General features: G+C 44.5%; 1 protein-coding gene across 1 annotated transcript; it reads left to right on the top strand.

Moving 5' to 3' along the window:
* Positions 1-5,008: 5,008 nt before the first annotated feature.
* Positions 5,009-49,332, top strand: LRRC38 (leucine rich repeat containing 38). The gene is made up of 2 exons (XM_043995049.1): positions 5,009-5,908; positions 47,237-49,332. Exons 1-2 carry the CDS (start codon positions 5,266-5,268, stop codon positions 47,488-47,490), a joined length of 897 nt encoding a protein of 298 aa, XP_043850984.1. The 5' UTR covers positions 5,009-5,265; the 3' UTR covers positions 47,491-49,332.
* The last annotated feature ends 22,757 nt before the right edge of the window (positions 49,333-72,089 follow it).

A 72,089-nucleotide genomic window follows, 5' to 3' on the forward strand; every position in this document is an offset into this window, starting at 1 on the left:
CTTCGGGAGAGCAAAACAAGGCTGGGCTGGGCTGGGCCTGGAACCCAACATTGGTGTCCTGGATGGGATGTGCCAAGGTCAAACCAAAGAGGGGATGGAGGAGCCCGGCAGCAAGGGATGGCAGAGTCCTGAGGCATGAAAGAGGCCATTCAGTACAGAAGGAAGAATTCCAGATGTGGACTCAGAGAGAACCAGAATTCAAATCCCACCATTGCTGCTTCTTGCCCATGTGATCAAACAAGACATTTGTAAAGTGGTTAGTTAGCACAGATTCTGGCACATATTAGGTACTTAAGACAGCCTTCCTTCCTCTCCCCTCCCCTGTGAGACCTTGGGTGAGTCATTTTGATTCTCTGTGCCTCAGTTTCCTCATCTGTAAAATAAGGGGATTTGCCTAGATGCCCTCTAAGGTCCCTTCTAGCTTTCAAGTGGAGGGGTCAGCAATGGCCCCATTTCATGAATGGTCGGGTCCACCGTCTGGAATCCAGGGCATTTTTTCTCAGCTATCTGGGGAAAGTTTGTCCCATGTGGACCTTGCAGAGGTCTCAGGCTTATGTTCTCCCTGTGGCTTCTTTCTGGCTCACTGCTAAAGGTCATGGCCTGGGCACCTCAGTGGCCTTGCTGAACATCAGGATACTGTGTACTTGGAAGGGGGGGGGCTGTTTAATTCCCTGGGCAGACATTGATACACTCAGGCTTCAGAGGCCTTGCAATCACACTGCTTTTCTCTGGATTATTTCTGTCTGGTGGGAACCCATCCATTGAGGGCATTTTATCCACAGCAGCCCTGGCCTTCAGATATGGGGCTGTTGTCACAGCAGGCTGGGAAGGAGGGGCCAGGGAGGGTTTGTGGTAGGCCTGGGGAACATCTCACTGTGATGAGTGCTTACAGCAGTTACTTGGGACTGTAGTCCCTGAACATCATTAGTTTTATCGCTAAGCAGTGCGCAGACCTTATTGACCCATTGCTCTTGGGAGTGGGGGGAAGGGGAGGGGGGAGGGGGGGGAGAGAGAGAGAGAGAGAGAGAGAGAGAGAGAGAGAGAGAGAGAAAGAGAAGGGGGGGGCAGGTGGTGAGTCCAGGAGAGAAGAGGACAGTCATTTTTAGAGTCCTTTGCTGCTTTCTTTCTTACAACAAATCCCCAAATCCAGAGGATCAGAGGACCCTCAAAGGGACTTCAGATAACAACTAGCCCAACCCCATTATTTTAGAGAAGAGGAAACTAAGATCTGAGGAAGTGAATTGACCTGCCCAAGGTCACACAAGGACTAAGCATCAGAGGCAGGATTTGAACCTGGATCCTTTCTCATTTTACAGATAAAGATAACCTAGACCCAGATAAGGCAAGGATCATAAAACTAAAACAGACTTTAGAAGCCATCTAGTCCAGCACCCTCATTTTACAGACAGGTAAACTAAAACTCAAGGTAAAGTAACTTGCCCAAGGTCATACAAGATTTGAACCCACTTTCTCTCCCTTTTTACAGATGGGGAAAACTGAGGTTCAGATTAACCAAGCTACAGGACCATAAAACCAGATAAGCCATAGACTTGGAGCTACAAGGGACTCTATAGTCTGAAAGTAGATTGAAGCATACTCCTTTTTACTTTATTGTTTCATGGGTTGTTTTTTTTGGGGGGGGGTTGTGTTTTCTTTCACAACATGACTAATATGGAAATATGTTTTGCATGACTGCACCTATAGAACCTGTATCGAATTGCTTGCCTTCCAAATGAGGTGAGAGGGGAGGGAAGAAAGGAGGGAGAGAATTTGGAATCCAAAATCTTCAAAAATTAATTCAAATTTTTGTACTTGTAATTGGAAGAAACCAAATATTTTTAAAAGCTCCCCCCCCTCCCCCACAGTTAAGTGACTTACCCAAGGTCATACAAGTAGTAGATATCAGAGGAAGGATTTGAACTCTGGTCTTCAGCATCAACAGCTGGTGCTTTTTCCAACATACCATGTTTTCTCCTATTTGCTCCAAATCATACATAACCAGATGGTTGCTGTTAGAGTTGGGGGTTAGAACCCAGGTGTCCTAACTCCCAGCCAAGGATTGTTTTCTCTTTAATCTCAGTGTTTCTCAATCGACATTATCGAATTGTTTGAAGGGAATTCCCATGATTCCAAGAGAGCACAAAGAGCCTACATGGAAAATGCACACAGCTTTATCCTACCCTGACTCCCCACCCCTCATTTCCCAAAGCTTTCTGAATTGTTGCCCTGTTGTATCTGGTCTTCCTGACCCTGGGGACCACCCTGTGCATGGGGTTTTCTTGGCAGAGATACTAGAGTGATTTGGCATTTCCTTCTCCAGCTCATTTAACAGATGAGGAAACTGAGGTAAACAGGGTTAAATGACTTGCCCAGGGTCACACAGCTAGTAGGTGCCAGAGGCTGGATTTGAACTCAGAAGAGCCTGACTGCAGGGGCCCAGCGCTCTATGCACTGTGGTGCCTTCTAGCTTCTTTCTAATAGCTAAAGTCAAGACCAACTTAGCTGCCCTTACGGAGAATTCTTTGATTGGGGTGACTTCATCTATTGGTTTTGCATCCTCTAAAGCATCCTCTATAGAGCCCCCAAGGACTCCCTTTTGCAAGGTAGCTAGGTAGTGCAGTGGATAAAGCACCAGCCCTAGATTCAGGAGGACCTGAGTTCAAATTCTGTCTCAGACACTTGACACTTACTAGCTGTGTGTCCTCTGGCAAGTCACTTAACCCTCGCTGCTCTGCAAAAAAAAAAAAAAGAAAAGAAAAGAAAAGAAAAGAAAAGAAAAGAGAAGAAAAGAAAAGAAAAGAAAAAAAGTCTTCTGTGTTTAAAAAAAAAACATGAAAAAGAACCCCCTTTTCAAATATCTCCCATGTTCAAATGTGGCAGCCCTATGCCTCAGTTGCCATAGAAGTGGTTTTGAACTCTAAAAGTCCAGGATCTCATATTTAGGTGAGAGGGATCTTAGAATTCAGAATCAATCAATGAATAAGCATTTATTAAGGGATTTCTGAGCTATGTGCTGAGCTGAGATAAGAAATCAGACTGTTCCTTTTGTGGAATGATGTCCCTCTTCCACTCCCGACTACTGACCTCCCTGGCTTCCTTGAAGTCCCAGCTACAATCCCAATAGGGGGTGTATGGGGAGCACTAGCACCTCTGCTGTGAGCCTTTCTCAGGGCTGCTCATGCACTTTTGGTAACCACCTGATTTACCCGACTCTCCCCTGTGACTCTAAGAAGCTGTAGCATTCACAGCAGCCACCCCACCCCCATCCATCTCTGCAGATGGGCTAAGCCAGGTTGACTGTAACTGACCAGCCACAAATCTGTTGGTGAGTTAGGGATATGTCTACCCCAAGTTATCTGAAGATATCCTGGAGGATTGAGGTGACAACAATTTGTTACAACGGCCTGAAGCGGGCGCTGTGGAGCACTTAGAGCTTGGTCAGGCATCGAAGCTGCCAAGGTCATTCACTGCATCCTGGCCTTGATTTCTGTCTTGCCATTGACCTAGATGACTCTGGAAGACAGGGTAAGGCTGTCGATTTTCTGCAACTCTGCCTCACTTAAATCCAATTCACTTACCAGTCAAGATGTCGCCTGTGATAGTATTGGTCCTCTTTGCAAAGGATAAACAACAATTCTACCTCCTACAGGAAGCCAGCCTTTCCCTCTTAATTCCAATGCCTTCCCTCTGTTAATTATTTCCTATTTATCCTGTCTATAGGTTGCTTTGTATCTATCTGTTTACATGATGTCTCCCCCATTAGACTGTAAGCTCCTTGAAGGCAAGGACTGCCTTTTGCCTTTTTTGTTTAGCACAGCACCTGGCACAGAGTAGGCACTCAAGCAATGTTTACGGAATTGAGCTGAAGAAAGAAAAACAGTTCCTTCCTTCCCTCAAGGAGCTTCCATTCCAATGGGCAGAGGTGAAAAGGGAGGGATGTCAAAGTATGGCAGGAACCGGCTCCTCCTGCAAATGGAGGTTCTGGGGAGAATGTCATCAATGGGAGGAGGGAGCCTGCAGGGTCATAGAGGAATAAGAAGGCTGCTGAGGCATGGCAGTAAAGGCTGGAGAGTTGGGAGGAGAGCTTTTTAACAGCATCAAAACAAAACAAAATAACAACAACAAAATGGATTCCAATTTCAAATCAGAGGACCTGGGTTCAAATCCTGATTCTGCTACTTAAAGGAATAAATAAACCCTGAGAGCCCTTCAAACACTAGAGTTGGGATCCTTTAAGACAGTCGCCTGAATATGAAGATTATATTCACAGAAGAAATCTGTAATTCTGAATGTGTACGGCCCTGTCAGCCTGCAGTTCTAGAGCTGAAAGGGGATCTCAAAGACTATCTAATCCAACCAATCCATTTTACAGAGAATGAAACTGAGGGTGAGAGATGAAATTATTTGCTCAAGGTCAAACAGGTAGTAGGTAGGATTCAAGCCCAGGTTCCTGGACTCCATTTGGCCAAATCGATTAAAAAAATACCATCTGCCGCCACCACCCTAACTCTCCAGCCTCTTTGTCCTCTATGATCCGGCCACATCTGGGTGGCACTACGTACCCAGAGCTTTGTGAGGAGGGGGTTAGCGAGGTAAGGTGCGGAAGGAGCCCAGGGAAACTCTACTGATCTTATCCTGGATGGTATAGAAGAGATGCCCGGGTTCAGTTATTCCCAGAGAGCCGTTGGGCAAACCACTGGGGCAGGTTTAATTACACCCTTCCCGAAATCAGCAAGAGACGGACGAGGGCCCGGGGGCGCTCTGAGCACCTCCTGAAATCCGCTGATACTGAGAAGCCCCCTTACTCCTCCTGTTTCTCCCCTATTCGATTTTCCTCCCAGCAGGACGAATTCTCTCGCGGTCCCCTCCCTCCCTCCCTCGCCTTCTCCTCGGCTGCTTTCCATCCTCCCTTCGCTCCCCACCCCCTTCCAGCCGCTCCTCCTTCCCCAGCCGGCGGCTATTTGAGCTTCAAGGATATGTGATCTCTGGATCCCACCGGGCGCGCTGGCACACAGACGGACGCACACACGGAAGCACACACGCGCACACCCAGCCACCCAGCCCACGCGCCGCGCACACAGGGGCGCACGCACACCCAGAGGCGCACGCACACCGACCGAGAGGCGCGCACAGAGCCCGTGCGCTCCCTCGGCGGAGGCCAGATGTCCCTCTCCTAAGCTGGAGCTAGCCGGCCCGGCCTCGGTGCCGGCCCGGCCTCGGTGCGGGCCCCGAACTCCCGGGGCTCCCCAGACCCCCCGGCCCAGGATGGGGCCGCCGCCCGGCTCGCCGCCGTCCCTGCTGCCCGCCGCCGCCCTCTGCCTCCTTTCCTGCCTGCTGTCGGCACCTCGGGGCCACGCGTGCCCCGCGGGCTGCGTGTGCGCCGATTCGCACACGGTGGACTGCCGGGCCCGAGGGCTGCCCAGCGTGCCGAGCGCCTTCCCCCTGGACGTGCGGAAGCTGCTGGTGGCCGACAACCGCATCGAGGCCATCCCGGCCGACTTCTTCATCTTCTACGGGGACCTGGTGTACCTGGACTTCAGGAACAACTCGCTGAGCTCGCTGCAGGAGGGCGCCTTCAGCGGCTCCGCCAAGCTCATCTTCCTCGACCTGAGCTACAACAACCTGACCGAGCTGGGCGCCGGCACCTTCCGCTCGGCCGCCAAGCTGCTCAGGCTCAGCCTGGCCAACAACCGGCTGGCCGGCGTGGACGAGGCCGCCTTCGAGAGCCTCGACTCGCTCCAGGTGCTGGAGCTCAACGACAACGAGCTACGGAGCCTCAACGTGGCCGCCCTGGCCGCGCTGCCCTCCCTGCGGACCCTGCGCCTGGACGGGAACCCGTGGCTCTGTGACTGCCAGTTTGCCCAGCTCTTCTCCTGGCTCCAGGACAATGCGTCCAAGCTGCCCAAGGGTGAGCGAGGGGCCGGCGCGGCCGGGCCGGCTGTGGGGAGAGGGCAGCGCGGGGGCCGGCCTGGGGGGCGGGCGGCCGGGAGCCGAGGGCTGTCGGGAGCTGCAGTGGGACGTCCAGGGAAGGCAAGTCGGCAAGCGTTTGTTAAGTGCCAGCGGCCTCCCGGCTGTTCCTCCCTAGAGACCCCCCACCTCCCGACGCTGGGCACTGGGCGCTCCCTCCTCAATCCTGGCTTCCCCGAAGGCTTGGCTAAAATCCCCCGCTTTCTGCAAGAAGCATTTCCCGGTCCCCGTAATCTTAAGGCTTTCTCTCCCATTTCTCCGGGATGTGGCTTGTTTCTGCACAGTTGGTAGCATGTTGTCGGACCCATTAGTGAACTTGTTCTGTCATTTGGCTTTCCTTGTATGCCTGGGGCTTGGCCATAGTGTCTAGCACACGGTAGGATCTTAATACGGGGTTGTTGACCGAATACTCACTATGTAGCAGGCGCTGTTCCTGCTGTTTCTGCCCTTCTAACCCTATACTCCCAGGGAACCGACTCTAGGATTGGAGGGAAACAGGCTTCCTTTGTAAGGGAGTCAGTCAGACAGCATCTGCCGGCTGATGGGAAAGTTTGGTTACTGAGAAGCTCCACTGGGAGAGGGAGCACTGGGTTTGAGTTTAGGATTCAAGCTGTGTGACCTCGGGCAAGTCACTTCCACTCTCTAGACCTCAGTTTCCTCACCTGTCAAATGATCTCTGTTCTTGTTCAGTTGTCTCACTCTTTGTGACCCCATTTGAGGTTTCCTTGGCAAAGATACTGGAGTGGTTTGTCTTATCCTTCTCCAGCTCATTTGATAGATGAGGAGACCGAGGCAAACAGGGTGAAGTGACTTGCCCTGGGACACACAAGGTAGTAAGTATCTGAGGCCAGATTTGAACTCAGAGACATGAGTCTTCCTGACTCCAGGTCCGGCACTCCATCCACTGCCCCACCTAGCTGATCCCAAATGATCCCCAAGGTTCCTGTATGCTCTAGAGCTCTGCTAATGACTAGATGATCCCTAAGGTCCAGTTCTGAATCCTGTGGTCTTATGAATCAGAGCCACAGGGGTACCCACAGCATAGGAAGCTCTGGTTTCTCCTTTAATAAGACCAGTGCACTTCGCAGGCATTCAATCAATGGTCTTTCCTTCTTCCCACCTTCCTTCTCCCCTATGGAGAGGCAGCATAATATAGTGGAAAGAGTGCTAGCACAGGAGTCAGAAAGGGCTGGGTTCAGATCCTGCCTCTGTTTTCAGGGACAAGTTATTGTACCTGTCTGAGCCTCAGGCAGGTCTCCAGGACCATCCATCTTAGACCAGCTGGGCTTTCCAGAAGTGGAGAGGGTTCTCAGGTGGATAAAATCACAGCTCCTTGCCATATGAAGGAGACAGAGAAAAGAAGGCAGTCTCTTCACTTCTGAAATTTGTAGTCTGCTGGGGAAGATAAGCCATGGATACAAGCAGAAAGAATGTGAAGATAGAAGCAAAGCGCTGAGGCAGGGAAGCTCAGTAGAGATAACACTAGGGCTGGGATCAGGAAGACCTGGGTTCAAATCTCACCTCTGACACTTAGCTATGTGACAATGAGTAAACTGCTTAACTTCTGAGCCTCTGGCAACTTTCAGATTTAACTAAATTTTTAAAAATTTATTTTATTTTCAATTTAAAATTAACTAAATTACAAATGGATTGTCCCAAACAGACAAAATCATATTTATGATCTGTCAGTATGTTGTAGAATTCAGGGCCTAGAGAAGTCTCATAATAATCATTTTGATTCAAATGGCCCTTTAAGGGTTCTCTGGTTGGGGATGGGGGGTGGGGGTGGGGGTGGGGCAGCACAGGGATCGGGATGCAGATGACATTGAAGTCTTTCCTTGAAGAATAAAGAGGTGGATCTCAAGTTCTGTTCTAGACAGATACAACAGTACCCACTGATTTCCAGTTGTTCAGCCGTTTTTAGTCCTGTCTGACTCTTTGTGATTCCATTTGGAATTTTTTTTTTTTGGCAGAGATGCTGGGGTGGTTTGCCATTTTCCTTCTCCAGCTCATTTGACAGATGAGGAAACTGAGGCAAACATGGTTAAGTGACTTGCCCAGGGTCACACAGCTAGTGTGTCTAAGGCAGGATTTGAACTCTGAAAGAGGAGTCTTCCAGACCCCAGGCCCAGCACTCTATCCTCTACGGCACCTAGATGCCCACTGATTTCCAATACGCTCGGCAACAGCACAGGCTGTGGCACAGGCTTGGGGAGCATGGTTCAGCAGTCAGAGGGGACTAGTCAGAACTGATGTAACATTCTCCTTTCCTGACCCTCCTCCAAGCATTCAGAAGGTCCTTCTCCATCTGCTCTTCCCCTCCTATGCATTATTACCCTTTCTCCTTCTGTGGCTGCTCCAGGACAACATGATACATAGGCCCAACAACTCCGACAGGGAAGGACTTTTCTCCTCCAGTGGCATAAACCCCTGTCTTTACCTCATACGCCCACTGTTGTAGACTTTCTCAAACTGTGCTGTGTGTATTTCACAGGCCATATATTGATTTATGCCCAAATCAGACTCAGTGTTTGAAGCTCCTTACAACCTGACCCCCAATTTAGCTTTCCAGATTTATTCCACATTATTCTCCTTCACAGACTCTCCGTTCCTCCCATATTACTGTTCCTCATGAATGACAGGCTCCTATCTCTGGGCTTTAGCACAGGCTACAGTCATCTCCCTTCTACCTGCCCTCTCCTCCTGCCTCCAAGACTCCCTTCCTTCCTTTGAGACTCAGTCTAGTGTCACCTTTTACATAAGACTTTTCCTGATTTCTCTAGCCCCACCCCAACTAATGGGGCCTTCACTCACCTTGCATCTAGTATGTGTACACCTGGGTGGCACAATGGATAGAGTGCTAGGCCTGGAGTCTGGAAGACCTGAGTTCAAATTCAGCCTCAGACACCCCGGGCAAATCACTTCACCCTGCTTGCCTCAGTTTCCTCACCTATCAAATGAGCTAGGAAAGGAAATGGCAAACCACTCCAGTATCTTTGCCAAGAAAATTCCCAATGAGGTCACAAAGAGTAGGACATGACTGAAACAACTGAACAACAACTTCTCTGTACGTGTTTGTTTATTGGCTCTAGATCACAAAGGGACTTTAGAGGTCATTTTAGAACAGTCATTTAGGTGGTGCCAAAGTTGAAGCCCAGAGAGGCTGTGACTTGGCCAAAGTCACACAGCGAGTCAGCAGCAGACCCAGATGTCCAGATGAATAGCCTTCTCTACAGTTTGGACTAGGCCGTCCCTGCCAGCTCTGGTGTTCTGTGCTGCTGCCCTTCTCAAGAGCTGTCCTGCATGCCAGGAACATCTGGGCCGAGGGCCTGCCTCTGTGGCATAGAGAGTCACATCACTGAGCGGCCCTGTGTGCCTCCAAGAGCTCAAGGCAACTCTGTAGGAAGGATTTTCCACATCTGGGAGATCCCTTTGCAGGTAAATAACAGGTCCAGTCTCTCCCTCCAACCCCTATCTCTTCTCAATCCCACTTGACTTAATTGGCATCAAGCAGGATGGCTTGGATCCCCCCCCCATCCCATGGGGAGAGATACTGGCTTCCAGGGGAGCCTGGGCCCCTTAAGCAGGTGCTCTGTATACCCAGGATGCCAGTATTGGCAGGGGGAAGGAAGGAAGAAAACCACTTCAGGACTCTTGGGGTAGGGGTGGGGGTCAAGCTGCACATGGGCTCTTCCTAGAAATGAGTCTAAGTAAATGGGGGAAGGTGACATTGTCACTATTAAAATAGGGGCAAAGAGGAGAATAGAGACACTTCCCTCCCTGTGACCTTGATGGCTCATGTTGGTTTGTAAAATGTGTTTACCCGCCTGCCAGGTAAGATTCCCTGTGCAGTCACCCATCTGATGATGCGCTCCTGGCCAAGAAGAATGAACAAAGGGCACAAGGGAAGGAGAGGGAAATCAAAGCCAATGATTTCCTAGACAATACCTGGCCTAGAGAATGGCAGGGTCCTTGATCAGGGGCACTGGGGCCTGTGCCAGGGTGTAAGGAGTGGCGCCTTCCCAGGGCCAGGAAACAAACCCTGACCTAGGGAGCAGAGGGGCCTGGGTGCTGGCCCTGGTCTCTGCCATTAACTTTGGGATCTTCTTTGGACTCGAGCTACCTCCTCAGTAGACAGGAGGGTGGACCTAGTGATCGATTTCTAAGGCTTCTAAACCCAGCTCTCTGCTATGGATCAGACAATGGGAGCCCTGAGGGCTCAGGGAAATAGTCTCGGACCAGTGGCAAACACCCCCACTGGTTCCTTGCCCTATCTCTCTCCTATATTATTGCTCCTTATTCCATACCATTCTGGGAAGCTGTATGGGTCGGTGAAAAAAAAGGTGCCAGGTTTGGCATCCAAAGACCTGAGCTTGATCCTCATGGCACAATGAATAGATCCCTGAGGACCTTCATTCAAATCCTGCCTTACACTTAGTAGCCTGTGACCTATACAAGTCACCAATCCTCTCTCAACCTCAGTTTCCTCATCTATAAATTGGGGATGATAATAGCATACAACATAGGGTTACTGAGATCATTTATGTAAACTGCTTTTCAAACTTTAGAATGATGGGGCAGCTAGGTGGTGCAGTGGATAGAGCACCTGCCCTGGATTCAGGAGGACCTGAGTTTAAATCCAGCCTCAGACACTTGACACTTACTAGCTGTGTGACCCTGGGCAAGTCACTTAACCCCAATTGCCTCACCAAAAAAAAAATGTTATAGAAATCCAAAAGGCAGTCTGGGAGGCAGGAAGTCCCACTTGTGGCATATACTGTGTGATACTGGGTGAGTCATTTTCCATCTCAGTGTCCCAGGCAGCTCTCTAAGGCTAAGTCTCAAAGAAGGTGCTCTTCATTGGTGGAGGGAGTCTCTTCACCAGAAGTTCCCTGCACCCAGGAAATCACAGATCTTGGTGGGAAAAAAAGCGAAATATTGGTGGGTGATTCATCATACCTATGGGACCTTGAATAAAACACTTAAACTCTCCAGAACTTGGTCTTTTCACCTCTGAAATGAGGATGGAAGAGACTAGATGACCTCTGAGGCCCCTTCCAGCTGAAAACTTATTATCTTAATAGCTAAGATGGCACCTTAGAGCAATTTAGTCAGATTTGTTAAAGAGGAAAATGCCTCCAGATGGGAGCCCTGAGACATTTCTGAGTCTCCTGCTCTCTCTCCCACCCATCACTACTTTGTAATTTAATGTGACTAGTCCCCACTCTCACCCTGCCCCTTCTGCCCTAGGGCCAGAGCAAATCCTATTTGCCAGTTCAGCTGTAATCAGGCGGTTGCGGCGGGGGAGGGGGGGGGTACTCCTTCTGCTGGGCAAGTGTGACACTCATCTATTGCTGGTGTGGATCCCCAGCAGCCTTTGCCTTTACAGACAAAAGAGAAGCGGCATCTAGTCTCCCCCTCCCCCACATCCAGTGGAGAGGAGCTGTCCCTCAGCACCCGTGACCAGCTCTGTCCCATCCCTCTCCTTAAAAATTTCCTTTCACAAGCTTCTTATTTTTCTTCCAGATAATTCCTTCTCTTGAGATGCAACATACACACACACACACACACACACACACACACACACACACACACACACACACACCACTTTATTAAAAAGTTACTTATTAAGGGTCACTGTGGGCCTGGAGTCAGGAAGACTCATCTTCCTGAGTTCAAGTCTGACCTCAGACACTTACTGACTGTGTAACCTTAGACAAGTCACTTAACTCCAATTGTCTCCCAAAAAAAATTCCTCATTGAGCTCATTATACTTAGAGGGAATTACATTGATGTGGTCCCTACCACACTGGGATTTGCATTCCAAGACTTGTCCAAAATGTACTCAGCATCTTATTGGCAAAATTAGGATTAGAAAGGATATTGGCTACCTGTGAAGAAAAATCATGTCCTTTCTCTGGACCTGTCTCTTGCCTATAAAATGGTGTATATTCATGATCCAAGGACCTGGGTTCAAGTCTTAACCATGCGTCTTACTCCCTTGCATGACCTCCCAGGGCAGACTTCCCTCCCCATCTGTGTCTCCATTCCCTCATTTGCAGAATGAGGAAGTTGGATTCAAAATTCCCTGAAGTCCCTTCTAGCTTTAACCCTATAAACCTGTGATACTCAGCTCCGGGCATAGTACTGTGGAAACAGTATGGACCAGAACTCACAGGACTCGAATTCAAATTGTGGCTCTGCTGCTGACTAACTGCGTGATTAGGTTCTAGGCTTGTAGAGTCTGTTTGATCACAGGGATCATAAATCTAGAGCTGGAATGGCTGATTAGTCCAACTTTCTCATTTTACAGATGAGGGAATCGAGGCCTAGGAAGGTCAAGTGACTTGTCCAAGGTCACACATAGAATGAGTAGATGTGGTATTTGAACCTAGGAACTCTGACTGGAAATCTAGCACACTCTCCATTGTGCCTCTCAGGTTTGTTGCTTTGGGAGCTGAATAGCATCTCAATGACGTCAGCAAACCCACCCAATTAACACAGCTCACATCAGGCCCAGAAAGCACATGTATAAAAAGAAAGGAATGTGCAGGTCTTAGGGTTGGAGACACCCCTCTTCAGCTCACCAGCAACTTCAGTGTCAAGAGATCACAGTGCATAATAATAGGGAGACTTGTGAAACAGGATAGCCTTGGGCAAGCTCCTGTGATTTGGTTGGAGGGTTAGGAAGATGGGGCAGGGGCTGAGCTGGCAACTTGTTCCTGGGGGGATACTTGTCCTGAGCGGGAGCCTTTGAGGTGGTGATCCTGGGGAGGTCACTGGCTGAGAGCTGGAAGGGACTTCTAAGGCCATCTAGTCCTCATTTTACAGGAGAGGAAACCGAGGCAAAGAACACCTAAGTGGCTTAGCCAAGGGAAATGAGTTGGTAAACAGAAGAATTAGGATTAGAACATGGGTCCTCTGACTCCAAAATCACATTGACATACTATTGTGAAAAGAGTGCTAAGTTTGGGTTCAAACCCCGGCGTGGCTACTTACTAGCTGTGTGACATTAGACAAGATGTCTAGCCTTTCCAGGATGGAATGTCTTCATCTGTAAAATGGGCCAAGGAGATGAGACAGGCAAGCAGAGATGGAAGCTGATTTCATATATGCCAAATTAGTCATAGCAGCATTTGTGTGTCTATGTGTATGAGAGAGACACAAAGAGTGATAGAGGAGAGAGCGAGAGAGAGAGCGAGACGGGGGGGGGGGGGGGGGGGCGGGCGCGAGCGAGCAAAGAACTAGAAACAAAGTGGACAGAGGCAACATGGCAGTAGACTAGAAGCCAGGAAGACTTGCATTCAAATCCTGGTAGATACTTACCAACTGTGTGACAATAGACATGATACTCATTCTCTCTGGCCTTCTGTTTCCTCATCTATAAAAATGGAAGTGTTGGACTTGTTGACCCCCAAGGTCCCTTCCAGCTCTAAGTCTAGGATCTAATGGCTGATGGGTGTGCATCAATTGGGGGATGATTGAACAAAATATGGTATATGTGTGGGGGTATATGTACACACACATACACACTGAAATATTACTGTTGGCAGCCCACTGCATGACACCCTAAGGTCTATGCCTCCATGAACCAGGTTCCATCTTAGGGGGATCTCCCCATCTCTATCTCTTTGTCTTGTTTTGGCCCCCACCCACCCAGAGTTACTTCTGAGAAATCTCGAGTTTTGTCCGAATCTCTACTAATGTGAGCAAAAGGGTTCTCAGCTTCCATATGGGCACTTGAGCTAACAATTCACAGTGACAGTGGCACATATGGTGGTAAATGTTTAATACCAGCTCTCAGAAAAGATGTATGCAAACCACGCTTTCAAGTTTAATCTTCAATATCAACATTTTCTCCATCACTTTGTCAAGTCTAGAAAGTCAACAAAACAGCAAATCAGACTCGGTTTGTGGCATTTGATGATTTTTGAGGTGTAAATGCTCACACTGAAAATTTAACAGTTGGCTCTTGGGAACCATTTTGAGCCGGCTGCAACACAGTCCGGAATATGGGGTATAGGACAGCCCTTATTTTCCTCTGCAAAGAGACCAAAAATGCATAAAGGATGTTAAGGGCTAAAATTCTAGCTAAACTGTCTAAAATATCTAATGAGTGGCCACCAATAAATTATAAGCTTTAGCAAGAGTTAGACTTTTAAGCATTTATTAAGGAGAATAAGAATTTGGTAAAGAGAGAGAAAGGCCTAGATTCCTATCTATTAAAGGGAGAGCACATTTCTAGCTCCGCTCTCCACCAGAGTCCAAAGGAAAAAGAGTGAGACCGAGCCGCCAGTCTCTTCCTTCTTCCTCCCACTAGCCCGCGTCACTTCCTGACGCCAAAGAAAAGACTCCTGGTCTTGCCCTCAAAGACCTTCGCTTCATGGGCGGAACTCTTCTACAGTAAGTCTCCAGCAGGTGGCGTCATTCCAATCGTTACAAGGATTTAGATAAATCCATAAACAGTTGATATAAATTCTTCCACTTTGGTAGATCCCACTTTCCACGTGAATCCCTAAAGAGTGTTATGTAGAACCCTATCATGTGTGTGGTTTGAACTAAGCCCTGACATTCACTGTAGGGATATATTTGAGCCTCAAACCTTAGAGCACAACCATAAAGATTTGGACCAACCCCAGAAAGCAGAACAAACTTGGGGTTGCTGGAGAGGCAACCCCCTTTCCCATTGAACCCACACTGCCTAACTCGTGATGGTTCTAGAGGGCAAAGTCTAGGCATTTTACTCCTCCATATTGTGTCTCAGTCCTTTGAAGCTTGGTGGGTAGTGGGGGCATTGACCTCCCTATGAGGCTGATGGAACCCAAGAACGTCTCCTTCTCTCTCTAACAGTCTAGGTCTTCCAAACTGTCTAGGAACTAGCTACTGAACAGAACATCCTCCTTCTTCTGTCTAGAAGACTGGACCCTAGAGGTCTCCAAGGGCTCATTATTGTCCACGAATTCCCCCAGGGAGATTGGGTTTTGGTAATTTTCCCCACTACCCCAGAAGATTGGGACAAAAGGATCACTCTTTACTTGGGGACATCAAAAACATGTTTACATTTTGTATTTTAAAAATAAATAAATATTTTAAAATATTTATTTTGATATATAAAATATAAGATAAAAATAAATATTTTAAAATATTTATTTTGGTATATAAAATATAAGATAAAAATAAATATTTTTTTAAAATATAATCAAATGGTATTGGACTAGACAATCTCTCAAAGTTCCTTTAAACTCTATGTCCTCAGATCCTGTAGCTTCAGTCAATCTATAAGCATTTATTAAGCTCTTACTTTGTATCAGACGCAATGCTGGGCTTTGGGGATACAAAAACACAAAAAAAGAAACATTCCTGCCCTCAGGGAGCTTGCATTCTATTACAAGAAGCAACATGCAGGGGCAGCCAGGTGGCCCAGTGGATAGAGTACCGGCCCTGGAGTCAGGAGGACCTGAGTTCAAATCCGACCTCAAACACTTGACACTTACTAGCTTTGTGACCCTGGGCAAGTCACTTAACCCCAATTGCTTCACCAAAAACAAACAAACAAACAAAAAGCAACATGTAATAATGATGGTAATTATGACGATGATAAAATTTATTATTATTTTAATGACCTTTAGGTAACATTTAAAGGTTTGTGAAGTATTTTACATTTACTATATCATTTAATTCTTTTTTTAAGACCATACCTATGATTTTACCAGTGTAGAAAATTCTCTCAACAAGGTGCTTCCTTTAATAATACCAATCTGCAATTTGCAGTAATAATACTTCCCTACAATTTATATTAATAATAAATGTTTATACTTATTTTATTTAAGTTTTATTTATTTAATTAATATTAATTTAATTCTAAAAACAATCCTGAGACATAAGGCCTATTATTATTATTATTATTATTATTTCCATTTTATAGATGAGGTAACTGAGGCTGTGAGCAGTTAAGTGACTTGCCCAAAGTCATACAGCTTGCAGGTATCTAGGCAGAATTGGAACTCAGGTCTTTCTAACTCCAATCCCAGGATTCTATTCACAGCATCACCTAGGTGTTCACAGGCATGTACAAAGATAGGTATATCTATATCTATATCCATATGTCTATCTATCTCTGTATCTGTTTCTATGTCTATGTCTATCTCTATGTGTATATAGACAAAGTAATTTTGGAGTGGAGGCAGCTAGTAGGTAGGGGTCAAGGGGAGTCCAAAAAGGCCTCATGTCCTCCAGTCTCTTCAAAAGAGCCTAGGCAAATGCCCTAAAAGCCAGAGAATCCAGGGACTTGGGCTACTGCTATTTGTTTCTATGTGGGACCCCAGGGTGTCACTTTCCCAAGGTAAAACCACCTAGGCAGAAGCCCCTGAAGGAATCCCCCTTCTCTTACATTCCCACTTGTCCTTTTGCCAAAGCCAAACACTCTCAAAAGGCTGTTTAGAAAGTATGAGAAATGAGGACTGTGCTTATACCAGCAAAGCCGAGTGTATGATTTGGCCCTTTCTTTATGTGGCCCAGTCTTGCTCTTTGGGAGTCACAGAGGAAAGACCAGCAGCCCCATGGGCAGCGCCCTGTCGGGGGCTGCGGGAGGACGACCCCTTCTTGACAGAGATTAGATGAGGTCTCTGTGGCTATTTTCATCCTCTCTCAGACCTTCTTTGTGACTCTCTGAGCATCTGCTTGTATTCGAACAGCTGATGCATTTTTAATGTAACTCTTAATTACAGCTTGTTTCTGTGGTGTACTCTTTCCCTTCTTGGTTCTTCCTTAGGTCCGGATCACCTCAGGGATCCTGACCTGGGATGTGTCCCATCCCTTTGCAGGGACAAGTGTAAGTGTTACTCATTTCTGAAGAGGCCATAGGAGTTATTGAAGATTTCAGAGCGAGAAGGGATTGGGGACCAAGGACCCAAAAGGTTCCACAGCACCATGCCTGGAATTCACTTCTTCCTTCCTTCATTTAGGTCTGCTCATGGGTTCAGACATCTGGAGCTGGAAGGGACTTCAGAGGCCATTTGCCGAATGACCTCTCATTTTACAGAACAGAAAACTGAGTCCCAGGGAGATGAAGTGATTTGCCCAAGGTCACAAAGGGAGTGTTAGAGTTGAGATTTGAACCCAGGTCCTCTTAGCATCCCTTGCTTCCTTCAAGGCTTAGATCCTGCCCCACCCTCTATGGGAAATCTTTCCTGCTTCCCCCCCCCCTTAGTCATTAGTTCTCTTTCAGGAGAGTCCGTGAATTTGGGTGGGAAAAATCTCATCTTTATTTTCACCAGCTTCTAATTGCAATTTAGTATTTCTTTCAATCATTTAAAAAGCCTGTAGGCTTCGGGACAGTTAGGTGGCGCAGTGGATAAAGCACCAGCCTTGGATTCAGGAGGACCTGAGTTCAAATTTGGCCTCAGACACTTGACACTTACTAGCTGTGTGACCCTGGGCAAGTCACTTAACCCTCATTGCCCTGCAAAAAAAAAAAAAAAAGCCTGTAGGCTTCCCCACACTGCCCAAGGGGCCCATGGCACCAAAAGAGTTTTGGACCCCATGATCTAAACCAACCCACACCCAACAAAGGCTCCCTTCCTCCATGTATATGTAGTGTCTTTATCAATAGAATGCAAGCTCTCTGAGGGTAGGAACTGTTTCATTTTTGTCCTTGTGACCCCAGGATCTAAAATGTCTGGGCTTAGTGGGAGCTTATTAGTGCAGTGGATTGAGTGTTGAGCCTGGGGTCAGGAAGACACCTCTTCATGAGTTCAAATCCAGACACAGATGTATCTAGCCATGTGACCCTGGGCAAGTCACTTCACCCCGTTTGCCTCAGTTTCCTCATCTGTCAAATGAGCTGGAAAAGGAAATGGCAAATTGCTACTGTGTCTTTGCCAAGAATACCCCAAATGGGATCATGAAGAGTAGACACTAAATGACCAACCACAGTTCTAGTAGATTCGAGTTGAAACAGGCCATCCACCTCCTGATAATGGGATGATAGATTCAAAAGGCAGATGAAACTCTTTTTGGTAAGATATTTTACTTGTTTTTAATGGTTGGGGGGTGGGGGGAGGGTTTGTTTTTGTTTTTCTTTTCTTTTCTTTTCTTTTCTTTTTTTTAGTGAGGCAATTGGGGTTAAGTGACTTGCCCAGGGTCACACAGCTAGTTAAGTGTTAAGTGTCTGAGGCTGGACCTGAACTCAGGTACTCCTGACTCCAGGGCCGGCGCTCTATCCACTGCGCCACCTAGCTGCCCCTTTCTTTTTTTTTTTTTTCTCAGTTGGAGTAAGGAGGGAGGCAGGGAGAGAATGATGGTCTCAAAATAAATTTTAAATTTCCTTTAAAAAAAAGGAAACCTGTGCTCACAGATTTAGAACTAGAAAGGGACCTTAGAGGTCATCTAATCTAACCTCCTCATTTTACAGACCAGGAAACCGAGCCCTAGAGAGATTAAGTGACTTGCCCAAGGTTATGCAGTTAGTAGAGAGTAAAGATTCGAACCCCAGGCCTTCCTACTCCTAATCTACCATTCTTCCCTAATTAGAACATACACTACTTGAGCTGCTGAGCATAGTGTTGTTGAGCTGTTTCAGTCACACCTGACTCTTGGTGACCCCATTCGGGGTTTTCTTGGCATGATTTGCCATTATTTTCCAGATGAGGAAACTGAGGCAAACAGGGTTAAGTGAGCTGTCCAGGGTCACACAGCTGGTAAGTGGCAGAAGCTGGATTTTAACTCATGAAGCTGATTCTTCCTGATTCCAAGCGCAGTGCTCTACCCACTGCCGGGAACATGTTAAGGGCTTAATGAATGCTTTGCTGTTTTGCTGACACCAAGGGAAAAGATGCAGCTTAATTTGTTTCACCTAATCCCCGATACCGAGCCAACTTTGGACATTGCCCTGGATCATTGTTCTTTTCAAATATTGATGAATGTTGAGTCAGCCTTCTTTTTCTTTTGGTTAGACCAGGAATCGAGTTTTGGTGACATAATGGTATCCACGTTATAATATGCCTGGTTAGGATGTAGATTTTTTTTTATATGCCCCTAAAGGTCAATTATCTCCCCTTGAAAATAAACAGTAACATGTAGGGGTTTTTTTTTCTTAAAAAAAAAAAGACTTATCATTTAATGAACAGAAGGCCAGTCTCAAAAATAGAAACATCTGGCTTCAAGTTTTTCCTCTGAAACATACTGTGGGCAGGTCATTTAACCTCTCAATGGCCCAAGGCAACTAACCCAACTAAAAATTATAGAAGAGAGGTTATCTGCATCAGATGAGTGTCTTTCCACATAGGGAAGTCACTATATTGATGAAACCACATGCCTAACCACCACTTCCATCTCCATTTGTTCTTGTGGCAAAGTAAAATTTCTCATCTGTCTTTGAACACCAGTATCCTAACGGGCTGCTAATATAGCTGGAACAGATAGGTGATGCAGTGGATAGCGCATTGTACCTGGAGTAGGAAGACTTCTCTTTGTGAGTCTAAATCTGGCCTCAGACACTTACTGGCTGGCTCTGGACAAGTCATTTATCCCTGATTGCCTCAGTTTCCTAATCTGGAAAATGAGCTGGAGAAGGAAATGGCAAACCACTCCAAACTCCAAATGGGGTCATGAAGAGTCAGCTATGACTGAAAAAGGACTGAACGATAATATAATTTGCATTAGCTACCATTGTTCTTGGTTTGTGCCATGCAACAGTTGACATCTCCAGGACTGTTTTCCAAAGTTAGGGGATGGCAGTAGATTCTAAGACTAAGGTTATACGCTCTCCATGGCAATAGCCTTTTAGAGTTAGGGACAGGGCACAGATAACCCTCTCACCCCTTGGTGACCAGTTATGGACCTGCCATTCATTAGTCCATATAAGCACTTGTTGGGTCTGCTTACATTTTATCTCTTTTAGAAGTAATAAGTTCCATTAATTTACCATCAAAGAATTCTAGAATCTCAAAGTTGGAAGGGCCTTTAATGGATATTGACATCTTAGCCTCAACAATTCCAAAACAAAACTTCCCTATTACTGTCAAGGTTACCACTATCTTCCCAGTCACTCAGACTCACAACCGAGGCATCATCCTCAATTCCTCACTCTCTCTTTCACTCTCCACCATTTCCAATCACTTGTCAAGTCCTGTTATTTTTTTAAATTTTTATTTTGTTTGTGTGGCAATGAAGGTTAAGTGACTTGCCCAGGATCACACAGCTAGTAAGTATCAAGTGTCTGAGGCCGGATTTGAACTCAGGTCCTCCTGAATCCAGGGCCAGTCTTTTATCCACTATGCCACCTAGCTGCCCCTGCCCAAGTCCTGTTATTTTTTCATAGCATCTCTAGTATATGTCCCCTTTCCTCCTCTGACACTGCCACCACCCTGGTATAGGCTCTTATCACCTCGAGGCTCTCCTATTACAATTATTTGCTGGATGGTTTCCCTGCTACAAGTCTCTCCTGATTACAATCCATTCTCCACCCAGCAGTCAAACTCATCTTCCTGTAACACAGTCCTGACCATATCAAATCTTTTTCCCTCCTCCCTCATTCAATAAACTTCAACGGTCTCCAAGATAAAATGTAAAATCATCAGTTTGGCTTCAAAGCCCTTCATAGTCTGGCCCCTTCTGCCTCTCTATACTCTACAATTGGGTGGTTCTGACTTCCTTACTCTTCCCCAAACAAGACCCTCACACAAACTCTCAGCTCTGGGCATTTTCTCTGGCTGTCTCCCATGCCTGGAATGCTCTCCTGCCTTGTCTCCACATCTTGACTTGCCTGACTTCTTTCAGGTCTAAATCCCAGTTGCTACAAAAAGCCTTTCCCAGTTCCCCTTAATCCTAGTGCCTTCCCTTAGATTAACTCCAGTTTAACTGGGGCAACTGGGTGGTGCAGTGGATAGAGCACCGCCCCTGGAGTCAGGAGGACCTGAGTTCAAATCCGGCCTCAGACACTTAACACTTACTAGCTGTGTGACCCTGGGCAAGTCACTTAACCCCAATTGCCTCACTAAAAAAAAAAAAAAAGAATGGGAGTTTCTTGAAGGCTGAAACTGGTTTTTGGTTTTGTTTGTTTTGTTTCTTTGGGGGGCCTTTTTGCCTTTCTTTGTATCCCTAGTGCTTATCAGAATGCTTGGCATATGGTGGTCATTTAATAAATGCTTAGGTGACTGACTATTGAGGCCAACTCCTACCCTAGGAAAAACATCACTACACAATAGCTAAGAAGTAGTCATCCAACATTTGCTTGAAGACCTCCAGTGAGAGGCAAGCCACCCAGTCCATTGGTCCCATCACTTCCTGGGAAAGAGAGGGAGAGGAAATGGAAACAGTGTCTGATTTTATATTCTTGGCCTCAAAGATCACTGCAGACAGTGACCGTAGCCATGAAATTAAAAGACGCCTGCTCCTTGGAAGGAAAGCTATGGCAAATCTGGACAGAATACTAAAGAGCAGGGCCGTCACCTTGCTGACAGAGGTCCATATAGTCAAAGCTATGGTTTTCCCAGGCAATATGTGGCTGTGAGAGTTGGACCGTAAAGAAGGCTGAGCACTGAAGAATTGATGGGTGTGAATTATGATACTAGAGAAGACTTTTGAGAATCTCTTAGACAGCAAAGAGATCAAATCAGTCAGTACTTAAAGAAATTTATTCAGGATATTCACTGGAAGGTTAAATACTGAAGCTGAAGTGTAAATACTTTGGCCACATAATGAGAGGATGGGATTCATTGGAAAATACCGTAATGTTGGGAAAGATTGAAGGCAAAAGGAAAAGGGGATGACAGAGGACGAGCTGAATAGATTGTGTCATAGAAGCCATGACGATGAGCTTGGACAGACTTTGAGAAAATAGTATAGGATAGATGGGCCTGGCATGCTATGTATGGTCACATGTAGTCAGGAAAGACTGAACGACTGAACAAGAACATTGTCAGGAAATCTTTCCTCATGTTTGTCTTTCTGCAAGTTCAGCTCATGATTCTCATCTTCTCTTTGTATCCTTAGTACCTAGCAGAGTACCATGTATATAAAAGGTGATTAATAAATACAGGTTGAATTGAATTGAATTGAATTGAACTGACTGATAATCCTTTTCCCCCCAATCTCAGAGGGAAAAAGAATTTACACTCCAAGATGATATACTGTAACACTCATCCATCCAATTTGAGACATTTCTTCTCTGGTTGTGGGAGAGGAGGCTGAGGGAGGCAGTATCTACGACTTGAGTTAGGAGCATAATGATACAATCAGAAGTGAACAGTTTATCCTGGGAGGCTCATTTTGACTCATGGAGTTGAAACTAGGATTTCTGCAGATGGTGGGCTAAGGTGAGGGTCTTCCCTGCCCTGCTCTTTCTTCCCCCCAAGCGATGTTCCTTCTTCCCGTCCATATATCTACTATCTGTTCACAGCCTCATATAGAGGTCTTGGGACTATGTCTTCCCTACCATGGGATGTTGCCCAACCCACTTAACTAAGAACCTTTATTTTAGGCGTAGTTTGTGGTTCTGGGTCTAGCTACAAAAATCCTTAATTATAACTTTGGGAAGTGTTTAATAATAATCTGTTAAATCGTGACAATGATACTATTAGCCTACAAAAGATGAACTTTTATTCAAAGTTTATTCTCAGTTACAAAAAGTAGGCATTTTTTGTACCTATGCTACAATCCACAGACCATTAAATATTAAAAAATTATAGTGGGGGGCAGCTAGGTGGTGCAGTGGATAGAGCCCTGGCCCTGGAGTCAGGAGGACCTGAGTTCAAATCCGGCCTCAGACACTTAACACTTACTAGCTGTGTGATCCTGGGCAAGTCACTTAACCCCAATTGCCCTGCAAAAAACCACCACCAACAAAAAATTATAGTGGGATAGAGGTGGCTCAGTGGATAGAGGAATGTGCTTGAAATCAGGAAGACTCAGCTTCCTGAGTTCAAAACCAATCTCAAACATTTACTAGCTGTGTGACCTTGGACAAGTCACTTCATCCTGTTTGCCTCAGTTTCTTCATCTGTAAAATGAGCTAGAGAAGGAAATGGTAAACTACTCCAATATCTTTGCCAAGAAAACTCCAAATGGGGTCACAGAGAGACACAACTGAAACAACTGAACAGCAAAAATAGTGGGATAGACGCCCCCCAGGATCTTTTCTATCTGCCCTCCACTGAATAAGATAAGAGTCTGTTCCTGATGGAAGCACAGAGTCTTCGACATAGTGGGTGCTTTTGTGAATGTATTCAATACATGCTGCGCTGGGCTCTGGAGATGTAGAAACTGACAGGAAATAGTCCCTGCCCTGAATTGGAATGAACTTCATCTCGGTCAACAGAGACCAAAATAGATCAGGAACTGTTGAAAGAAAAACCGAGTCCTCTTTCCCCATAGGGAGGAGGATCTGGTTTGGGACCCAGAGAAGCAAGTATAGAGCTGATGGGAACCTTTGGTCCAGGCCTTTCCATTATAGAAGAAACTGAAGCCCAGAGAGGAGCTAGGGGACTTACCCAAGGTCATACTGGCAGTAAATTGAATCTCAGGACTATAGATCCAGGAGCTAAAGGGACCTCAGAAGCCTCTAGTCCAGCCCCCTCGTTTCATAGAGGTGGAAACTGAGTTTCAGAGACATTAAATGACTTGTCACACAGGAAGTGTCAGAGGTGTGATTTGAACTCAAGGCCTCTGATGCTAGAGTCAGTGTTCTGTCTGATGTGTCATTCCTTAGGGCTTAGGGCTGGGGATGTGAACACAGGAAAGAGGGAAGGAAGGAAGGAAAGAAGGAAGAGAAAGAAAGAAGGGGAAGGAGGGAGGGACAGACAGGGCAGATGAGGTCTCAGAAGAGGCAGGCAGTGATTTAAGCAGTCATGCATCATCTTCCGCTTTTGTGGAAGAGATGTGGGTTATTGTCCCTGAACTCCTGGTCCATCCCCTACTCCCCACCTATGCTAACTTGTTCTTGGAACAACTACGCCCATGTCTTTTCTCTCCATCTCCTCCTTGTTATGATCTAAACCTGAGCAGATGTGATTTATGAGCAGGCAAATGAAGAAAGAAGGAACCCTGGGAAGCTCTTTGCCTGTCCCAGGGCTCCTTCTGCTCAGGCCCGAGGCCTGCCAGTGACTGGCTGCCCTCCTGGCAGCAGAGTCTGTTTCTATATATACCGTGCACATCAAGTTCACTTTCAGTCCATCGTCATCCAAGACGCCTGACCTTCCATGGCCCTCTTCTGGGAGCCCACACCGCTGGGGCTTTCCAGATGCATCTGTGCCCATTGTGTGACTTATGAACTTGTACACATCTGCTCCCAGCCTCCGGGAAACAGAGCACCGGAGCTGAGAGGGCCTTGGAACACTGTGAGTCAGAATTTAAAAAGGTCTTAGAACACAGAAGATCAGAACTGGTAGAACCCCTAGAATGGGATGCTAGGACTGAAAGGGTCCTTAGAATAGGCAATGTCAAAACTGGGAGGGAACTTTGAACGCAGAATGTTGGGAGGGACCTTAGAATCTAACATGGAGTGTCAGACTGGGAGGGGCCTTAGAACATGGAATGTTAGAACTAGGAGGGCCCTTAGAACACAGAATGACAGAACTGGGAGGGATCTTAGAATATGGAATGTCAGAGCTGAGAGAGAAGTTAGAGTAGAGAATGTCAGAACTGGGATGGACCTTAGAGCACAGAATGTTAAAGCTACAAAGGCCTTTCGACTACATAATGGCAGAATTGTCTTGTCACTGGTCTTCAAGTCTTTTCTTCCTTCTTTAGATGTAAAGCTGGTGATAGCATTCAAGGACCCAGTCCTGGAGGCTCGGACTCACCTCTGAGATAAGAGGCAGGGAAGTGTCTGGTAGGAAGCCTCCTGGATTTGGAATCAGTAGGGCTGCCTCTTATGAGTTTGGTAACCCTGGATAAGTCATAACACTTTTCTGAAACTCAGTTTTCCCATCCAGAAAATGGGGATGATGGGGCGGCTAGGTGGTGCAGTGGATAAAGCACCAGCCCTGCATTCAGGAGGACCTGAGTTCAAATCCGGCCTCAGACACTTGACACTAGCTGTGTGACCCTGGGCAAGTCACTTAACCCCCATTGCCCTGCAAAAAAACAAAAAACAAAACAGAAAATGGGGATGATAATACTGCCTAACAGGGTTGTTGTGAAGAGTGCACTTGGTAAGTCTCAGCAGGCACATCACTTCATTTGTCCAGTCCTTATTTTCTGCACCTGTAAAATGAGGGGACTGGACTAAATGACCTTCAGCATCCTTCCCAGATCTGACGTTCTGTGTCCTAAGGGACCAACTTTTCTTTTTTTTTTTTGCGGGGCAATGAGGGTTAAGTGACTTGCCCAGGGTCACACAGCTAGTAAGTGTCAAGTGTCTGAGGCAAGATTTGAATTCAGGTCCTGCTGAATCCAAGGCCTGTGCTTTATCCATTGCACCACCTAGCTGCCCCCTGAAATCCATTATTAATAATTATTTTCTTTTTTAAAATTTTATTATTATTATTATTTTAGTTTTCAACATTTGTTTACATGATTTCCAATTTCAAATTTTCCTCCCTCCCTTCCCTCCCTCCCCGCCTCCCCTAGACAGCAGGTAATCTGATATAGGTTATATATACATAATAACATTAAACATAGTTCTGCATTAGTCATGTTATAAGAGAAGAATCAAAGCAAAAAGGAAAAACCTCAAAACAGAAAAACAACAGCACCAAAAACAAAAGAAATAGTATGGTCCAATCAGCATCCATATTCCACAGTTTCCTTTTTTTCCTGGATTTGGAGAGCCTTTTCCATCATGAGTCCTTTGGATCTTTCTTGCACCGTTGGATTGGTGAGAAGAAGCTGATCTATCACAGTTGATCAACACATAATGTTGATGATACTGTGTATAATGTTCTTCTGGTTCTGCTCATCTCACTCATCATCAGTTCATGCAAGTTTAAGGGACCAACTTTGATTTATGTTCTAAGGACCCTCCAAACTCTGATGTTCTCTGTCCTAAGGGATCTTCCAGTTCTGACCTATCTTAGGGGCAACCAGGTGGCACGGTGGATAGATTGCCCAGGCATTGAGTCAGGAATATCTGAATTCAAATCTAGCCTCAGACACTTACTAGCTGTGTGAACCTGGGTAAGTCACTCAACCTTAGTCTACTCAACTGTAAAAATAAGGATAATAATACCACCTACCTCACAGGGTTGTTGTGAGGATCAGATGAGATGGTAATTTGGGGGGGGGGGGGTGAGGCAGTCAAGGTTAAGCCCAGGGTCACACAGGTAAGTGTCAAGTGTCTGAGGCTGGATTTGAACTCCGATCCTCCTGAATCCAGGGCCAGTATTCTATCCGCTGCACCACCTAGCTGCCCTAAGATAATAATTATAAAGCACAGTGCCTGACACATAGTAAGCTCTGTATAAATGTTTAATCTTTTTACCTTCGCTTCTTGATTATTCTTTTCTAAGATCCCTCCCAGACTTAACTTTTTGTTTTCAATAGTTGGCTGTTTTCATCCACAGTTCTCCCCCCCCCCCCCCCGCCTTTTTTTTCTTTTTTGCCAGACCTAGGTAGGCTTCTAGGCTCCAAGCAATAGTCCCTAAAGGGGAAGGGAGTGAAGTGGGACTCTCTGGAAAGGGAAGACTCTCCCTCTGGCCTGTGTACATGGCAAGGGTATTTCTGCTGTGGTGGGCCAAGGGAAGAAACTTCTGCCTGGGGCTTCTTGGGTCCCAGCAGCTCCACATAACACCACTGGCTCATTTAAAACTAGCTCCTGAAATCCCAGGGAAATTAAGATCATTTTTGATTTTCAAACATTTTTGTTGGCTGAGTAAATTGCTCTGAGAGTTTCAATGCAAGGCAAAAAACATTCACCCTTAGTAATGGGCTGGTAAGGAGAGTTCAGTGGGCTCTTAGATATTCTATTCTGGGAATGATTTTCATAACCAACACCTGCTGAACATTCCCAGACTGAGGAAACAGAGATGGAATCAGTGAATTCTGGAGGGAGGAAGAGTTATTGGGAAGGGGCCAGCAGGGATGGATTTAATAAGAAAAGAAAATTTAGGAGGAAAGTAATAACCATAAACAACACCATTCAAATAAAAAAGAAAAATAAAAGATAGAACCACAAATACCAAACTGCAGCTTTAAAAAATAAAAGGAAGCATTAACTTTTTTAAAAGAAAAATGATTTTTTTAGCATTATTATTATTTTTTTTTTTTAGGCAGTGGGGGTTAAGTGACTTGCCCAGGGTCACACAGCTAGTAAGTGTCAAGTGTCTGAGGCCGGATTTGAACTCAGGTACTCCTGAATCCAGGGCCGGTGCTTTAACCACTGCGCCATCTAGCTGCCCCTTAGCATTAACTTTTAACAAATAGAATGTCTCCTGGATTCAGGATGACCTAAGTTCAAATTGAGCCTCAGATACTAATTGTGGGACCATGGGAAAGACACTTGGCCTTTGTCCGCCTCTGTTTCTTCATTTGTAAAAGTAAAAAATGGTGTTAATAATAGCACCTCCAACCCACAGTTATTGTGAGAATCAAATGAAATAATTATTGTAAAGCATTTAAACACAGTGCCTGGTACTTATTAAGTGCTATGTAATATTATTATTATCATTAATATTATCATTATTATCATTATGAATCAGGATATAGGAATTCCAAACACAACTGCTCCATAATTTACAGACCTAGAGAGCTACCCCAAGGAAGTGACCAGCTAGTAACTTGTCTGTGGTCATATAGCTTGTATACATCAGAGACAGGACTTGAACCCAGATCTTTTTGACTTCAAGGCCAACTCTTGACCACCTCATACTACCTTTCTTTTTTTTGTTTGTTTTTTGTTTTTGTTTTTTTAGTGAGGTAATTGGGGTTAAGTGACTTGCCCAGGGTCACACAGCTAGTGTTAAGTGTCTGAGGCCGGATTTGAACTCAGGTCCTCCTGACTCCAGGGCCGGTGCTCTATCTACTGTGCCACCTAGCTGCCCCTCATACTACCTTTCTTATATAAGTTATAGAATTTTGTTTCTGTTCTTATTTTGTAAATGTATTGATATTTTTTGTTTTTACATTACTCTTCTATCCCAATATATCCTCCCTCCTCCTCCCAGAGAGGTGTCAGTTATGACAAAGAAAAAAAAATGTTCTGAAAAACTAATCAACCCACCAACAACCAAATCTGATATTATATGCAGTATTACACACCCACGGTCCTCCACCTCTACAAAGATGATGGGGAGGGTCTTTCCATTTAAGCTTATTCATTATAATTTCACAACCTTTAGTTTGGATTGTTATGTTACTCTTCTTTCCATTGACATTGTTGCTGTTGCTGGATATCCAGGTTCCCTGGTTCTTCTTACCTCACTCTGCATCAGTTCGTATAGGTCTTTCCGTGTTTTTCTGTATTTATCATTTCTTACAAAACAGTGGTAATATACTATTACATTCATATACCACAAGAGATTTCTAAGGCCCTTTCCTTAATGAGCAGTTGTCATTCTCTAAAATAGGGAGAGAATCCAAGAGGACCTGAGTTCAGATCTGACATATCACTTATTAGCTGTGTGACCCTGGGCAAGTCATTTAACTCCAGTTGCTTCCCAAAGATAAATAAATAAATGGATGGATGAATGAATAAATAAATAAAACCTAGACAGAATCTTCATTAAGGCCTTAGATTCTTCAAGGTGAGGCTAGATAAGCACAATCTCCAACAGGCCCAATTAAGCTGGAAAGGTTTTGAGTATGGATCCCATAATCAGCTAGAAAGGATGAGCCTAGCTAAGTTGGGAAAGGCTTCCAGGATGATGAACATTTTAGCCAAGGCACCTCCTAAAGCTTGTCCACTGAATTATAGAGGTATCTGTGACCTACAGTGGCAGAGAAAGTTCCTCCACTAGAGAAATCACAAGTCTCTTTCTGTATTGAAATGAGTCAGAGGCTAATGTGTATATCCAGAGCTGTAACTAGGGTGGGACAACTGGGAATTTGCCCCCAGGCCAATATCTTGGAGGGGAAACCAATTCTCTCCCTTGGCAGCCCTTCAGTCTACCACCACAGTGCCTCTTGGCCTTCTTCTAACCTCAAACTCCATGGCATGATTGCCCTGCTCCTTCCCCCAATCCTAGAACACTATGTTCCCCACCCCCAGAGTCCTGGAGGGAAATTCAATTGAGGCAGATGATCCAAGACAGTGTCCCCTCATAAATCTAAGTGTATTTATTTGACTTGTTTTAGAGTTGGTACTTGGGTTTCTTATTAGCTAGAGGTTTTATAGGTAGCTCTGTTATCAATGATAATCTTTCCCCCATGTTCCATAATGTGCTATGATGTACTTTACTATACTAAATACCATCCAGCATCCTACCCTATCCCACCCTATTCTTCCCTACTTTGTCCTATCCTAACCTGTCCTGTCCTAATGTATCCTATCCTATTCTATCCTAACCTGTCTTGTCCTGTCCCGTCCTGTCTTGTTCTATCTTATCCTGTCCTGTCCTGTCCTGTCCTATTACTATACTTTGCTGCTTGGATTCATATAAAGTCACCGCCTGCTGGTGTCTGGTTTGTAAATTCAAGTCAGCAAACATTTATCAAGTACCCACGATGTTTAAGGCACTGGGCTGGGGGCTGGGGGCTACAAAGACAGAAATGAAACAGCCCCTTTCCTCCAGAAGTGAAGAGGAATACATTGAATATAGAAGTAGGTTAATAAAAGTCATTTCATTTTTCCACTTAATAGTATTTTTCCAATTACATGTAAATATAGTTTTCATTTAAGAACACACTCCATTTCCCTTTTTGAAAATCAGAAGACCAACATTTTCTCTTTTCCATTTCTGTTAACTACTCTTTAATTCCATGTAATCATTCAAAGACCACTAAAAGTAGCTTAGTGATGGTATCTGCCAGTTCTCTCAGTATTTTGGGATGTAGATCAACTCAGTTTGGTGACCAGGGTTTAGTAAAGATAGTTTCCAACAATCATTTTCTTTCTTTCTTTCTTTCTTTTTTTCAGGCTAATGAGGGTTAAGTGACTTGCCCAGGGTCACACAGCTAGTAAGTGTCAAGTGTCTGAGGCCGGATTTGATCTCAGGTACTCCTGAATCCAGGGCCAGTGCTTTATCCACTGCCCCACCTAGCTGCCCCCTCAACAATCATTTTAATAAGATTTTGAGTTCCACATTTTTCTCCCTTTCTTCCTTCCCTTCCCCCTCCCCAAGACAGAAAACAATATGATATAGGTTATACACATACTATCATGTTAAACATTTTCCACATTAGTCATGTTGTGAAGGAAGAATCAGAATAAATGGAGAAAACCATGAGGAAGAAGAAACAGAAAACAACAACAAAAGTTAAAATAGTATGCTTCGATGTGCATTCAGACTCCATAGTTCCTTCTATGGATGTGGAGAGCATTTTCCACCACAAGTGTTTTGGCATTGTCTTGGATCATTGTGCTGCTGAGAAGACCTAAGTCTATCACAGTTGACCATCATGCAATGTTACTGTTACTATAGATACAATGTTCTGGTTCTGCTTACTTTACTCAGCATCAGTTCATGTAAGTCTTTCCAAGTTTTTCAGAAATCTTCCCGCTCATCACTTCTTATAGCACAATAGTATTCCGTTACATTCATATACCACAAGTTGTTCAGCCATTCCCCAGTTGTTGGGCATCCCCTCAATTTCCAATTCTTTGCCACCATAAAAAGAGCAGCTCTAAATATATAAAAGTAATTTCAAAAGGGGAGAGAGTGCTAAAAACTGGAGAGGATCAAGAAAGGCCTGCTGTATGAGGCAGCATCTGAGCTGCACTTTAAAAGACTAGGAGGGGGCAGCTAGATGGTGCAGTAGAAAAAGCACTGTCCCTGGATTCAGGGGGACCTGAGTTCAAATCTGGCCTCAGACACTTGCTGGCTCTGTGACCCTGGGCAAGTCACTTAGCTCTCATTGCCCCACCAAAAAAAAAAAATAGAAAGAAAGGGGACCAGGAGTCTGCAAGGCCGAGGGGAGAAGAGGGAACATATGAGACATGGAGACCCCTTACACATTTATGGAGGTGGGAGATGGAAAATTGCATAAGGAAAGCAACAATTGAGGCCCCTAGGGGGCGCAGTGGATAGAGTGCTGGACCTGGAGTCAGTAAGCCCTCTCTCAGCCTTAGTTTTCTCATTGGCAAAATGGAGACAATCATAACTATTATTAATGAATTAATTTAATTAATTAATAGTACTTTAATGAATACTATTATTTATAATATTATAAATAATAAAGCCCCTTCTCACAGTTGTTGTGACATGATCCAATGAGATAATATGTGTAAAATGCTTCACAAACCTTAAAAATACTACATAAATGAAGGGGCAGCTAGGTGGCGCAGCAGATAAAGCACCAGCCCTGGATTCAGGAGGAGGACCTGAGTTCAAATCTGCTATCAGACGTGACACTAGCTGTGTGGTCCTGGGCAAGTCACACAAAAAAGAAAATATTACATAAATGCTAGCAGTGATAAGGATGAGGAAGATGCAAGGTCAATTTGGCTGAAATGTAGAGTGGGTGAAAGGGAGCAATTTATAACAAGCCCAGAAAGGCAGATTGGAGCCTTTTTGTGGAGGTATTTAAACACTGTATAAAGCTGTTTGTATTTTATCCTGGAAGGAGGGAGCCACGTGAGTTTCTTGAGTAGGGGAGGGACCCATAAAACATGATTATCCCACCCTGAATCTGCTGTCCTGCCTAGATTGAATTCTCAGCCTCAATTTCCTCATACAGGGGCTGATGCTAATAAAGATGGATCTTGTGCTTGATGAGGCAGCGACCCTTTCACTCAACAGGAATCAGTGTATTATTTAATCAGATTAAGCATCCTCTGGCTGAGTATGTCCTAGCCTTCCATGGAGATTTTCATGCCTTCTGAACAGAACAGTGGATGCTTAATGAGAGAGACTTCAGTGGGCAAAGGTTAGCGCTCGCTCTTGGGAGTCACAACCTACTTTATGGGCAGCTCTTCTCCCTGGGGCTAGGAGCTCCCTCTCAGATGCCTCCTTACAAAGATGTCTTTTGCAGCAGGGAGAACTGAGGTAAAACCCAATAAATAACACCTTACCGTACAATGGGGTCAGGCTCTGGCCTAGGGACCTTAGAGGTCATTGAATCTAAACTTTTTTTTTTTTTGGCAGGGTAGTGAGGGTTAAGTGACTTGCCCAGGGTCACACAGCTAGTATCAAGTGTCTGAGGCTGGATTTGAACTCAGGTCCTCCTGAATCCAAGGCCAGTGCTTTATCCACTGCGCCACCTAGCTGCCCTCCTAACCTATTTTTGATAAGGAAACTGAGACCCAGAAAGGTTAAATGACTTTAACCAAAGCCACACAGGCAATAAGTAGCAGAACTAGGACCCAAGTCCCATCCCCACCCCCCCACTCCAAATCCCATGATCTTTCTACTATGCCAAGTGGACTCCCTGGGAAATGTTTGGCAGGCCAAGTGGCCCGAACATTGGTACATGAGGAAATTTAGGATGGGGTCAACCATAGGTGTTTAAAGAAATAAGATCAGATCAATCAAAGGCAGCCTTTGACAGACTAAAAGGATCTGGTTAGGAGTGGGTGCTCCGCCCCCACCCCCAAGTAAGGCAGTTTTCTCTCAGAATTTCCAGCCACCTGAAAAAAGGCCTATATATATATATTTTTTAATCTTATACTTCCCACTTGTCTCTTAAATTTTTAAGTCTAGGAGGCTTTGATAGGAGGAAGGGAATAGCCACCAGGTGTCTTATTCACACTGGTGTACCATGTGTCATGGGACAACCTGGTCACCTTGCTCATCTCCTCTCCCCTCTGTGTTCTTTCTGCTCCAGAGATCCTCCATAAAACTCATACTTGTAGGAGGAAAATGGCACCCTCCAGTTCTGATCTCACATTAGCTTCCTCTCCCAATAATAATAGTGATGGTAATGATGGTGAGAGCACTTTAAGATTTGCAGAGTTGATCCTCCCAACAACCATGAGGAGTAGGTGAGTACTCTTGTTGTCCCTACTTTACAGATGAGGGAACTGAGGCAGGCAGAGATGAGGTGACTTGCCCAGGGTCACACAGCTGGGAAATGTCTTTGTACTCGGGTCTTCCTGACTCCAGGCGTATCGCGCCACCATGATGTCACCCAGGCTGGAAAAACTCCCAGGGTCCTTGCATTCCGAGTCTTCCCAAAGAGCTATTACACTCTGAAAGAGTGAAATCCAGGTAGGAAGGATGAAAAATCTGTCAAAAATGGAGGCTGGATTAGACAGTAATGAGTTTTAAGATCCTTCATTGACTCCATCCTGAACTAGCATTCTGTAAATTTGCTGGACTGTAATCCCTTCACAAGCAGGAAGAGTCCCAGCTAAACTTTGTCTCTCTCCTGCTGCCTAGCATGGTGCTCTATAAAACAGTGGGGACTTCATAATTGTTTATCAATTGACTAAATTAACAGGGCATTAGCTAGGTAGCAAAAGTAGATAGTGCTGGGCCTGGAGTCGGGAAGACTTATCTTCCTGAGTTCAGATCTGGCCTCAGATACTTATTAGCTGTGTGGCCCTGGGCAAGTCACTTTACCCTGTTTGCCTCAGTTTCCCCATCTGTAAAATGATCTGGGAGAAGGAAATAGCAAAGCGCCCCAGTACCTCTACCAAGAAAACCCCAAATGCAGTCGTGGAAGGTTGGACAGGATTGAAAAAAAATGCAAACCAACTCATGAAAATGTCAGATCCAGTTCAGTCTCCTCATTTTGCAAATGAGGAAACTGAGGCTCAGAAAGGGTGAGGTAAAAAAGACTTTGTTACTCTCTCCTTTTGTTCTGTTAATCTCATTTCACCTACTTTGTAGTCCCCCTCCTCATTCCTTCCACTTTGCCTTTAACCCAGGCTCTGCTCCTTCCTTGGTGCCTCCAACTTCTTGGCCCAACCATCCTTTTTTCACCTCTTGCTCCTATCCCCTCAGCAATTCCCACTATAGTCTTTTCAGGGGTCCCCCATAAAGGCCTTAATTCCTTCTGTGCCTCCTGTTAATTTTGTGTTGCTGAGTCATTTCAGTTGTGTCTGACTCTTCATGACCCCATTTGGGGTTTTCTTGGCAGAGATACTGGAGTGGTTTTGCCATTTCCTTCTCCAGTTCATTTGACAGATGAGGAAACCGAGGCAAACAGGGTGAAGTGACTTGCTCAGGGTCACACAGCTAGCAAGTGTCTGAGGCTGGATTTGAACTCAGGAAGATGAGTCTTCTTCATTCCCAGCTTGGAGCCGTATCCACTATTCCACTCAGCTGCCCCTCTGACATTCTATGTTCTATATATAAAAAAAGCACAGTGACTTTAAGGAAAGATTGCCAAATGTCACGTCAAGAACCTCAACCCAAATCCATTCTCCCTCTTTGACCTTGAGGAAGTGAGTTAGCCTCACTGAACATCAATTTTCTCTCTTGAAATAAAAGGGGTTTGAACTAGATATCCTCTAAGGTCCGTTCCCCAAAAGATCTGTGATCCTATGAACGAATGAAATCTGGATAGGATACACGACAGTCAGATTGCAGAGTAAAAAGACACCAAATTGACAGGTTTTTTTTTTCCTCCCTGCTTCCTTTTGGGTGAGATGTTCACCAGGAATAAAAACCCAGGGTGTTTTATAAGCACTTGCTGTGTCACCTGAGTTCAGAAGCAAAGCAGGGACTGGAGACAGAGTCAGGTCACCGCTGGGGGTAATGAGGCCCCTGCTAGGGGCCACGGAGGGGAATCTGCCCTGTCAGGTGTGCTAGAGGCAGGAGGAAAGTGGACAGGCTTGAGCCCCTGCATGCCCTGCCCCACCTCCCTGCCTCCTGGCTCTGTGATTTCCACAGGCCAGGCCATTTTCCTGGAATGCACTCGCTCCTTACCTCTGGCTTCCTCTAAGGTTCAGCTCATATATCAGCTCTTACAGGAAACCTCTCCTGACTGTCAGCGCTCCGTGTCACCTCCTCAAATTAGCATGCATGTGTTGTACACCCCCAATAGAATGTAAGCTCTTTGTGGGGGGGGACGGACTGTTTTTCCATCTGTCTTTGTATCCCAGGTACTAATCCCATGACTTTCACAGAATCACCGTTTATTAAATGTTTGTTGGGTGCTCAGGGGAAACATGATAGGACATCACGCAGTTGAAAGGTGGTCATGGAAGAGTTAAGACTTTCTGCTTGGCCCCAGAGGACAGAACTATAGCAATGGGTAGCAGATACAAAGAGACAGATTTAGGCTTATTGTCCGGACACAAATTTCCTAACAAAGGAATTTTTTTCTAATTTTTCCTAACAAAACTTGAGGCAAGTCATTTAAACTCACTGAGCCTCAGTTTCCTCATCTGTGAAGTGAGGGGTTGGACTAGGTGGCCTCCATAGAGGTCTCCCAGCTCCAATACCTAGTCTCTAAGACACCAATGGGAACCTTGAACAGTGTCGACCAAGTCACTTAAGCGTCTTTGTTAAAAGGGCCAGTCTGTCCTAGGGGCCCCCACACCAGAGGAGACACCCCAGAGAGGACCTCTTTTACCACCAGATTAAGGGTAATCTGTCCCCACAGGACTCCTCACTGGCAAGGAGCCGAACAAATGGAGATTAATCTTAATCTACCATCCTCTGTGTCACCATCTATTTCAGGAGAATGGTAAATATCCAGTCCTCTCAGGCTTGGGTGTCAGCTGCTTCGGTGAAGTCATTAGTCAAGGGGAGATGGGACTCAAAGAGAAGAGGCAGAAGTTTAGAAAAGCCTTCGGTGGGAAGCCAAGTTTTATCACTCAAGGGTGGCTAAGAGGCCCCTTCAGGAAAATTGTGGCACCCCTCCCACCACTACATTAAATATGGGGCCACGCTAAGGGGAGATGGCTGCTCCCCAGCTCTCCTGAGCCTAGAACAAGGCGAAGTTCTAACTGAACACAGAGGAGGGGAGGTTGGAAGGACCACCCTGGAGCTCTGGAGACAAAGATGGAGTCGTCCTTCCTTTAGGAAGATGACATTATGGATCCCTCCATTAAGAGATTCTGTTGGGGGCAGCTAGGTGGTGCTGCAGCGGATAAAGCACCTGCCCTGGAGTCAGGAGCACCTGAGTTCAAATCCATATTCAGACATTTGACAGTAGCTGTGTGACCCTGGGCAAGTCACTTAATCCTCATTGCCCCGCCAAAAAAAAAAAAAAGAGAGAGAAAGAGAGATTCTGTTATTTATTTTCTGTGTGGCCCAGACCAGCCTTTCCTATCCAGATTTCTCCACTGTCCTTCAGCCGCCTCATCCCCATTCTTCCATTGTTGAACCTTAGAGGCCTCCATCATGAGTAAGGGCCCAGCGCAGACTTCACCGCCAGGCCCCAGCCAGAGTAACCTTTTTCCTCACCCCCTACTCCACTTTCTCCCTCCCCAGAACAAAGCTTGGCTTCCTGGTCACTTCCTTTCTATAGGCTTTGCTCTCTCCCATTAGGATGTAAGCCCCCTGAGGGCAGGCACTTATTTTCTTTTATTTGGGTTTGTATCCCCAGCACTTAGAGCAGTTCTTGGCACACAGTAAGCACTCAACAAATGCTTGTTGACTTAACTTGGGCTCATCATAACCTCTCAGCTATACAAGGAGAAGATTGGACGAAGTGATCCAGGGCCCCTTCCATCTCTAATGGTTTATGATTCCGTGATTCTCCGAACCCCAGTTCTCTCATCTGTAAAAAGAGGGAGTTGGATCAGATCAGAGGTTCTTAACCTTTCTTGTGGTATGGACCCCTCTGGGTGGTCTGGTGAAGCCTGCAGGCCCCTTCTCAGAATGCAGGTTGTAAATGCATAAAATAAAACGAACAGGATAACAAAGGAGACCACTTATTTATTTATTTATTTTTTTATTTATTTTTTTACAGGGCAATGGGGGTTAAGTGACTTGCCCAGGGTCACACAGCTAGTAAGTGTCAAGTGTCTGAGGCCGGATTTGAACTCAGGTACTCCTGAATCCAGGGCCGGTGCTTTATCCACTGCGCCACCTAGCTGCCCCAAAGGAGACCACTTATATTGAAACACAGTTATCAAACGATCTTAAAAAAAAAAAAAGCAAGTTCATGGACACTTCCCTCTCCACTAGATGTTCTTTTTTGGTCTTTACCATTTTAGAATCTATGATTCCTATGCCTATGAATAGGATAATTATGTTGGCTTGCTTCTCTAAAAGTTGGGCTGCATCAGGCTGAGTCGTCTGTACTCTTCCCAAATCCTCAGTCAACACAAATGCATGGAATGAGTGAATGAATGAATGAATGAATGAATGAATGAATGAATGAATGAATGAATGAGAAAGAAAGAAAGAAAGAAAGAAAGAAAGAAAGAAAGAAAGAAAGAAAGAAAGAAAGAAAGAAAGAAAGAAAGAAAGAAAGAAAGAAAGAAAGAAAAATCATTCTTTAAGTAGCTACTCTCTGTCAGGTACTGTGCTGGACACCAATACAGAAGCAACACAGCCCCTACCCTGGAGAATCGTATATTTTAATAGGGAGGCACAATATGTACAGAAAAGGGAGTTTAAGTCTGAGGAGTCACAGGGATGATGGATAGAGCCATAGGTTAGTTGGAAATCATGACCTTTTCAGTATTGATGGTTTATTGATTTGATTAATGTGTCCAGAGGAAGAAATGGAAAGTGGGGAAGGGGGGAGGAAGGGCAAATGGGAAGATGCCCAAGAAGGCCTGGGTTTCCTGGCAGATGAACTGATGGGATGTGAAGCCTTGAAAGGTGGCTGGCTGGCATCAGGAGGGTAAGCTCTGGCCTGTAAGTGAGCACAGCTTGCTGGCTGAGACAGGGATCAGAGGCCTATGCCCTAAAGGCTTGACCTCCACCACCCATTCTAGAGCAGGAATCTTTAACCTTAACTTCATGGGTTCTGTAAACTCAGATGGGGAAAAAATGTATCTTCATTTTCACTAACCTTTAACTCAAATTTCCCAGTTCCTTCAGTGATGAATGTGGGCAACAAACTTTCTGAGAAAGGATTTACCAGACTGCCAAAGGGGTCCATGCCACAGTTGTTTCTGACTCTTCATGACCCCATTTGGGGTTTTCATGGCAGAGATACTGGAGTGGTTCACCATGTCCTTCTCCAGCTCATTTTACTGATGAGGAAACTGAGGACAACAGGGCAAAATGATTTGGCTAGGGTTGCATAGATGATAAGCGTCTGAGGCCAGATTTGAACTCAGGGAGATGAGTCTTCCCTACTCTAGACCAGCATTCCGTCCCCTACATTACCCAGCTGTCCTACAAGAAAAGTTAAGACCCTCAAATCTAGAGGAAATAACTTTGACCTTAGCTGTAGCCAAAAAGCTCTTTTTATGAAGACCAGCTTCTACAACTTCCTCCCTCTGTGATCTTACACTGGATGGATGGATGAATAAATGGATAGATGGATGGATGGATGATGGATGGATGGTAGATGGATGGATGGATGAAAAGGAATTTACTATTTCCAAGAACTATGCTAAGCACTGAAGATTCAAAAAGAAGCAAGATAGTTCCTGCCCTCAAGGAGCTTACATTCTAACAAGGAAATATAACACATAAAGAGGAATTAGAGTTGGAAAGTCTGGGGAGGAGAGCACACATATGTCAGAATAGCCAGGAAGCAGCACGGCAGCCTGTTTCCTAGTAAGATAATAATTATAACATTAAAAATAATAATAATAAGCATTTATAGGCTCACAAAGCACTTTACAAATGTGTCATTTTATCCTCACAATTACCCTGGGATGCAGGTGCCATTATTTTCTTCATTTTACAGATGAGAAAAATGAGGCAGACAGAGGTTACGTGACTTGCCCAAGGTGACAAGCTAGAGGCTGGATTTAAACTCAGGTCTTCCTGACTCCAGGCTCACCCCCTTCTCCACAGCTTACCTATCATAACCCAAGGTCACAGAATTAGGAATCCAAGTCTCTGATGAGAAGAGTGTAAGGGGTATTATCTGAAGCTGGCCACAACGTGATAGCATAGCCAAGCTGGGCAAAGTCAGAGGAAAGCTCACCTGTCAGAGCCCAATGTCCGAGGAACAGAATCCATGTTCTGGTGATGGGAGAGAAGAGTCAGAGTGTAAGCATCATGTCTTAGGAATGACTAGGAGATATCAAGTGGGAGTTATTAAAACTCTCCCTCCCTACCTCAAAGAATGGTTGTGAGGATCAAATAATATCATGTAGTGAAACACCATATCATAAGTGAATTGTTGCGTTTAGTAGCCAGAGACTCAATGAAGACTTTGAACCAAAGTGAAATAATAATAACTCACATTTATACGGCACTCTGACGATCACAAAGAGCCTCGAATGCCACCTTCTTTCCTCTTTGCTAATGTTCTTCCCTCTGGAAGATCACTCCATTCTCTTTCTCTGATTGGTCAGTTCTTCTCAAAAACCTCCATTTTAAGGAAAGTGCCCAGGCTGGCCATGTTCTCTCCTTCCTTCCTCTCTGGGCTTTTCCTGACGCTCTTTCTCCTCCATGATCCAGTAGTAGCCTTCTTATCCTAGAAATTCAGTCTTCTCCAACAACCTCCCAGCCCATGAAGATGAGTCCACCCCTGCAGTCCGCTGATCACTCACTTCCTCCCATAATGTCCATTTTAAGAAGGCTGTCTAGGTCAGCCATGTTTATTCCCTTCCTTCCTCTCCAGGTTCCATTCCTGACTCTCTGGACTGCTTTCTCTGCCACAATCTCTTCCCGCCCCCTTTCAGTTTCCCTTTATGTGTTGTCCTCCCCCATTAGAAAGTAAGCTCCTCATGGGCAGGGACTGTGTTTTGCTTCTATTTGTATTCCTAGTGCTTAGTTTGTAAGTATTTAACAAATGCTTTTTGTTTTTATTTTTGTCAAGCAGTGAGGGTTAAGTGACTCACCCAGGGTCGCACAGCCAGTATGTGTCTGAGGCTGGATTTTAACTCAGGTCCTCCTGAATCCAGGGCCAGTGCCTATCCACTGTACCACCTAGCTGTCCCCAACAAATGCTTTTTGAACTTGATCTACCACTATAAACCTTTGAAGGGTTTCCCTTCTTGGGTTTGCCATGGGTACAACACAGCAGAAACAGAGCTGGACAGGGAGTCAGAGGACCTGGGTTCCAATCCTGACTTTGCCACTTAGGACCTGTGTGACCTCGAATGACTTACTTCTGGGCTCCAGTTTCTTCCAGCTCTGCCCATGATCTTTGTGATCATACCCATGATTTGGGTCTCATTCTCACTCACTATATGTGAGTTAGTGTGACCTGACTGCTACTCCTAGGTCCAGTTTCATGTCCTTGAATTTATTTTGAGAATATCTTGTATATACATACATACCACATAATACACACATATATGTATTTACTGTATATAGTCATGTTTATATATTCATTAATATAATTATATTAATTATATATTATATTATAATTGTTTATATGTTTATTTTGTAGATATATGATATAATTATTAATATTGTTATTAATCAAATATTATAGTTATATAATAGAAATATCAAGATATTTCTATGTAATTAAAATATATTGACACTATATTGATATTAAATATAATAATAATTGATATTAAAATATAAATATTATGTTTATATATAGGGGGGGTCTCCTCAGGGCAGCCACTGTTTCTTTTTTATATTCATCTCCCCAGCCCCTCGAACACCATACCTGGCATCCTGGAAGGTGTTCAGTAAGTGTTGATTGATTAATTCATTGAACAATGATGCATGAGCAAAAGGGGAAACAAACCGAAAACAGGCTACTGTCTTTCCTTGCAGTCAGCTCAGGGCAAGCTGAATTTAGATTCTGTCTTGTACAAGAATATTAGATCCTAGTCTGGCTTCTGCAGCAGTTCAGCCCGCTTCTGGGCCTCCTTGCTCAATACTTAGCATGCATCCAGGGAAGGCAAATGCATTTCAGTATTTGGCTCAGCCAGATATAATCTGTAGCTGCAAGAGAAAGAGGGCAAACAAACAATCTGGAATTGGGCAGGTAGCCATATCGATGAAAACCCCAGTGATCCCAGAGGTAACCTTTGAGGGGAAGGGGTTCCTTTTCAGGAAAGAGGAAGCTTCAGCCTAGGCCGGATAGGTGTGACCTCTTCAGCGATAGGAGAGGGGCTGGAAGGTTCCCAGGGCTTGGGCTGTGCAATGGGACAGAGCCAGGGCAAGGCATTCTGATGGGGTAAGCATAACTAGAGCCACAACTGGCCCGGGGCCACCAGGGCTTCACTCCAGGACTCCATCGGTGGTGGGAGCTCTTTCTCCCAACAGCAACAGCTGCTCCTCACTTGGCCTCCTAGTCCTCCAGCTCCTTCGTACCTTGGGTCCATCACAGCTTTATCCTAGGTCCCCTTCCTGTACTCCCAGATTCCCTCCCAGTACTGACTTTGCCCCAGGTACAGATACAGCTGGTTATGTCTCTGAGCTTGATCTCCCTGACCCTGCTCTGTCCTGGGGAGCTGAGTAGATGGGGAAAAGGTTGTTGAGGTCAAGGTCGAATGAAAGCCATTTATCCCTGGGATTAGCAGCACCTCCACCTTCTTCTATTTGGGTTTGAAGTGGCTTCCAACACTCACTAGCTGTGTGGCCAAATAGGAATCCGTCAACCTCTCTGGGCTCCTTTTGCTTATTTGAGAAATGGGGACAATCTTACCTTCAGGACTAATCTTGCAAGGTTATTGTGAGAATCAAATAAGATATGTGTAAAGTCCCTTTCTAACTCCCACTACTAATAATAGCAAACATCTCTTCTTCTCACTCTAAGATCTGCAAAGCAAATGATGTCATTTGATCCTTACAACATCCTTGTGGGGCTGGTGGTCTTATTACCCCCATTTTACGTATGAGGCAACAACTGAGGCAGAGAGAGGGGGTGGGGATAGATAGATAGACAGACATGCATACATAGATACATGCATGCATGCATATATACATAGATGATAGGTAGAAATTATAGGAAGGTAGATAAAAGAGAGGTAGAGAAAGATAGGGCAATAGATAAATAGATGATAAGTAGATAGAAATAGGTAGATGATAGGCAAATAATATAGACAGGTAAGTAGATAGATAGATAAAAAGATAGATAGATAGGTAAGTGAGAGAGACAGATAGACAGAGAGGCAGGCATCTAGGTAGCATAGTAGATGAAGCATTGGCCCTGAAGCTGGGAGGACCTGATTTCAAATCTCACCTCAGATGCTTACTAACTGTGTGACCCTGGGCAAGTCACTTAACCCCAATTGTTTCAAACATCCCATGCCATCTCCAGTCATCCCGATATATGTCTGAAGAAGTGACGTTGGTGACCTTGCACAGTCCTCCCTCACTTAAATCCAATTCATTGTAAGTCATGACATCACCTCAATGCCATGGTTCTTTTCCGGGAATGAAGGAAAAACAACCAGATAGATAGAATTTATTAAGCACTTACTAAGTGCTGGGTGCTGTGCTAATCATGGGAATACAAATAAAAGCAAAAAGAAAAATAGTCCCTCCCCTCAAGAAGCTTACACTCTAGTGGGGGGAAGACAACACATAAAGGGGAATTGGAATGGGGGAAGGGGTGGCTGGGGAGAGAGGACAGCTACCCTCTCAAGGGACAAAGTGGAAAAGCCCAGAAACCCAGGATGGCCCTGGGCAGAGACTCACCAATCAGAGGAAGGGGCCCGAGGGATGGAGGCAAGATTAAGAGACTTGAGTGCTTTTTCCTGGGTCACACTGGGAGTAGATGTCAGAGGCCAGATTTGAATTTTGGTCTTTAGATGCCAAAGCCAGCACTCTCTCTCCAGTGTGCCCCACTGCCTTCTAAAGATTCAGGTGATGCTTGGGACAGTACTTTGCAGATGTGCAAGCACCATGGGTCAGTGGTCATTATTACAACATCACCAGGACAGGTTTTTAAGGGCCGATTGAAGGGGGCACGCTTGGACCTCCGGAGGAGGCAGGGCTGCTGATCTGGAGACCTCAGCTAACCTCTCAACTGAGCAGCCGCTCAGCCCTACCACCCCAGCCAGGTCTCCCCCTTCTCTGCCTGTTTTTCAAGTCACCTTTGAAGCGACGGGCTGAGCGACAGAAGCTTCATTCAGGAGGTCATTCTCATGTCTCTGCCAGGGCTGGGGTGCCAGGCACTGTGCCCAGTCCGTGTCCTGAAGAGCAAGAGGAGAGATATGTGCTTGTCCCCGGGGGGTTGAAGTGTCCAGGAGATTTACACGGTATCTAGGGGTCTGACTAGACGTTCTGATCCGATTTCAGCCATTCCTTGGACTTTTGTCCTGAGCTTAATCCCCGAATCTTCAAAATGAAAGGTTTGTGCTCTGCATGGGATGAAATGGAGCTGTAGGATGAGGGCTAGATCTGGAGGCAGAGGCCTGGGTTCAAATCCAGGCCCCACGGCACTCCCCACCTGGTGATGGGGGTGGGGCAAATCATTTTACCTTCAATTACAGTTTTCTTTCTCTGTAAAATCTGGGTGTCCAATCTTGGGTGATCGCCAGAGTCCCTCCCATCTCTGAGTCCTCTAAATTTGTGGGATAATTAAATCATAGCATCATCAAATTAGAGAAGAGAGGGACCCTAGAAGTCATTTAATCCCATTTTACAGATGAAGAAACTGAGGCCCAGTGAGGCAAGGTCACTTGTCCCATGTCACCCAGCGAGGGAGTGTTAGATGTGGCATTCGAGCCTACATCTTCTCAGAAGCCAGTGTTTATTCCACTGCACCATTAGTAACCAGCTCATTTTACAGATGAAGAAAGTAAGGCCAAGAGAGCTGAGGGGTCAGAGGCGCAACATGATACAAGGGAAGGGACCCTGGATTTGAAGCTGGACTTGGGTTAAAAACTGATTTCTGCCACTTACTACTATCCATGCAATCTTGGACAAGTCACTTAACCTGGAACTTTAATTTCCTAGAAACTGTCATATATGGAATCTGGACTAAGGCAACTTCTCCAGCCTCTCCTGTTTCTGAATCTATAATCCTATGATGTGATTGGCAGCCAACGGGCAAAGTCAGGATTTGAATCCAGCTCCTCAGCTGCCGAATCCATGGCTCTGTCCTTTATACTAGACTGAACCTTACATCTGCTTCTCTGTGCCTTTGTCCCAGAGGCCCTTGCCTCCAAGGGTTTCTTGTGAGCCTGCTTGTAGCAATGGATGAAATGTGAGATGTGTTTTTTGGAAAGAGGCACACCTTGGTGCTTGGCACTGAGACTGGTGCCATAAACAAAAGTCAACTGGAGAAGACTGCAGGCCAACATAGGCTCACAGGCCCTTTAATTAGCTGGCTTTATTTTTAAGTTAATATGAATAGGGACAGCTAAGTGGCACAGTGGGAAAGAGTGATGGAGGCAGGAAGAGCTGAATTCAACTCCCAACCCAGATGCTAGCTGTGTGACCCTGGGCAAGTCAATTAATAGTCAACAAACATTTATTGAACACCAACTATATGCCAGGTAGTGGGCCAAAAGGCAGGCCCCGCTCTTGAGGTCACAGCCCGATGGGAGAGACTATATACATACAAGCTACATGCAGGATAAATGGGAAGATAATCAACAAGGAGAAAACACTCGAATCCTTCAGCCTCAGTTTCCTAGTGGATTAGAAAGAAGACGGTAGCATTAGAAAAGGTTTTAGTTTCAAGCAGCTCACGATAGGTAGCGTATTCATCTTATTTATTCTGGAAACAAAGGCATAGTAAAGAAGAGATAAGAATCTTTATCCCTGCTTTTCAGACTAAGAAATTGATACTCCTTTAGGATGTTATTGGATAGCTCTTTGTCTACTCTTAGCCTCCCTCCACAAAATATAAATGCGCGCGTGTGCGCGCACACACATACACACACACGCATGCATGTACACCATTTGTTCAAAACATTTCCAGCGGTCTGAGGAAAACTTTGGTCTCTTTAAGGAAAGAAAAAAAGGCTGTCTCCCAAATTGGAGATTATAAGAAGCAGTTACAGTAAAGCTTCTCGATATGACTCAGGAGGATGTGATCACCATCTCCAAGCATTGGAAGGGCCGTTATGTGGAAGAGGGATTAACTTTATTCCAGTTGGCCCCAAAAGGCAGGATGGGGAGCTGCGGTGGGTGGAAGCTACAGATACACCTAGGCTGGATGCCAGAAAACACTTCCTAAGCATTTCAGCTAGTCCTCGGTGCACTGGGCTGCCTGGGGAAACGGTGGCCCTACTAGGTCCTGGATTTGGGGAGAGGGTATTCTTCTTCAATCGTGGGCTTGACGAATCGGCTTCTGGGGTTCCTTCTGGCTCTGAGAGTCTGTGAACTGTGGGGAGCATTCCATGCCGACTACCTATGAAGGAAAAAACAAAACAGGGGCAGCTAGGTGGTGCAGTGGATAGAGCACCAGCCCTGGAGTCAGGAGGACCTGAGTTCAAATCCAGCCTCAGACACTTAACACTTACTAGCTGGACAAGTCACTTAACCCCAATTGCCTCGCCAAAAAAACAAACAAAAGAATTCATTATCTGTATTTCTCATTGTTTCATTTATTCGTTACTCTTAGCCAATGCCTAGCACCGTGCCTGGCCTATGGTAGGCACCTAATAAATGCTTAGTGATTTGTTGACTTGACTTTCTGTAGAGCTGGGCTTTTCTATCTCTTTTGACCCTTCCTTGTCTAACTGGGGCTGAGATGTGGCAATTCAGAGTGTCTGGGTTTGGCTCCATGGACCCTTTGCATTATTCCAGAGGAGATTATCTCAGTCAGCCATCTCCTGCTTCTTTTTGCCTCCGAGGCTTATGTAGGAGTGGAAAGAGCATTCTATTGGGGTTCATATCTCACTTCAGACACTTGCCAGCTTCCTGTCCTGAAGCAAACCACTTGATCCGAGTCTTAGTACCCCTTGGGTAAAGTAGGGATGATGGTAGCTCCCGATGTCTCCTGAGATTGTGGTGAGATTCAAATGAGATGATGGATGTGATTCTTCACAAACCTCAAAGTACTCTCTAAAATATCTGTTGCAGCTGCTTTCTCAGCCTCAGTTTCTTCATTTATAAAATGGGGAGACTTATGGCTCCCATCTCACCTGGCTTGTTGTGAGGATCAAGTGAGATGATATATGTAAAATTCCTTGCAAACCATGGTATAAATAAATATCAATTATTAACTGAGTTCCCCTGAACAAGCCCCTTATTTTCCCCAGGCTTGATTTCACTCTAGAATTATAGACCTAGAACTGAAAGAAATATAAGTTATCTGGTCCAACTCCCTTATTTGGGGGGGGGGCGGGGTGTGAGGCAATAGGGATTAAGTGACTTGCCCAGGGTCACACAGCTAGTAAGTGTTAAGTGTCTGAGGTCAGATTTGAACTCATGTCCTCCTGACTCCAGGGCCAGTGCTCTGTCTACTGCGCCACCTAGCTGCCTCCCAAACCCCTTATTTTAAAGATGAGGAAACAAGGCCCAGAGAAGTTAAGTGATTTACCCAGGGTAACTCAGGTAATCTGTTCAATTGTCATACAGTCCTGTCTGACTCTTTATACCCCATTTGGGGTTTTCTTGGCAGAGATACTGGGGTGGTTTGCCATTTCATTTTCCAGCTCATTTAACAGATGAGGAAACTGATGCTAGCAGGGTGAAGTGATTTGCCCAGGGTCACACTGCTAGGAAGTATCTGAGGCAAGATTTGAACCAAGGAAGATGAATCTTCCTGACTCTTAGGCCCAGGGCTCTGGGTACTATGGCGCCACCTAGCTGTGCCAACTCAGGTAACAAAAACTGGCATTTGTAAATAGCCCTTTAAGGTTTGCAAGAGTGGAATATAGTGAATTAAGAGCTGACCTGCAAGCAGAAGATTGGATTTCCATCCTTCCTCAGATTTCTATTGGCTCAGTTTCCCAGACAACTCTCAAAGAACACTTGCCAATTTTCATTAATAGAGGGAGTTTGCGATACCAAGTCTTGTCTAAATTTTTTTTTTCATTTGTTTGCAACATGCTTTACACATATTATCCAATTTGGTCCTCACAAAAACTCTCTGAATTTAGTATTAGAGGTCTAATTATTCCCGTTTTACAAATGGGGAAACTGAGGCAAAAGAGAGAGGCTAAGTGATTTTCCCAAGGTCTGTCTTATGGGTTGTAAAGAGAGAAGAGCTGGGGTTGGGTTGGAACCCAGCACTGTTTCTACTAATAATCTCTCAAGTCCTTCCTAGCTCTAAATACTGCGGTTGGATAAATAACCAATGGGTTCTAAGCTCACTTCTCTGCCTGTTTCTTCCCCCTCAGGCCTCAGTGAAATACAGTGCTCCCTGCCCATGGAGAACAGAAGGATATCCCTGCACGAGCTGTCCGAAGCCAGTTTTAGCGAGTGTAAGTTTAGCCTCTCCCTGACGGACCTCTTCATAATCATCTTCTCGGGCGTGGTTGTGTCCATTGCCGCCATCATCTCCAGCTTCTTTCTGGCCACTGTGGTCCAGTGCTTCCAGAGGTGTGCTCCCAATAAAGATACAGAGGATGAGGACGAAGAAGAGGATGACTGACCTGGGAACTCCTAGCACTCTGGTGCGCAAGATCCCAAGCCAGGAGCCCAGCTCAGGGAAAAGAAAGAGAAATGGTGGCTTCTGGGAAGTGTTGTCTGCATCAGGGCAAGGTCAGCATGACCTTTCTCTCTCCTCTAGACCTTGAGGTCTCAGACCCTGTTGTCCTGCCTGGGGGGAGGGGCTTAGAAATCAGCAGAGAGAGAGGGATCCAAGCAAATACGGAAGGAACCATCCCACTGTTGTCCAGCCTCTGAGAAAAGGCATTAAAGGTCAAAGCAAAGCTCCTGCCTGAGAAGGAGGAGGCCCAGCCTGAAATTAGAGGCCTTCGACTAGAATGATGATTTGAGTTCATTCATTTCTCACTGGCCGTGCTGGGGCGGGATTGAAACATGCTCCACCTCTCAAATGACAGCTTGGGGTTGAAGCCCAGAGCCAGACCCACTAGAGAACAATGACTTGGACTTAGGAACACCTGAGACTGAATCCTGCCTCGGACTTACTAACCACAACGGCCTGAGGCAAATCACTGCAACCTCCCCAGCTGGGCCTTGCTTTCTTCATCTGTAAAATGATCACAGCACCTACCTCACAGGGTTGTTGTGAGGGTCAGATGAGAGTACGTTTGTCCAGTGCTTTGCAATTCTAATGCACTTTTAAAATGTTTGATATTATTGTTGTCCCAGTGCTGACTGAGCTGACGGCTCGCTTCAGAATCTAGAGAACCCAGGTGCTAGCCTTGCCTCTGCCTCGAACTGACAAGGGGACTCTACCGTTCAGTGCCCCGGGCAAGTCGATGAGTCTTGGGGCCCGGTGGTGATCTGCACCGGAAGAGAGAGTTATTTCCCAGGAGCTCACAATGATGACAAAATCACAAGCCTGGTTCCGTCGAAAGAAATTATAATTGTTATATTTCTCATTGGAGGCAAGAAGTAAACACATTTTAAAAAAAAAGTAAGCCACTGGAGCCAGTTAATGACTTGAGCTAATGGGCTAGATTATGAAATCTAGCATTTTGAGGGGAGAATAAATGAGCCACTGATCACACCCCAGGGAAAGTAGCTAAGTAGCAGCAGTACCAGCTAATATAGCTTGGGCATGGGAAGAGAAGATGGGAGAGGGGATTGGATGAAGTCGGTGAAACTCTCTCCTCATCTATGAAATTGATTTGTAGAACCAGGGAAATGCAAGGTGACTTAGATTGTGTCGTTCCCCCCCCCCCGAAAAAGGTCCCCTTCCTCTAAAATGCAACCAGTCAGGCAACAATCATTTGTTAAGTGCCTACTCTGTGCCAGGCACTGGGCTAAAAGGCAAAAAAAGACAGTCCCTGCTCTCAAGGAAGTCACTGCCCAGTGGGAGAAACACCACTCAAACAAGAATGTCCAAACAAGGTCTATAAAACTATAATGATCACAAAGGAGATGCTATGAGCATTAAGGGGAGTTGGGAAGGGCTTCTTGTAGGAGGTAAGATTTCAGCAGGCACATCCAGGAAGCCATGAGGTGAGAGGAGGGGAGGGGGACATTCCAGCCCTGGGGGATAGCCAGTGCAAATGCAGAGTCCAGAGGAGTATCTTGTGGGAGGAACAGCAAAGAGGCTAATGTCATTGGATCAAGGACGAATAAGGTATAAGACCAGAAGAGTAGGAAGGAGCTAGGTTATGAGGGCCTATGAATGTCAAACAGACATTTTCCTGTGTTACAGCCATTTTTAAGACCTCACATCATTCTTTTTTTTTCTTTTAGACCTTTATTTTTTTCTAAATTACATGTAAAGATAGTTTTCTACATTCATTTTTATAAGATTTTGATTTCCAAATTTTTCTACCACCCTCCCCCCTCCCAAAGCCAACCAGCAATCTGATATAGGTTATACATTACAATTATGTTAAATGTATTTCCACATTAGTTATGTTGTAATTAAAGAATAAGAACAAAAAAACCACAAGAAAGAAGAAAGAGCAAAATCAATAAAAAAGCAACAACAAAAGTGAAAATAGTATGCTTCAATCTGCATTCAGATTCCACAGTTCTTTTTTCTGGATGTGGAGAGCATTTTCTATCATGAGTCCTTTGGAGTTGTCTTGGATCATTGTATTGCTGAGAAGAGCTAAGTCTATCACAGTTGATCATCACACAATGTTGTTTATACTGTGTATAATGTTCTCTTGGTTCTGCTCATTTCACTTGGCATCAATTCATGTAAGTCTTTCCGGGTTTTTCTGAAATCCATCTGCTTATCATTTCTTATAGCACAATAATATTCCATTACATTCATGTACCACAACTTGTTTAGCCATTCTCCAAGTGATGGGTATCCCCTCAGTTTCCAATTCTTTGCCACTGCAAAAAGAGCTGCTATAAATATTTTTGTACATGTGGGTCCTTTTCCCTTTTTTATGATCACTTTGGGATATAGAACTAGTAGTGGTATTGTTGGGTCAAAGGGTATGTACAGTTTTATATCCTTTTGGGCATGTTTCCAAATTGCTCGGATGGATCAGTTCACAATTCCACCCACGGTGCATTAGTGTTCCAATTTTCCCATATTTCCTCCAACATTTATCATTTTCCCTTTTTGTCATATTAGCCAATTGGATAGGTGTGAGGTGGTACCTCAGAGTAGTTTTAATTTGCATTTCTGTAATCTGTAGTGATTGAAAACACTTTTTCATATAACTATAGATAGCTTTGTTTCTTCATCTGAAAACTGCTTGTTCATATCCTTTGACCATTTCTCAATTGGGGAATAACTTGTATCCTTATATATTTGATTCAGTTCTCCATATATTTTAGAAGTGAGGCCTTTATCAGAGACACTGGCTGTAAAAATCATTTGCCTCATATCATTCTTGACCACTTTCCCCCTTGCTTCACAAATTTTTCCCAACAATCAAGATTCCAACACCCTCAAGTTTCACAAAATCACACGTCCTCTTGTGTTTCGATACTGGAACTTTCTCCAAAAACCACCTCACCCATGGCTATCCAGAAGAATGGAAGCTTCTTTGGAAAAGTAGAGATCATGATGGTATTTTCTTTTATGGGACATGATTTCCACCTTTCAAAAGAGGATGTGAAAAACTGAACTAGTTTTTCCCAGGTTTATTAGGGAAGAAAATTATTTCAATGAAGTTATTCTGTTACAAGGGACAGGCGTTAGAGTAGCCACCAAGAGCTGGAAGTTCTTTGTAGCTTTTCTATTTTCAGCTTTCGATTATGCTCCATCTTATATTTTTCTTTCTTCCTTGGTTCTCTGTCCTTTCTGTCTTCCACCTACATCCTTCTCTACCCGATTCTCTAATCATAATTATGGAATTTTTAGTTTATTTTAAATATTTTATTCATGCCCTTTATCTTGACATCATAGTTATTTCCAACCCCTCCTCACCCCTTGTAGGTGCAACACTTTCCTGTGATAAAACCAATCAAGCAAAAATTATTTGATACAACCATATAATTTTAAAGAAAGGACTTTCTTGATCACCTCTGGTCCATCTTCCTCAGTTTGGATCAGTGAGTTGGAATGAATTGTTCCAGTTCATACAGCTTATGAATAGTGACAAATTTGGGACTCAGTGTGGGAGGTGAGGCCAGACAGCAGCTCATTGGAAGAAGATCTGGCGGGTCTGAGTGGATCTCAAGTTCAGTATGTGTCAACAGTGTGATATGGCAGCTGAGAAATTTAATGTAATTTCAAGGAGTTAATCAATTGTGAGGATCAGTTGAGAGAGAAAATGTGCCCAAACACTTTGGGGTCTGTTAAAGGTCTGTGTACATGTCAGTTATTATAAATGTCACCTCCATATGACTTAGTAGGTCATCTTCAAGATTTGCTGTTTGCCAAAAATTTCAGGCACCCTCCTATCAGCATGGATGTAAGCCTCTCGAGACTTGTAGAGTTGGTGCTGGGACGTCAGGTGTGGAATGCCATCGTGGGCCTGCCCGGCATGGCCACTGGCTAGTGACATATTGACAAATTAAAATTGATGATCGGCTATTTCTAAAAAAAAAAATCTCACCAAGAAGTTTTGGAAGAAATATTTATTTCCACTTTCGATTGTAATGTAATTATTTTAAATGTTCATACACAAATAAAGATCATATTTTTATTCCCTTTAAAGAAGTCCTAGCAAGAGAGCATGTAAAAGTCGATTAAGAAGACATTCATGTTCTGTAGTGGAGAGAGGACTGGCCTTGGAGTGAGGAAGGTCTGGGCTCATTTCCTCCTTTCACACATGCCGACTGTGTGACCACTGGGCAAGTCACTTCACCTCTGTTTGACTCAGTTTCCTCAACGATAAATGGGGATAATTACTAGCACCATCATCCATCCACAGGGTTGGTGTGAGGATTGAGAAAATATTTAGAAAGCACTTAGCATGGTGCTTGGCACCCAGTAGATAGTTAATAAATACTTGCTTCCTTCTTCCTCCCTTGCCACCCTACCAATGTCACTGTAACCGAGGCAATTGTCCAAAGCAGGAAAAGCTGTTTTCTCTTGTAGCTAATGGTACCTGATTCTAGCCGGGGATATCTTTGAACTGTATACCCCTTGCATTCCGGTCTATTCATTTCTATCATGTATTCACCGTTGACATGAAGAAAACGACCAGGTGCTGATCTTGGCTGCCTGCTTAATGCTAATTAATTAATAATTCATTAATGTGCCGATTAAAGCCTGAGTAATTGTGAGTTGGAGCAGAAAGTGCGAGACCCACCCTGCTCCAGCTGAGGCTGAGGGAGATGGGCAGGAGCAGTGCCTCCTACTGGAGGTCACAGACATTGGGGGGCCACTTTGCCATGATATTCCCAAACAGCTGGAGAAGCCAATAGCTTAAGTTGAATCAAAAGCCCATAGACAAGATTACAAAGAAGTTCTTTGAGGCAAATGCAAGCTGAGGACCCAGAAAATTCAATTCAGTTCCATAAATATGGATCTGGGGGTATGGTTTGTCCCACATAAAGGTGGAATCAGAGAAACTCTAGAACAAAACAGAAGAAATGAAGCCTAGTTTTGTTCTAAAAAACTTGTCAGGTGGAATAGTATTTGGGGGAAAGGTATGATTTCATCCGAATAATGTATAGAGAAAAATAGCTCGGCATCTCAGGTCTCTCATCGGGGCCCCACTGAAGTGACTGGCATCACCAGACCCCACGGCACGCAATTAGGATCGGCCCCTTCCTCCATTTCCACTCTTCTTTCCCTTGACTCTCTTATAGGCACTCCCTCCAGCTATGCTGGCCTAATTGCTATTCCTTACAGGTGATGCCATCTTCCATCCCTGGTGCTTAGTGCAGGGCCTGGCACATGGTAATGACCTGACAAATGCTTGTTGACTGGCTCATTGATTTGGGGAAACGATGTCCCTAGCAATCAGCTCAGAAGGTAGCCCTCTGTAGCGCTGACGTTCTGTGTCCTAAATCCCCTCCTAGCTCTGACACTGGTTGTTCTCAGCCCCTCCTAGCTCTGACACTGTGTTCTCTGGCCCCTCCCAGCTCTGACATTCTGGGTCTCAGGTTCCTCCCAGTTCTGACGTTCTGGGTTCTAAGGCCCCTCCTTTTTCTGATATATTTTAAGTCCCTTCCCAGCTCTGACATAGTGTTCTAAGGGCCTCTCAGTTTTGACATGCTGGGTTCTAAGTTCCCTCCCAGTTCTGACATCCTGGGTTCTAAGGCCCCTCCTACCTCTAACATCTTGGGTTCTAAGATCCCCTCCATTTCTGATACCCTGTGATTCCTGTGACTTTAGGCAGTAATTGCTCCTTGACCCTATCTCTTTGTGAACTTATTTCATGTCCCAGGACTGGCCCAAACAGGCCCTGATTTCAGATGTCAAAATCACTTGGAACATTGCAATCTCCAAGGGAGAGAAATGCCTCAGTCTCATGGAAATGAATGATGTGGGGAATCCCAGAAGCATGGGCATATATTTCCTTCTTCATTTGGTTGAGAAGATACCACACGGTCTTGGCAGCAGCCAATGAAAGGAAACATGGGGCATGCCATGTGTGCTTCAGAGAAGCACAGAGCATAGGAACGTTTGACAAACATTTGTCCAGTGTGTAGAGTGTGCAGAGCCCAGGGGGGAGTGATGCAATGCCTGGTTCCTGTCCTTATGAAGTTTATAGTCTGTAATTTTATTTTATATTTATTTTTTTGCGGGGCAATGGGGGTTGAGTGACTTGTCCAGGGTCACACAGCTAGTAAGTGTCAAGTGTCTGAGGCTGGGTTTGAACTCAGTTCCTCCTGAATCCAGGGCTGGTGCTTTATCCACTGTGCCACCTAGCTGCCCCCCTGAAGCTTATAGTCCATAGAGTCCATGTGCCCAACTTTTCCAGCCACACTCTTTCTCCCATGCATACGTCATCCTACACAGTCAGCCTGGGTAGCCCTTTGCCTCCCTGTTCATAGGCTGTTATAGCAGCATGGGACAACCAGAGCTTAGTGGAAGAATTAGACCAGCTATTAAGTGCTGAGAATAACAGGCTTTTATTTGGTGTATTTAAGGGAAGGTTTTGAGGTTTAGTTGGAGATATCAAGGTTGGGGTGGGATAGAGGAGGCTGGGAAGAAGAGCAAGACAGCGCTGTCCCCCACCTACAGACTGAGGCAGCAGCTGACCCCTCCACCAGTCAGTCACTAAGCATTTATTAAGTGCCTGGCATGGTGTGCTGAGGATACAAAGAAAGGCCAAAACAGTCCCTTCTCTCAAGAAGATCCCATGCCAACAGGAATGTTGCAACTCTTCATGACCTGATTTGGGGTTTTCTTGGCAAAGCTACTGGAGTGGTTGCCGTTTCCTTCTCCAGCCCATTTTACAGATAGGAAACTGAGGCAAACAGGGTGAAGTGACTTGCCTAGGGTCACACAGCTAGTAAGTGTCTGAGGCCAGATTTGAACTCAGGTCTTCCTGGCTCCAGATCCAGCACTCTCTTCACTGTGCCACCTAGCTGTCCTCCAATACGGGTGACAACATCTAAATAACATGAGACATACAAGATACAGAGAAGATAGAATGGAATCTGAGAAGGGAAGCACTAGCTGTTATGGAGGAGGGAAACAAGAGAGGCTTCCTGTAGAAAGTGGGATTGATCTGAACCTAGAAGGAAGCCAAAGGAACTAAAAGGTAAAGGATAGAAAATTCTTAGAGGAGGCAGTTAGGTGGCTCAGTAGATAGAACACTGGGCTTAGAGTCAGGAAGACTTGAGTTCAAATTTGGCTTTAGATACTTACTGGTTTTGTGACCCTAGGCAAGTCACTTCACCCTGCTTGCCTCAGTTTCCTCATCTGTCAAATGAGCTGGAAAAGGAAATGGCAAACCACTCCAGTATCTTTGACAAGAAAACCCCATGGACGGTATTGGCACCACAAGGGCACGATAAGTCGAACACGACCAAACAACAACAATAACAAGAGAACATGGCCAATAAAGGCCATGGATTTGGGAGATGGGTTGTTGTGTTGTGTTGGAGGATCTGCAAGTTGGTCATTATAGCTGGATCATAGTGTGTGGAGGGGAAGAAAGTGTAAGGAGACTGGGAAGGTAGGAAGGGGCCAAGTAGAGCATTAGATGCCAGATATAGGGCCTTCTATTTGATCATGAAGGTAATAGGGAGCCACAGATCTCACTGAGCTGACATAGTAAGACCTGGGCTTTAGGAAGATCTCTTTGGCAACTCAGCAGAGGGTGGATTACACCAAGGAGTCTTGAGGCAGGGTGACCAGTGCTGACAGAAGGCTATTGCAGTGGACAAAGAGGTGAGACTGGCAGCTCTGAAGATGGAGAGAAGGGTATGTATGTGAGAGATGTTTTGAAGGTAGACATGATGAGGTTTGGATATATAGAATGAGTGTGAGTGAAGAGTCGAGGATGACATCTTGGTTATGAGCCTGGATAACTGGGAAGATTGTGGTGAAATTCAGAAGATGGGAAGGTTTGTTTGGTTGGTTTTGTGAGGAGGGAAGATGTTATGAGTTTGTACATGGCCAGTGTTTCTTTTTATATTGCATTGTCTTGTACTGACACTTCAAATCAACACTAACAAGCATGACCTTCTGGTTGTGGAGGGAGATGACCCATTCTCTTAAACAAGTCTCCTCGCCTTCACTGCCCTCATTTTCCTCATTTGAAAAAATCCTAGGGTGGAAGGATCATAGAGAAGGAAGGATTATAGAGAAGTCGTCTCTTATTTGAAAAATGAGGAAACTGAGTCCAGGGAGATAAAATAATTTGCCCAAGGTCATGCATGTAGCAAGTAGCCAATATCCAAAGCCTCTGACTTCAAATTCAGATTTCAGCCTGTGGTTTTTTTTTTTTTTTTTTGGTCTTCCAAACCTCTCCTCCCACATCCAACCTATAATGACTTATATTTAATAAATAATTAAGCAAGATAAGATGTCAGATGCTGTATATAGTTGACTCTCCACAGATGCAGACAAATATGCTTGCATGCTGCTGTTGGCTAGGTAATTATCTTGACCAAGAGGAATGACACCCTTTGAGCAGGCATATCCCTCGGTAAGCCTCCTGACTCTGGGGTCAAAGATCAGGAGCCAAATCGAAAGTGGAGCAATTTCTTAGCATACTAAAGAAGACTGCTATCACTGAAGAGCAGCTTTAACTTCCTGGGGCACAGATTTGGTTTTTATAACCTTTTAAGCCCAGTTAGAATACACAGTCAATCAGCAGACTTCTGTGGCAAGTTCAGTAAATTATTTCACAGGAAAGGGAGCATTCGAAAAAGAGCCAACAGAGAAGAAGGAGAGGATTTGGGATGAAACGGACTGGATTTATTGTAAGAAAACATCCTCTGTTCAAAGGCAGCAGACTAGAAGTGACTAAATACTGTTACAATTATGAAAGAAGTCTTTCACTTCTGGGGGGTCTCAATCAGAACAAGTCGTTACAATAGTGGAGGAAACTATCTGCTCTAGGATGTCTTTGCATGGTTTGTTACATTTTATTTCTCCAACTGGAGACTACTAGGCTACTAGGAGATTTAGGGATTAGTCAAAGTATCAAGATATTGCAAAATAACTGTGATTCCTGTTTTCCCCCCATACTGCTTTTAAGCTCTTTTTTTTTTTGAGGGGGGAGTACATTATTCAGCAGAGAACTGGTAAGCAAATTAGCAGCATATAATACTAAGAAAACAAAATAGAATGAAGCAAATGCCAAGTCTTCGTAAGCCTGCTGGTCTCCTAAATGCTAGAAGTCTCCCCCAGACATAGGATTGCTCCTAATCCAGGGGTTCTAGGAAATGTATATCTTGAGACCTTGCTTGAGTTTGGAAAAGGAGCATACAACAGTAGATATTCTTTGGGAGCATTGACTCATAAATTCAGCAGGGTCAATCATCAAATAAAGACTGAGCACTTATATTGTATATATCGTATATTTATTTAGCTTTGAACAACTAGATAACACCACAGTGCACAGAGTACCAGGCCTAGAGTCAGGAAAACTCATCTTCCTGAGTTCAAATCCGGCCTCAGATACTTCCTAGCTGTGTGACCCTGGACAAGTCACTTAACTCTGCTTCAGTTTCCTCATCTGTAAAATGAGCCGGAGAAGGAAATGGAAAACTACTACAGTATCTTTGCCAAGATACTATTCCAAATGGGGTCACAAAGAGTTGGACACAACAAAAACAACTCACTAACAAGGAACATATTGTATTGCCTTGGTAGAATGTAATCGGGGCAGCTAGGTGGCGCAGTGGATAGAGCACCAGCCCTGGAGTCAGGAGGACCTGAGTTCAAATTCAGCCTCAGACACTTAACACTTACTAGCTGTATGACCCTGGGCAAGTCACTTAACCCCAATTGCCTCTAAAAAAAATGTAATCAAGGACTTGTCTCCCTTTTGTGCCTATATTTCCAGGGCCTAGCACACAGTAGGCCCCAAACAACCTTGGCATTATCTGACCTTCAGCTTTGTCCTCTGTTGTGTCCCTTGTCATTTCCTCTTGCTAACCCCAACCAAGTACACAAGAGAATGGGGAGGGGAGTAGAGTAAGTGAAAGGGGAGCTTCTCAGGCAGAAACTATCCTAGCTGGGACACCCTGATGTCCAGGACCTCTTAGAAGCAACAAGGTAGTGCAGTTGATTGAGTCATGGACCTGGAGTCAGGAAGACCTGAGTTCAAATCCAGCCTCAGATGTTGCCCCCCCCGTGCCTCAGTTTCCTCAACTGCAAAATGGGAAGAACAACAACAACAATAATAATGATAGCACCTACCTATCAGGGTTTTTGTGAAGTTCAAATGAAATGCTATTTAGAAAGCACTTAGGAAACAGTACTGGTCCCATACTAGACTTCCCATTTAATGGAGGGAGGTGGGGAAAGATATGGTCCTTATCCTCAGGGAGCCTGAGGAATAATGTTAGCTCCCATTTAATGCAGGCTTTAAGGTTTATAAAGCACTTTTTCTATTTTTTTCCATTTCCTTCTCACAGAACAAACCTTTGAGGAAGGTGCTATTATTATCCTCAATTTACAGAGGAGAAAACTGATGGTCAGAGAGGTTAATTATTTGTCCTGGGTCACATAATCAGAAACTGAAGTAGGATTGAACCAGATCTCCCTGATGCCAAGTCCAGGCCTCAGACCATTAGGAGCCACCTCTGGCAAAGTGACAAGAGGACAAGGACCTCAGAGGTCACCCAGTCCAATCCCCATCACTGTACAGGTAAGGAAACTGAATATCACACAACTACTGTCAGAGGAAGGCTGGACCTCAGACTCCACAGCCTTCCTCATTCCACTTTGTAAATCAAAGAAATGCATAGAGGGAATAGGAGGGGAAGGAGTGTTCCCTGGTGAGATGAGGGCGGAGGCCCTGTGAAATCTGACTGGACCATCCCCCACACTAAATTTTTAGACTATGAGGGGAATAGAACTAAGAATTCAGAGGCAGACAGGGAATGACTTCAGTTTCCAAATGAGGGGGTTGGATTAAATGAACTCTAAGGTCCCTTCCATCCCTAAATCTAGAATCTCAGGATGCTTTGGAAGCCAGAGATACCTTTGCTAAGCCAAGGGACTACAGGTGCAGAGCATTGCCTACAGAATCAGATATTGGTTAGTTTTGCTGAACTCTTTTTTTTTTTTTTGGTGAGGCAATTGGGGTTAAGTGACTTGCCCAGGGTCACACAGCTAGTAAGTGTCAAGTATCTGAGGCCAGATTTAAACTCAGGTCCTTCTGAATCCAGGGCCAATGCTCTCTACCCACTGTGCCACCTAGCTGCCCCTTGCTGAACTCTTAAAAAAAAATACTTTGCTATGAGTAATGGCTGTCTGAGAGGGACATATTGGGAAATGAAGGTACTATTTTTTTTTTAAAGCAAAAGGTATTTTAAAATTTAGAAGCACACAAATAAAACTTGGAGAGCTTGGCAGTTACCCCGAGTGCCCTCTGGTGGTGGCTGGTACACATTACAGGTGGTGGTAAATCTTGTTGGGCAGACTGGTAGTGGAAGAGAGCCAGGAACAGATCCAGGGGATGACCTATAGTGTACCCTGGCTGCCTCATGCGTAAATGGGACTACAGTTATAGTACAGCCTGTGAGTGTTTTGCCCTGTGACAGCTGTCAGAAACAAGATAGAAAATGTTTTCCCACTCTGTCATAGTCACCAGTACAATGTAAGCCCCTTGAAGAACAGGATGAGTTTGGGGTTTTGTATGTCTTCCCCATTGATATTACCTCCGTTTTATGATGTCTAGATCTTGTTTGTATTTACATGGATGTTTGCATAATAATAATAATGATCATTATCATTATAATAGCAACAACAACTAGCATTTATCCAGGACTTTAAGGTTTTCAAAATACAACTATCATATTTGTTCTGCACAGCAAGCTTGGGAGATAGGTGCTATTACTACCCCCATTTTACAGTAGGGGAAAGTGAGGCAGACAGAGGTTAAGTGACTTGCCCAAGTTCACATAGCTAGGAAGTGTCTGAGACCAGATTTAAACTCAGGTATTCCCAACACCAGGCCCAACACTTTATCCCACTGCACCATCTGACTGCCTATTAATAATGTTGGTTGAAGGACTCATTTAACCAGCCCGGATCCATCTCATGCTATTCTTCTGAAGAGCCCCAGGATCCAGACGGTCCCCCGATTTGGAGGCAGGAGTAGGGGGCCAGTTAGTGGTGGCTTTCTTCCACACCCCCTCCCCATCTCCTTTGTGCAGACAACCTTGGCTTGAGCAATGCTAGAGTCCGGAATGATTGCCATTTGGGACCATCTGATCCCCAGGTGTTTCAGTTAATTGCTTGGGCAGGATGCCCTGAAAGGAGGTTTGCTTTCGTCTGCTCTTACACCAAGAAACAGCAGGAACTGGCTGTTCCTAGTCTGTCCTTGCCTCCAACCAGAGGGGTGCAGTGCCTGGGGATGGGGGGACATGGAGGGCGAGTTGAATTTTTGAGTGATGCAATTTCTTAAAGCACTGCTATCTCAAGGATTATGAGCACAGGACATCTTCTCTCAGCTTTCACCTCAACTCCCATCCTCCCATCGTTTCTAAATCTTTGAAAGTGACAAGCTCCTTCATTTGGCATTTAAAGCTCTTCATGGTCCGGTTCTCCCCTCCCTTCCAGGCTTAGTTAACATCATTCCCCTTCCAGAGCTCTTGGCCTACTTACCTTGGATGAACTCAGAATTCCATCCCTCACCTCAGAATCTTTGCAGGGTCCCCCCGCCCCGGGGGGGGGGTGGCCTAGAATGTGCTCCTTTTGGAATTTGTCTTTTGAAATTCTTAGCTTTCTTCAAAGAATAAGATCTGAGATAATGAGTAGATCTGTTATTTCAGTAGTAGAGGAAAATCCCAGGTGAGAAAAGTCCATCTACCAATGCAGCTTGAAACTTTTTTCTATAATTTATAGTCTTGGAAATTTGCCAAGACATGGAGAAAGCAAATGACTCGACTAGGGTCACACAGCCAGGATGGGTAAGAGGCAAGACTTGAATCCAGGTCTTGATGGATCCAAGCATGACCTTTTTGTGCACTCTGCCATGCTATCCCTCCTTCTTTCAGAGTTCCACTCAAATTCAGCTTCCTATGAGAAGCCTTTCCCAGGCCCCTAGTGTGTTGTTATAGCTAAATGGTAGATAGAGCTCTGGATTTGAAGACATGGACCTGAATTCAAATCCTTACTCAGATACTTACCAGCTGTGGGACCTTGGGCAAGTCTCTTAACCTCTATTTCAGTTCCTTCATCTGTAAACTGGGGATAATAATAGTGAATAGAGAAGATCAAATATTTGTAAAACCTTCACAAACCTAAAAGCACGTGTTGTTGATTGTCCTTTGTTCTTGAAGAGGACCGTGACATCGGGAGGTGATGTCATGACTTGTACTGAATTGGATTGAAGTGATGGTGGGATGTGCAAAGTCACTGGCCCCACTCTCTCCCCCAAAGGCATCTGGGTCCATTGGCAAGATATCCATCAGGATGACTGGAGATGACCCCGGATGTTTAAACCAATTAGGGTTGTGACTTGCCCAGAGTCACACAGCTAATAAGTGTCTGAGGGTCAGTGCTATTATTGTTGACATTCTCTCCTAATTCAAATTAATTTGGATTTCTTTATCTATGTACCCCTACCCTTCCAAGAGACTATAACATCTCTAAGGTTGGGGACTGTTTTTCTTTTGGTCTTTTGATCCTGTCGATGAGTATAGTGCCCTTTTTTTGGGGGGGGCAATGAGGGTTAAGTGACTTGCCCAGGGTCACACAGCTAGTAAGTGTCAAGTGTCTGAGGCTGGATTTGCAATGAAACCAAGGTGGCTGATTTTTAAAACATGGTTTAAAATTCCCGAGTAAAGGACTCAGTCTAGGGAGCATGCCAGGTTAGGGAGCCTTCATGGAAAAGACTACTCCTAAATCCCAAATGAACATTCCTTCCATTCCACCTCCCCCCTGCTCTCAACAGATGGCTTCCCCTCCTATTAGAATTTAATTCCATGCAGGTTGACTGTGGGGATTGGAGGAGCCGGCTGCTCTGAAGCAGATTCCCCTCCAGAATCATTGTTTTCCAAATAGGACAGTTATGTAGCTTGGCAAAAGGAGAGTCTCCTTAATTGAAACTATGGGGGGTGGAGCAGGGGCAGGAGCAGGGTGGGGAGGAGAAGCATTTGGGGTTGCAGAGGTTCAGGGTCATTGAGCATGTAGCCATCAGCATCCATCCAGTCCTATAAAATATGAAAGCAGAACACCCTCCCTGGAGACTGAACTGTAGAGCTAGAATGGATCTATCATTCATTCAATCAGTCAATCAAAAAGTATTTAAATGAGTGCCTATGATGTGCCAGGTTCTGTCCTAGGCAATGGAGACACAAATAAGTATGGAACGGGGCAGCTAGGTGGCACAGTGGATAGAACACCTGCCCTGGAGTCAGGAGTACCTGAGTTCAAATCTGGCCTCAGACACTTAACACTTACTAGCTGTGTGACCCTGAGCAATTCACTTAACCCCAATTGCCTCACTTAAAAAAAAAAGTATGAAACAGTCCTTGTACTTGTGAGAATTGGAGTGGCACCCCCTGCTGGAGAGATACTGTAGGGAAGCTCCGCCATGAGGAGAAGGCATGTGAGGACAAGCCATGTGATTTTAGCGTCTGGAACTGACCTTTTCTGGGATTTCAAAGGTTAGCCTGGCATCTGGAAGTTACTTCTGTAGAACCACCTGTGGGACTTTGTCAATCAGGTCTGCCAACCAATTAGCTTGGAGCTGTGTGTGTATAGATGGCCCTGTTTTCTGTTAGAGAGGAGGCTTCTGGGAGGAGGGAGGAAGCGTTGGGGTCTTTTGGGTTCCTGACCTCAGTATGGTGGGTTGGATGCTGGGGTCTCTTAGAAATAGTTAGATCTTTACCTCTCTCTCTCTCCTCACCTACTTCTGATTGCTCTTTAATAAATTCTTAAAAGTCTAAACTCTTGCTAAAGCTTCTAATTTTACTAATTTAAAATTTTCTAATTTTACTCATTAGATTTTAGACATCATAGCTAGAATTTTAGCCCCTTACATACTCAAGGAGCTTATGTTCTACCAGAAAATATGATATGAAAACAGAGAAATATATGCATAGTATAAATTACAAAGTAATCAATCGTGCAACAAGCATTTATTAAGTACTTACTATGAACCAGATGGAGAGCTAGGTGGCACCATAGTGCATAGAGTGCCAGGCATGGAGTCAGTAAGACCTGAGTTCAGATAATGCCTCAGATACTTACTAGCTGTGTGACTCTGGGCAAGTCACTTAACCCCATTTGTCTCAGTTTTCTCCAGTATCCCTGCCAAGAAAACCCCAAATGGGGTCAAAAAGAGTTGGACACAACTAAAAAATAAATAAGACTGAACAACAAATGTACCAGACGCTAAGGCAAGCATTGGGGATGAGAAAAAAAGAAAGAAAAGTAACATATTCCCTATACTGAAGGAACTTTACATCCTATGGAGGAAAGAATGAGAACCCAACTCACATTCTAGGTTCAGGATAGAAAAGTTTCATTCAGGAGCCCAGAGCTTTAGGGTATTAAGGATGAAGAATCAACTCTCTTACCCTTCCCTCCCCCAAATATCAGGCTTTTGGACTCTAAGAAAAACAACTTGTTTTTGTCTCTAGGTGGCCTTGAAAAAGAAGCAGGGCTGCTTGTGTTAGTCTGTGGTTGGCCTTGCAAAGAGAACAGGGAAATCTTCTTTGGGGGATGGGGGGTTTGGTTTGGGATTTTGGGGGTGTAGAATAGGGTGAGGCCAAATTCTGAAAAATATCATGCTATCATAATTACCTCCTTTAAGCCTAGGGCAATAGAATGACCCCTCAGGTCTACTGTGGTTTCCTCCGGGCAATCTCCCATGTCAGGGATATTCTCCTTTCTTGCTTCCCTGACTTCCATCAAGTCTCAAGCAGCCTCTTCTGATCCCCCTTAATGCTAGTGCCTCCCCTCTGTGGATCATCTTCAATTTATCCTGTATATAACTTGCCTGGATATAGTTGTTTGCATGTTGTCTCCCTAATTAGACTGTAAGCTTCTTGAGGGCAGGGATTGTCCTTTGCCTTTCTTTGTATCTCCAGTGCTTAGCACAGAGCCTGGTATTTAATGCTTATTGATCTAACTGCTGCTTTAGGGAGCTTATATGAAATGAAAAGTTAGGAGGACAATCATAGTCATTCCAAGCCCCGGGTTAGGAAAATTTCTAAATCTTTGGCTCTCTCACTTAATTTCCACGGACATTTATCTCTAGTTAACTCCTGGCCTCTTTGTGGTTGTATGACAGACAGACATTGGAAAAGGAAGTTGGGCAAAGGGTAGACCTTTTCTTGGAAGTTGGCTTGGTTCTTGAGGAGTGGATGCAACTGGTGGCATCAGCCCTACTCTATATAGCTTGGCGATACTGTGGCTCCATCATGCTTTCTCATCATTCTCTTGCTAGTTACCTGATTCTTGACATAAGTTCTAAGCCCTCGCTTCTTTCTCTCCTCTGCCATACCCTTAAAATCCCTTTCAGATGAATTCTCATTGCCCTGCCCCCCCAAATGATTGATGAATTATTTCAAGAAATATCCTTATGGAACAAAGATAATTGGTTTTAGGTAGGGGTATGGTAATCAGTGGAACCCACTCCCTCCCTCACAATCATATCATAGATTACAACTAGAAGGTCCCTTAGAGAGATCATAAAGTCTAATTTCCTCATCTTATGGATGAAGAAACTGAGGTCCAGAGATTTCCAAGTGTAAGGGGGGAAAATTCTAGCTAAACTATCTAAAATCTAATGAGTGGTCACCAATAAATTATAAGCTTTAGCAAAAGTATTTAAATGTTTAAGTATTTATTAAAGAGCATTAGGATCAGAGAGAAAGGTAAAAATCTAACTATTTCTAAGAGACCCTATCATCCAACCCACCACGGCAAGGTCAGGAACCAAAAAGAGACAGCACCCCTCCGCCAGCATCTGCTTCCTACTTTGTGTCCTTCTCCCAGAAATGGGAGGCTCCTCAAGTTGATTGGCTGGTAGCCTTGATAGACAGTACCCATGAGCAAACGTCACTTCCTGATGCTAAGGACCTTGACCACATGGCTTACCCTCAGAGGCCTTCTCCTCATGGCCGAGCTTTGCTACAGTAAGTCTCCAACAGGTGGTGTCATTCTAATCGTTATACAAAGTAGTCAGTGGCAGAGGCAGGATTGGAATTCTGGTTCAGCACTCTTCCAAATGTATCCACAGAACCCATCATAGATACTAGCTATGTGACTCTTGGCAAATCATTTTGATCAGTGCCTCGGTTTCCTCAACTGTAAAATGGGGGTAATAATAGTAACTAGCTCCCAGGTTGTTCTGAGGATCAAATGAGATAATATATGTAAAACATTGTGCTTTAGCACTTAGTTGGAGCTTAATAAATGTTTCTTTCCTTCCCTCCCTTCTTTCCTTCCCTTTTACCTCTTTCCTACCTTCCTTCCTTCCTTTTTTCCTTCCCTCCCTCCCTTCATTTTTTCCTCCCCTCCCTCCTTCCCTTCTTCCCTTTTATCTCCCTTCTACTTTCATTTCTTCCTTTCTCCTTTCCTTCCCTTCTTCCCTTTTCCCCCTTTCTACCTTCCCTCCCTCCCTCCTTTTCTTTCTCTACTTTCTACCTTCCTTTTTGCTTTCCTTCCTTTTTGCATTGTTCTTTTCCTCCTTCTTTTCTCTCTTCCTCCTTCTTTTCATGCTGCTGCATTAGGGAGATACAAGTTTTCTTTGGTTTTACACAATACAAAATAAATACAGGGTAATTTAGGGAGGGAGAGAGGACACTAGCAGGTGGGAATCAAGAATGTCTTCCTGGTCAAGGGGAGGCTTGAGCTGAGTCTTGAAAGAAACAAAGTCCTCTAACATGCAGAGATGAGGAAGGAATGCATTCCCCCAGGCATGGGTGAAAGAGGCCAGAGAGGGTGAAGATAGCACCTTCATTCATCCAGAAAACATCCAGCAAGCACAGAGATAAAATGGAACAATTCCTGCCTTCAGGAAGCTCACAGTCTTCTGGGTGAAGACATATAATTTGAGGAAGGAGAAAGAGCACTAATGACCAAGGGGGAAGGAGCAGGAAAGATTTCCCATAGAAGGTGCTGTTATTCAGATGTGTCTGACTCTTCATGACCCCATTTGGGTTTTTCTTGGCAGAGATCCTGGAGGGGTTTGCCATTTCCCTCTCCAGCTCATTTGACAGATGAGGAAACTGAGGCAAACAGGGTAAAGTGTCTTACCCAGGGTTACACCACAGGGTTAGGATCTAAGCCTTGAATCAAACAAGGAATGCTAAGAGGCAGAAGTGAAGAGTACCAGCTCTTGAGTCAGAGGACCTGTGTTCAAATCTCAACTCTAACACTCCCTTTGTGACCTTGGACAAATCACTTCACCTCCCTGGGCCTCTGTTTTCTTTTCTGTAAAATGAGAGGGATTTCGGTAAATGGCCTCTGAGGTTCCTTCCAGCTCCAGATGTCTGATCCCAGGAGCAGACCTAAATGAAGGGAAGAAGGAGTGTATTCCAGGCATGGCATGGCGGCATGGAGATGTAAAGGTAGAGATAGATAGATAGATAGATAGATAGATAGATAGATAGATAGATAGATAGATAGATAGATAGATGGATGGATGGATGGATGGATGGATGGATGGATGGATGGATGGATGGATGGATGGATGGATGGATAGATAGATAGATAGATAGATAGATAGATAGATAGATAGATAGATAGATAGATAGATGGATGGATAGATAGATGGATAGATAGAAATAAAGAGAAATATATCTACAGATATATCTATATAGATATATATGTGATATATACATATATATATGATGCCAAGAGAATTCAAGCCTTCATTTCTAGTATGACATGCCAATACCCATTAAAAAAAACACAACATGGATGAGATGAATGCAGGATAGGCAAGAATGGATGAACATTGTTGGAAGGAATTTCACAATCAATGAAATTACAGATATTTTGGAGTATCCAAGTAAAAGATCTCATCAGCATTCTTCATCTATTTACATTAAGAAATCTATTAAGGTAAACAGGAAGGGGGCAACTAAGTGGCACAATGGATAAAGCACTGGCCCTGGATTCAGGAGGACCTGAGTTCAAATCTGACCTCAGACACTTGACACTTACTAGCTGTGTGATCCTGGGAAAGTCATTTAACCCTCCTTGTCCTGTCCCCCCCCCAAGAAAAGGTAAACAGGAAAAAGAAATCATGAGGGAGGTTAAAAGGTTAAACTGTTTACATTCCTACATGGAAAGATGATACTTCTAAAACATAAGAACTTTCTTAGTATTAGGGCAACTGAAAGGAATAAATTTAGACAGAGGGCACAGGTGGGAATCAATGATGAAGGAATGATATATTTATTTTTATTTTTTTTTGCAGGGCAGTCAGAATGGGGTGGCATGCCCAGGGTCAAGCAGATGGTGAGTAGCTTGTGTCTGAGGCTGGATTTGGGCTCTGGTCCTCCTGGGTCCAGGGCAGGTGCTTTGTCCATTGTGTCACCTAACTGCCACATGATGACATCTTTAAAATAAAATTAAGGGGGGAGAGGATTGCACTGGAAGAAAGGGAAAGGGAGAGGTAGAATAGTACTACATAAATGTAGTTTACTATTAAAAAAAAAAAAAAGATGAGGGGCAGCTAGATGGCACAGTGGATAGAGCACCAGCCCTGGAGTCAGGAGTACCTGAGTTTAAATGTGGCCTCAGACACTTAACATTTACTAGCTGTGTGACCCTAGGCAAGTCACTTAACCCCAATTGCCTCACTAAAAAAAAAAAAAAAAAAAAAAAAAAAAAGATGAGCAGGATGCTATCAGAAAAACCTGGAAAGACACAAGCTGATGCAAACTGAAATGTACTGTATACAAAATAACAGCAATTTTGTAAGATGATATGCTGCGAATGACTTAGTTATCTTCAGCAATACAATGATCCAAGACAACTCTGAAGGACTTATGAAAAATGCAATCTATCTACAGAGAAAGAACTGTTGGTGTCTGAATACAGTTGGAAGTATATTTTGTTGTTGCTGTTAGTTCCTTTTTCTAAAGGTTTTTTTTTTTTGTCTGCTATGTTTTCATGACTTCACATGTATAACTCATATTGAATTGCTTGAATGCTTTAGGGGGGATAGAGAGGAAGAAAGAGAATTTGGAACACAAAGTTTTAAAAATTGATGTTACAATTTGTCTTTACATGTAAGGTGGGGAAAATTCTAAATAAATGAATAAATAAAGATTTTTAAAAATAAATTTATTTATTGTTCCTAAAATTGACCATTTTGGGGGGCGGGGCAATGAGGGTTAAGTGACTTGCCCGGGGTCACACAGCTAGTAAGTGTCAAGTGTCTGAAGTCATATTTGAACTCAAGTCCTCCTGAATCCAGGGCCGGTGCTTTATCTACTGCGCCACCTCACTGACCCTAAAATTTACCATTTTTAAGCTTCTAAGGGTGACCTCCTCATTCTATTCTCCAGAATTTGATGAACAAGGCCATGTGCCCCTAATCTCCCCATCCTCTCTATCCCACCCCTGTCCCTTTAAGCCCCTCCATGATTTAAAAAAAAAATTATTTTTTTGTTTTGTAAATTTTTTTCCCCTCCATGATTTTTAAACCTCAATCACATCAATAGAATGTAAGCTCCTTGAGGGCAGGGCCCTTTTCATTCAGTATTGTACCTTTTTGATATTTTTTTAACTGGTTAAGTATATTTTTATGGAGGTGATTCTTCATTATTACACTATGCTCCAATCCCCCCAACAATTAAATTCAAACAAATGCCTATGTAACAAAACAAAATGTGACTTCTGACCCATCCCCAAAAGTACCAAGAGAGCCACTGGATGGCACCTTGATGGTAACTGCTTTGTATTTGCAGAGTTGGCATTTAAATGTCAGGTGAGTTGAATTAATTGAAATTGTCGGGGCAGCTAGGTGGCTCAGGGGATAGAGCACCAGCCCTGGATTCAGGAGGACCTGAGTTCAAATCTGACCTCAGACTCATGACACTTACTAGCTGTGTGACCCTGGGCAAGTCACTTAACCCCAATTGCCTCACCAAAAAAAAAAAAAAGAAATTGTCACAGAGTCTCCTCCCAGTCATATTCTTTCCAGACTGAATTTCATAGATGAGGAAACTGAGGCTCAGAGAGGTTGAGTAATTTGCCCAAGGTCAGAGTGACCTTGGGCAAGTTACTTAACCTCTCTGAGCCTGTTTCTTCATCTACAAAATGAGGCAATGACCTCTGAGATACCTTCCAGCTCCAAAGTAATGATTGAACAATGATTGATGATACCATCTCTTCATTTGGTTCTCATTCAGTCACCTCAGGCTTCTGGTGCTGCCCATCCCTAAACAATCCCCAGCTCCGGTCCTTCCTCTTTTGGAACTAGGACAGTGATGGCAGTGGGCCAGGGCTTTAGTGGCTCACCAGGCCAGCACGTTTCTGCTAACAAGGGGCACCTTCACACAAATGTATGGGAAAGTCCAAAGATATTTCTAAATAGTCGATTTCTCACATACCCTTGATGATTTTAAAATCCCAATCCAGGCAGAGTCCTAGGTTCCCCCTTGCTCCAAGAACATCATTTTCCCTGCTCCATCCCTCCACCAGACAAGTAAATGAAGACATTTCCACATCAGTTAGAAACTGGAATTAGAGATGTAAAGCTGATCGGGCGGGAAATGGGAAATGCAATTTGATGTTCTATGGCTTATCTGATTTGGGGAGTAGCCATGTCCCCACTTTTCTTAATTGAGAGGTATCCATCCCATAGCTGACTATAGCAAAAACCAAACTTTTGCGCAGGGCCTTTGTGTCTATGTGCGCCTGAATGTCAGGGTGCACATGAAAAGCCTCTGGGAATCTGCCTTTCTCTGAAAGATGCTAAGTTTCTTCATTTGTAAGATGAAGAGGGAAGGGGAGGAGGGGGAGAGACTGGACCAGATGACTTTTTTTTTTTTTTTTAGTGAGGCAATTGGGGTTAAGTGACTTGCCCAGGGTCACACAGCTAGTAAGTGTTAAGTGTCTGAGGCCAGATTTGAACTCAGGTACTCCTGAATCCAGGGCCGGTGCTTTACCACTGCGCCATCTAGCTGTCCCCCCACATGACTTCTAAGGGCTCTTCCTGACTTAAATGGATGATCCTGTGAGTGGTTTCAAAGCTGTGGGTTTCTTGGCCCCTTTAACAGGCAGAAGTGGACAGTTAAATTGTAGGGCAAATCGTCACTGCCACCCCACATCCTAGCATGGAAACCTCTCCACAATCTGGTTTCCAACCAACTTTGTAATCTTATTTTGTATTACTGCCCTTCAAGCATTCTCTGTGCCAGTCAAACTGACCATTGTGGCATTCCCAGAACAGCACTTCTATTTCCCAACTCTGCACCTTTGCCCAAGCAGTTCTCTGTGTCTAGAAGGCATACCCTCACCGCTTCAGTTGCCTACAACCCTCTGTTCCCTTCCAAGAACAGCTCACAAGCCATTTCCTTCACAGGGTCTTGGCTGATTTCTACCCACCCCACTCCCCCCTCAGTGTCCCTCTCCTTCCTCTCTTCTCATTCCTTCTCCCCCCATCTCTGCCTCCCTCTCCCTCCCCTTCTCCCTCTCCCCCCTCCTCTCCCTCCCCATCCTTCCTGAGGCAGCTAGATGGTATGTAGTGGATAGAGTGCTGGGACTGGAGTCAGGAAAATTGATCTTCTCAAGTTCAAATCTGGCCTCAGAAGCAGCTAGGTGGGTGACCCTGGGCAAGTCACTTAACCCTGTTTGCCTCAGGTTCCTCATCTGTAAAAGGAGCTAGATAAAGAAATGGCAAGCCACTCCAGTATCTCTGCCAAGAAAACTCCAAATAGGTTTATGAAGTGTCAGATATGATTGGGAAAAAAATCACTCTGTCCTTCTTCCTCTCCTGTCTGCGCGTCTCGGTCTCTCTTTGTTTCTCTGGGTCTCTATGTCTGTCTATCTCCACCCCCTATGCCCCTCCTCCACCTTTCCCACATTATAAACATGTGGACCTGGTATTTGAGTTCCAGGTCCAAAGAGTTTTAATACAGGAGTCTCAATACTTTGGAACACATTCCTCACATCTAATCAGTCTTATTTCTTGCCAGTTCTTGCCCTATTTGAAATCCTGGATTTTCAAATGAGATTCTTTATCCTCTGTCTAAGCCAGCTATCTGCTCTGCCAAGTTGGCTGAAATGTCAGAGGAACAGGTGGCACCTTCAAATCAGCAGTCAAGTCATTAAATGACCTAGTTATCTTCTTTTTCTTTTTTCTCTTTTAAAGTATATCTTATGTTTCCAATTCACTGGGCTCTAGGAGACAGTGAGGTGTCTTGCCTGGAGCAATAGGTTTGTAACAGCAAATTAGGTGAAAGAAATAGGCTGGAGTCAGATTGAGTAGGAAATTGACAGCCAAGATGTATGTCATGATTGGTAATAGGGAGCCATCGAAAGTCCTGAAGTATAACAGTGATGTAATAAAAGTGATTCTTGGGAAAGATTGGCCTGGTATGAGTGATAGATTAATGGGGTTTAGACTAGATGAACTCTGAGGTATTTTCCCAGTTGGAGCATGTGTAAACTTACATCTTCTGAATCAGTTCACACATCAATCCAACAGGATGATAAATTTAACTGAATTAAAGAAGCTATTGTGAAATTCAATTTATATCACAAGTGTTTCATGCAAACCACAGCCGGCAAAGGCTGAGGAAGCAGGCGATGGCTCTGTTAATAACATAGCTAAATGATCATAATACTGAGGTAGATCTATTCTTGAACATATGTCCCAAAGTTCAGAACAATTGGTTCTCTCCTACAAATCATCCCCCAGCTTCATAGTCTCCTAGAACAGTGAATAATGAATGACATCTTCCAAGTTCTTTGACATTCAGAGCTTAGGGATTTTTCTCTTGTGTAATAGGTAGATTTTCTAAGATTAAAGAGAACAGGGGTAGGCATCCATGGTGTTCCCAGATAGCTTTGGAAAGGAACAACTCATCATCTCCAGGGAAGTTTTAATTTCTTTAGTGAGCTAAGTGATAATGGAAAGGGTTTTTTTTTCTTTTTCATTAATGAGGTATTTATCTATCAATCTAACTATCCATCCATCCACCCCTACATCCATCCACCCATCCATCCATCCACCCATCCATCTTGGAGGCAATCAGGGTTAAGTGATTTGCCCAGGATCACACAGCTAGTAAGTGCCCGAGGCTGGATTTGAACTCAAGTTCTCCTGACTCCAGGCCAGTGCTCTATCCACTGTGCCACCTAACTTCCCCAATGAGATATTTTAAAAATATGGATAAATAATGCAAAGAGAGTGTTTTCTTGATTCCCACCTACCATTGATCATCTTGCTAATATGTTTCTTTCTTATGACCTCCATTTTAAAAGCCTGAGAGAAGGGGCAGCTAGATGGCACAGTGGATAGAGCACCGGCCTTGGAGTCAGGAGTACCTGAGTTCAAATCCAGCCTCAGACACTTGACACTTACTAGCTGTGTGACCCTGGGCAAGTCACTTAACCCCAATCGCCTCACTAAAAAA

The sequence above is a fragment of the Dromiciops gliroides genome, chromosome 3, assembly GCF_019393635.1.
Source record: "Dromiciops gliroides isolate mDroGli1 chromosome 3, mDroGli1.pri, whole genome shotgun sequence".
Taxonomy (NCBI): Eukaryota; Metazoa; Chordata; class Mammalia; order Microbiotheria; family Microbiotheriidae; genus Dromiciops; species Dromiciops gliroides.

Bases quoted from the DNA above. Each gene is read 5' to 3' on its own strand.
- LRRC38 (XM_043995049.1), top strand. From the start codon at position 5,266: ATGGGGCCGCCGCCCGGCTCGCCGCCGTCCCTGCTGCCCGCCGCCGCC. The intron at 5,909-47,236 runs GTGAGCGAGGGG...CTTCCCCCTCAG, and splicing joins TGCGTCCAAGCTGCCCAAGG to GCCTCAGTGAAATACAGTGC.